At 35.6% G+C, this 72,089-nt stretch overlaps 1 protein-coding gene across 2 annotated transcripts; it reads left to right on the plus strand.

Moving 5' to 3' along the window:
- Nucleotides 1-3,076: 3,076 nt before the first annotated feature.
- Nucleotides 3,077-57,304, plus strand: LOC149791657 (uncharacterized). Of its 2 annotated transcripts, none has more exons than XM_089970211.1 (11): nt 3,077-3,195; nt 5,554-5,808; nt 11,053-12,578; nt 14,296-14,398; nt 20,145-20,360; nt 23,526-23,629; nt 26,469-26,602; nt 29,361-29,529; nt 33,668-33,880; nt 41,300-41,413; nt 44,370-57,304. In XM_089970211.1, the coding sequence occupies exons 2-11, from the start codon at nt 5,591-5,593 to the stop codon at nt 45,641-45,643; spliced, it is 4,071 nt and encodes a 1,356-aa protein (XP_089826337.1). In that variant the 5' UTR covers nt 3,077-3,195; nt 5,554-5,590; the 3' UTR covers nt 45,644-57,304. The 2 variants fall into 2 exon arrangements, with proteins under 2 accessions (XP_089826337.1, XP_089826338.1); XM_089970212.1 differs by having other exon boundaries at nt 3,187-3,314.
- The last annotated feature ends 14,785 nt before the right edge of the window (nt 57,305-72,089 follow it).

The raw sequence follows: 72,089 nt of genomic DNA on the forward strand, positions 1-72,089 counted from the left end.
CACATTGAACACTTATGTGAACACCCATCAAAAGTAAACCGCGGTTGTCTTTTCTTGAAAAATTTTACATTATGTGCTACACAAGCGAAGCAGGCGAAATATAACCAAACAACACACTTTCCTCTTAGGGGTCGTCCATTAATTATGTCAACAAAATGGGGGGTGGGGGGTGGGAGGCGGTTTGAAGAAGTTTGACAATTGTTGACATGGGGGAGGAGGGAGTTCAAGATAAATTGACGTCAACAATGTTATTTTTTACAATAAATTTAATAAATCAAAAACTAGGAAATTAGTCGGTGCATTGGTATGGCACACACTCGCTCGCCCGTCAACATCCCACCAGTTTAATCCTAAACCGGTTGAGCTCTTGCCAAGGAAGTCATAGTCTTGCATCATCATATTTTGTTTTTATTCAATGTAGATTGTAGACTGTAGACAGATTTTTAAGGGAAGCTGTTACTAAATTCAAAGACTGCACTGAGCCATAGACATCTAAATAGTATAGCTATCCATGGACTTCTATTAAATAGTATCTATGTTATTTGTATAGATGATATATATATTGAAGTCCATGAGCTATCCCTCCAAGGATGGATAACTGAGCCTAGGAAACTTGAGAGCTTGACTATTATACAGTCATCTTTAACATAATACATAAAATAAATTATGTAGCCTACACAAGCATACAACTTCTTCAACCAGATGCAGTAACCTTAATGCCTTACAAATATTGTACACTTTGATAACAGACGCTTGTTCGTTTCAGGCAAATGGGAAGATGATAGAAGCTAGAACATAAACTCTCGATTTTTTCATGAATTCAAAGTGTTATAGTCAATTTGAAATCTGTTAAACAAGTTTTAAAAAAAATGTATTAAAATTTATTTGTAGACCTTTTAATTTCCATAATTCTATTTTTAGCATAAAAGCCAGCCGTATAAAATATTGTTAGTTTGTAGGGGGTGTGTGTAAAATTTTATTAGGGGGGTCATTGAAAGTTTGACAGTTGTTGACAAGGGGGGAGGGGGGGTAAAACATTGCCTAAAAATTGTTGACATAATTAATGGACGTCCCCTTAGCTCATATCCAAATTATTAAGACGAGAAAGTCTTTCATTTGAATTTATTTCATGAATGGTAACTACATTAAAAGCTGTTTCGTACAATATTAAATTCGCGTCCCCTTGGGTATTTGTCTAAATTACCAATTTTTTATTCTTGTTTTTATTTTTTTATTTTTATATACAGAGTATTCAGCTGAGCATCATGGCGGATGAAATCTCAAAAGATCTGCTGCTTGTCGGAAGCTTTTAGTATCTTAAAGTCAATGAGAGTTACATTGGTATTAACATATACGTGCAGCTGCTAGCAAAGTTCGCATTGTTTCTAAACAGCAGGATAATGTGGTCAGCTGTAATTAGTAATCTAATCGGAAATTGGTGTTGAGCTTTTCCCACCATTTAGTCATAGAGAGGTCATGTTATAATATCAAGTCACGTGAAACATCAGATAGCCAATGTTTATTATGGTGGTTTTGTTGTTAGGTATGTTGGCATCCCTCGGCAATATAGACCCAATGTCAGCTACCAAGTAGCATAAATATATCAAAGAAGCCGCGACTTGTTTATTAGTTGAGCAGTACAACGCACCTTGTACAGGTTGTTACTATTAACAGGCAAGCAAATTAACGCATTTATATTGCTCGATGTATGCAACCCATATAGCACGGAAGGTGATGATTTGGGCAACATTGTCTAGTGAACACGTCTGATCAATAACATGTACTAATATAATATAAAACAAAATACTGCCGTTCGGTCATCTGTAAATTAAAAAACTTAAAATTCTAACATAGGAAAGACAAGTTAACTATAGGTTGTAAAAGAGTCACACACACACACACACACACACATAACTCGTAAGTCGTTGGCTCTCTACTTCATGTAAATCTTACTGGCCTCAGAATCCACTGACCCGGAAACTGATCTATACATGTATATACTTTTTATATATATATATGTGGTCTTGTCACTAAGTTTTAATCTGCAACCTAATTCATTCATAGGCGGCAAATTTGTCACTAAACATATCGTGTATTTTCTATTTGGCAGTCCTGTGATAGGATTTTATCGCTGACAGTCTAGTGACTTTTCCAATGCATTTTGCTCTTCGAATCTGCTAACATTATTGAATACATGTTTAGTTTTGTACATGTGGGCTTGTATATACATCTGTATCATTCCCTAACGGTACAATTCGTTATGAGCAATCTTTGTTTGGTCGGACCAGGCCGTAAGCAGGTGCTGAGGGGCTAGCCAATCAAAACACAGGATACCAAGACTCTCTAACTCTATAGCCAATCAGAAATCCGAAACAGCGGTTGTAGTTGGAGAACCACTTGGGCCGTGAATTGACTATTCGAATTCAGCAATTATAATTTATTTTTTTCTCAAATTGGCAGTATATATAATAAAGAAACCTACATGGTACTAATATAAAATGTCTTTTCTACTTACTGTAAAATTTATAACAAATTTAATTGATGATTTTCAAGTGAAATTCAGCGTTAAAATAGTGAGGTATCAACATGGCAATGTTACTATTTTTAGCCAGCCGATCAAAAGGTTTCATGTGTAGGGTTTGCAGGTACTCGCTCAAGGGCCTCGCAGTCTGGCTCTCCGGTACTACTTCCACTTCCAAACAGTGTATGAAAACTGTTCTTTATTAATTTGCGTGAGAGAATTAATATGGTTGCATTCTTAAACGTGTGAAAAAAGTGAGCCAAAATGGCTGATTCGGTGATAAATCGGGTGTTGTTGTTGTTTTACAAGAGGGAGTATGTGGGTTTTAGTTAGGCGGAGTAATGTTGAAGATGACTCCGCGTTACTTTGCAGCATGACTTAATAAATAAAATAATATGTTTGATTAAAATCAACCTTGCATCTTTTATTAATTTATGATATTTTATTACCTACGTAAGGATCATACATAACAATTATTTTCAATATGGTCGTACGGCTATACACAAGTATAGTAGTGACCGCATTTCACCTATTGACAATTGTGTGTCCTTCCTAATTAAAATAGGCTAAACAACACGCAGTGGTTTGGCAGCCATATTGATAGAGAGCATTTAGTAATTTCTATAAAAAAATTGTGACTTTACAAACAAATATGCCCACGTAATCTCATATAGGTAAGATTAAGAAAATACCGTCCCCGCTAAAACTAGGACAGAGCAGATTATTTTTGGAAGCAAAGTGGTCGAGGAGCGGTTCCGGAAATCCAAACTATCGTTATCAAACAGAGGGCTAAGTAAATAAGTGAATTCTGAATTTTCACAAAACATTGGATGTATATTGAACATCATATGAAAGACGGACAATCGGTTTGAACGATCAAAACATCAGAACAGAAATGAATCGAGCAGATTTCATTTTAAACCGATTTATTGACCCCAAACAGATCATGTAGTTTACCTACCTCCAGAGAAAAATCTTTAAATTTTTTAAAGTAATGTGTTTTATGTAACAAAATGTGACCCTGTATTTTTATGGATTTTAACATCTTTACGTTCTAGGAATATATGCTTACTTTTATTTGGAAGGGGTTATCTTCTTGTTTAAAGTTCATACAAGAAATTTCGACTCTTTAAGGAATTTGTATTTTCTTCCTTTATCCTCTGTCTTATAAACCTTTTAAAGAATTGTAACATCTTTTTCTATTATCTTAAGGAACTTAAATTTGTAGCTTTGCCTTCTACAGTTATTGCAGTGTTTACACTTTTGGAACAACTTTTCAAAGGCACTGTATGTAGCCAAGATTAGTAGATGTGTTGTTAAACCAGTATGCTTACATATATAAATTGGATTCTTTTGATTCAGAGTTAATTCTAGAAATGAAAAAACGGGGGGATAATGGCCCATGCCAGGTCAATGAGGGAGGTTATTTCGAGAAAAATCAAAGGTAGAAAATATCCTTATCTGTTTCTTGTTTTTCTAGAAATCGAAACGAGTAATGTCATCAAGGAATTTTCATGGTGAATATTTTTATGCATTGAATATTCATGTTTCGAGCTGAATATGTTTTGAATTAGCCATTTTAGTTGGACTACAGCATGATTGTGCACAATTTATGGGTCTTCATATTTTGGGTCTGTGAAAATAACTAAATCTGCTGTTCAGAATGTGGTCAGTTTAGTAGACCAAGTTAGGAACAAAACTCGAAAACTAAAAAATATGAACAAACTGTCGACCACTTTCAAAACCTACATATTTGAAAGGGAAAATCGTTGTGCTTGCTTGTTTTTGTGTATGAGGGGACATGCTTATAAGAAGAAGGCAAAGCATAAGAAATGGTTGCGACATATGAATCCTGACAATAAATAGATAGTGATTCAACATTCAGAAAGGCTTAACTAGTGTGCAGGTTTTTACAGCCATATCAAACCTATTGTATATATTGGTGGTGAGAGCGATTTTTATCAGTTTGTTTAGTTCTTTATGTATAATTTTAGTGGCAAGAGTGTGTATGGTTTTTAATACAGTGATGTATGCAAGCATATTGTTAAAAGAAGTTATAGCAATACAAGAAAGTAGCAACTTATTTCATGGGCATAAGAGTCATTTTGATTACATTTGTGTTAAATATTTAATACAGCAATATAAACAATCCTTTTGCAAATGGTCTCTTGTATGTTGTCAATATTCATATTGGTGAAAATATTCCATTTACTATGAGCTTGTACCCAGTCCAATGTCTGATCTCTTAATACTATTAATATACATTTTATTTGAAATGTAGGTGAAAAGAATATAGAGAATAAAGGTCCTTTTGTATTGTGACATGATGTGTATGGAAAACATTAACAGTGCAGTGTAATGCATGTGTATGCAAAAGAGTTGCAAATGTTAAGGAGTGGTAGGAACAAATGTCAAGTCAGTTGAGTAGTTGAATGAACCAGTCTTCTTATTGGTTTATACTCAGATGATCAATATGATTAAATTATGTTGTTGAAAGTGGCATATTAACATCTCACTGGAAACAAATGTTAAACTTTCATATAATAAAGCATTTAATTTTGCTTTATGTGGTGTGGGATGCTTCCTGCCATATTGATGCTTGCTGCAGTCCCACTTTGTGGAGAGATTGGCAATATGGCCATCCTTTATTGGACAGGAGACTGTACCATAATCACATCCAAGTCAAAAATTGTTATGTATACTTTAAACACATCTACTTGCATGTATATAGCTTATGTGAGCATTAATGCAGTAAAAGTTTGATTATTGATCCTTATCTCTATCCAATGATTAATTTATGCATGACATTCAGTGTTTGTTGCAGTCAACTCTCAAAGAGAGGTGAAGTGACCACCACTTTCCAGTCAAAGGGGTCATGTAACTAAAAATCCAGTTAAAGCCTTTCTCAGTGTAAATGTATTTGGGTGAATTAAAGTAAAATGGAAATGCTTGGATAAAACATACTGATGATTGTTTTCTTTGTTATAAATCTGCATCACTTGAAAGGTAATATGATTTTGTGTTCATCGCAGGTTTCGATGGAAACCTCAGAGAAGGTCCTTAGTGGCTATGTATGAGGGAAAGAACATCCATTTTTCCACTGTTGACAACAAGCCATTGTGTTCATTCAGCTCCAAGGTTTGTAACCAGCGTCGACTAAATGGTTACGCATTTTGTGTGCGACACATTTTGGAAGACCCCACAGCCCCATTCAGGAGATGCGCCTATGTGGCCAAGTCCAGCAAACAAACTTGTACTCAGCCTATCCCACAACATGAAGAGAGGGAGTAAGTATGTTTATTTCACTTCAGTATAATTATGTGCTTTTATTTCCTATTACAGAACATTGTGTTCCTCTGCAGGACACACTGACTTTAACACTGAAAAGCATTCCAGTAAAATATTTGCAGAGACATTACCAAAACTGAGCTTGGTGCTTTCGTGTGTGAATTAAGCGATTTAATTCATAAATTTGCATGTTCTTTCCTAATTTGTTATGATCATCATTACATGGAATGGGATTCACTTTGTCTCTAGAACTTTTGTCAGTCAATTAATCCTTCTTCACGTTGGATCTTCCAATATGGTATGTAACTCGTACGTTAACAAAACTATTGTTGCCAAACTCGGAGTGTGGATACATCTTCGATGAAGGTGTATAGTTCACAAAGCTGGGTCACTGAGATAACCGTGTTTAATCAAAACTGTTGTTTGGGTTTGAATTCTTTCTCAGGTTATGCACTTGTTGCCCCGGAAGTTGCAAAGTTGGTATATCCTGGGAATGTATATGTGTACGAAAACTGACCTGTGGTACATTTCATGTAATTTTTCATTTCTGCATGAATTGTGGCCAGGATGGACGAGTCTGTCGAGTGGAGTAAAGAGGTCCATCTTGACCTTTTGCAAACTCACGGAATCATTGCATTTAAAAGGGAGAACCACATAGACCACACATCGCCATGCCAACGAGTCATTAGAGGGGTTACTACAACGCAAGGACAACTGTCACAAAGAAGTACATTTTGTAAGAAAGGATAAATATTGCAAAATAAATACAAAGCATGACTAAATTGTTTCTCTTATATTTTGTATTGCCAAAACTTGAAAGTTTCTTCTGTAATAGAAGTCATTCTGCTTCAGTTTATACTTTACCTGACAGTTCCTCAGTACACAAGTTGTTTTCAGGTTAAGATGTTTCAGTAGCAAATTTTGATTTTTAAAAAAATTAGAAATTTAAGTGTAATTCGCAATCATTAATTTTTTATACATGTAAAGGAAATAAAAGCTAAAATCTTCATGGGCAGAAACTGTGGAGACATGTTTGTTGGTGATAGAAAAACATGAATGCAGAAAGACAGAAATTTGTTGAAAGTGAAATTGTATGATAAGTATTCTTAATGTGTGTGAGTGAGAGAGAGGAGGGAGAATATAAATGTAGCATTTGTAAGCGTAAAAGTTTTTCCCCCTGCAAAAAAGAAACTTTCACGGCACAGTAGACATGTTCCAGTAGTGTTTAAAAATGAAACAAATCCATCAAATTACATTGCTTTTATTTAAGTTTGGTACTGACTTCTTTGAATAAAGGTTCTTTGTTTTTATTGAAGATTGTAGTCGGCTTTCTTTGATGAAAGGTGCATGCATTATTGATGTCACAGCTAAAGGCCAGATTTGGAGAACCAAACAAATGCCCGTTTCTTTTTGTGGCGGCAACATCAAATAATTGTATTGCGTGATTGAGACTGATTTTTTTCCATTTGATTAGTGCATTTTCATAACAGTCAGTGCTTCAAAGGTAATGTTTTCTTTGAAATTTCAGCAAACTATTTTATCTGGGAACAGATAGGATAAAATTCTCAATGCTGTGTGAAATGAACTTTAACAGGAAACACTGATCCATGCATATAGACTATAGACCTATACACTTCATAGCCTCCCAACTCTCTTAACAACTATGGAAAACTTAGTAATAGCCAGAAAAGTTTTATATAAAACATGCTTTATTCTAATTTTGTTAAGCATATTGATTGTGCCGCAGTTGAATCAAAAATATACCAACAATATTTAATGACAAATAATGCACTTACCAGCCAGAAGGAATCATTTATCCGTCAACACATTAGTCCATAAGCAAATTTCACTGTAGCACTTGCCATATTTCCAGGACAGAAAAATAAATGTTCAGCGAATCTGTGAACTTGAAAGTTCAGCACATAGTTAACCGCTAGAGTCCGTTTTTGGAGGATCTATTTATACACGTGGGAGGGGTAATTTTACAATCAGTATTAAGGACAACACAAATATGTCACAGTTTCACCTCCTCCACAGAAAAGAATAGTTATATGTGATAGTGACACAGATCTCTAATTACCCATTAATAATCTAAAGCAAGATGGTACTCTTCGTTACAGCTTGTACTAAGTATAACTACAGTAGAGCTAAGTAGCCAATATCGTTTTATTATTTACAGTGTAACTTTTCAAAATTGGAACTGAAGAAAATAAAAGTTTCTTGTAATAAATATCAATTACTTATTGTCAATTTCATATAACATCCATATATTAAATGTGATAATACCTCATTACTATGCGACATTTTATGTTGTTAGTTTTCTTTGCTCATGTGTATAAACTGTCTACTTCAGACACAATGGTCACACCACAGCCCTCATTAACATATTTATATTCATGCACGACATGTAAACATTGGACGTGAACACTAGTGAAGAATTCTTTTTACTTTAAAGGAAAATATTGTGTGAGAAAAGTAATCTACATTGGGGTTTGGACTGAGACAAGGAAATCCCAGTCATGGGGAGACAAATAATATAACCCCTTGACTGGAATTTCCTTGTCTTGGTACAAACCCCAACATAGATTCTACATGACTTGTTACCTCTGGAAGACACATTTGCAATCTGATTTTGATTAAACGTAGAATATAGGCTTTATAATCAATCATTTTGGACAGCTTTAAAATAAGGCTGTATGTGTGATTTGGATTTTAAACAGCTTTAAAAAAAATTTCAGTCACATTGCTATGATGTCTGCACTGTGGTAGTTTATAGTGATGTCTAGCACTGGCATCATGCTGCAGACGCCCAGTCACATAATCCTGACACCAGGTCGACCAGTCCTAACACTAACCTCTTCATGCTGAGTGTCTAGCGAGGCAGCTGTTGAACCATTTTTATAAGTCTTTGGTATAACTCGGACCATATGAATTGTCAGTACCTTATAGTATAAGATTTATAATAGATGAATTAGCTACACGTATGTTAATTATTATATAATGTGTAATCTAAAAGCTATAACTAAAGTGGGATGATTAAGCTTACATTAGATCTTACACCCGACATGAGAGAACTTGTTGACAAAAATGGGAAGTGTTGACACTGAAGCCTACAATTTACTAGTTATGCTAATGACATAGTAAGCATGGAAAGTTTGAGTGGGGTGCAAGATATTTATTAGAGAGCACCAATAAACATTAAAGACACTGACTCAACAAATGCATAAATATATTTTGGACTTGAGAAATTATATAAAACTTCAAACAGAAACAACTGCTTTCTTGAAAATCTTCATATTATTTGCAGTCTTACAATGGAATGCACATACTTAACACATATATATGCTAGTAAATAACTAGATAAAAGCGACTTCTGTTTTTGTTAATTTAATTAGAAATTTTTTCAGTAATTTGGTTTTGGCCTGAACATCTTTTCTAACATTCCATTTATCTGCCATGTTGAGATGAGAGAATCTTACAAAGAATTATATCTGTGATATTCAAAAATAATTTGATACAAATACAATCGTTTTTGTTAAATTTAATAATAAGTTTTTTAGTTATTTTGTCATGTGAATAAGCTGTTACTATCATTAAATTCAAAACAAGATTACTCAGGAATTTCTGTACTGCTTTACCGATGGAAATACTGAAGTACCTGTACAGTGAAAATGTGCTGTGGTACATGCCATCAGAAAAGTGTACTGTGGTACACTGGTAGTTCCACACGCTGCTGTGTACTTTCATTGATGCATGTAGAATCGCAAGGATAGGGGACACTGTCTTTCTGTCTTCCAAATCTGGCGATATGCACAGTTATAAAAGACAGTGACAATTAGTTGAGCCAGTAGTAGTGTAGTAATCAAATTGCAAAATCTCATTTGTTTCTGGAAGTTCTGCCTTCCAACTTTACCATCTGCACAGCACAATCATTTCAGTGGATGTTAACATTATTGTAGTACAAATTTTGTGAAGCGCAGTTACCCATACAAATATTCAATGTTCAGCTACCTTCTTACCTTAAAGACCTTCAATATGGAATTTCCTCTTTGAATTTAACTTCAGTCTTCATCCCTTGCATACCATTTTTTGTATAATAAGATTCTGAATTGAATTATTTTGCACATTTAAAACGATTAAATTCTGAAGTACCATATGTATGTTAGCAAGTTTCTTCCTTTAGAATTTTTTTTGTTATTAATTCAACCAAAGCTTCCAGACAGTAATTTGTTTCTGAACAGTGGATTTCATACACTAACTAAACATGATATCTATATATATATATATATGATATATATATATATGATAAAGTATGTGGAATGAACACTTCACAAACATGTTTCTGAAAATCAAATCCATCAGTAGAGAGGGAGATTCCTTATAGAACAAACTGAACAATTGAGGTGGCATTGTGCTGATCATATACATACATAAATATGTACGTACATACATATATACATACATACACACATGCACCATACATACATGCATATACACACATGCATGCATACATACATACACCATACATACATACATCATACATACATACATGCATGCATACATACATATACATACATGCATGCATACATATATATACATACATACATACACTCACACACACACATACACCATACATGCATACATACACACACACACACACACACACACATACATACATACATACATACATACATAAATTGTTTATTTCAATTGCCAACCTTGTCTTTTTATTTGAAATGAATAACCAACAGAAAATTGGGATTGCCTTTGGCTGTTTAGATAGTAATTTGATGTGGAAGTTGATGTGAAGAAGTTCTTAATGACATTTACGTAATGTGTGCACCAAACGAAAATTGTTTTTTTTTTTTTTCCTTTTATAGGAATGCAAAGTGTACCTGTGGTGTGCTCAAGGGTAAAGGTTTAAGGCTAAATATTATGTTTAATTAGTGATCCTATGCTCTGTTTGCAACACTGCACCTTTATTTTTTTTTCATTTAAATGAAAGTTTGCATTATTTATACTTAATCAGTTTTAACAAGAAATTAGGTCATACTAGTGACATTGATAAATCTATGTGGTGGAAAATAATGTTGTGTTTTTAGTTTGTGTCCAACAAGCTAAAGATAGTTAATTTCTCATCATTTCAGATAATGTCACACCTTTCCATTTGTAATTAAGATGAAAATAAACTGTAATAGACCACTTGCAATAAAAGTGACATATTTTCCTTTCCATGTTTTCAGGTACTGCAATAATCACATGCAGGTACTTGGCATGTTGCCAAAGAAGGAGAGAAAGCCAAAGAAGGAGAGGGAGAAAGAAAAAGACATGGGCATTGGTTCCCCCAAGTCAACAGTGCCCACAGAAAACAGATTGTTTTTTCCAACAAAAAATAAGGCCAGACTGTCAGATTTCAAGCCACAGGTAGGGTTTGACAAGGAGTCATCTGTTGATGACCCCGAAGATCCCTATGCTTTCCCAGCTGATCCCCCTGTAAATGAACCCCCAGAAAAATTGAATCATTCAAATTCCTTACAAAATTCAATCTCATCTCCGTCAAGTTGTGTGAACACAAACAGCCATACATTTTCACCATATCACCAGGCTGGGGCCAGATCTCCAGCAGATAGTAGCGGACAGTCCACTCTGGCCAAAATGTATCCAGAACTAGCAGAGAAGCTGGAAAAAATCAGGCCAAAAGTGGAAACAAAAGTGAAAGGAAAAGTGAAAAGTTCAAGGACAATGACTAGTTTGCAGACTAAAATAGCTCAAAATAAGATCAAGGACAAATTGAAAAAGAACCAAGAATCTTCGTCTACCTCATCTCAGTCGCAGTCTCCTTCCCATGGTTTTAATAATGCTAATTCTCCTGGATTGGGAGGGAATTCACTAAGTGTAAACTGTACCACAGCATCAACTTCTGTATCTATATCTCATCCAATTACAGTTTCTGCTACAACAACAAACACAACAGTACACAGCAATGTGGGACCAAACTTAAACCTGCAGGGTTTGAATCTTGGAAACGTTTCACCATTAAATCTACAGCTGCCTCCATTGGCAGATCCATCAGTCCTGGAACATACCCTTCAGCAGCTGGCCAAATCTTCTCAGATTCCACTAGATGGTGCCTTTCTTCGCCCTGAGGGTCTCCCCAGGATCCATTCAGGGTTACCAGCAGGGACTTTGCTTCCTCCAGAATTTTTGGGCTTTCATCATTTTCTGCGACCTCCCTTTATACCCCACACAGCTCCCCCGCCATACCCAAGCCTGCCTTCAAGTCCACGTTCTCAGTTTTCGCAAGTTGGGCCTCCAAATGTGACGGTGACCACTCCTATTGTGCCATTTTTATCCCCATCTGTGCCCTCCATACTCCCTATAACCACAACTGTGGAATCTCCTGTGACACATGAAGTCCCCAAGACTCCATTGATTACAATTGTGCCAAGCACTGTGACAGCTACAGTTACATCTTCCTCACCCTCTGCATCAGAGACAACTGTCACAGACTCTGTAAAAACACTGACAAGTCGAACTGTAGTTCAAACAAAGGTACCGAAATCTACTGTAACAGTTAAATCAAAGACATGTTCAAAAGTCAGGACAGTATCTTCGTTTGATTCATCTGTCACTCTTATTCAACCAAGGAAAGTGCAAAATATTCTGTCTGAGGATGACATAAAGCAGAAATTAAAAAGACAGAGTGCTGTTGATTACTATGGACACTATGTGAAAAGGAAAATTCATAATCATGATTATTTGTGTACAGGTAAGAAATTACTCTGATTGTGAAAATTTTATAATTAATCTTTTTTTTTAATTTAAAGAAATAAAAGGAGACTGATTGCATGTTTTTGTCTACCCTGTTCAGGCAAATATTGATGTGTGGTTTACTTTTTTTCTGGCAGCAGTAGCAGCGGTATTGAGGTCAGTGGCAATGAATTCAACCTAAAGATTTTTTTTTTTTTTTTTGTATAGTGATCAAAGTTTTAGGAACCTGTAGTTTGCATCAGCTAGATATATTTGTATTGTTGAGGCATAAAATTGAATACTGTTATTGGCCGACCAGTCTGTCTTTATCATTCCAACACTATTTTAGTTGCTGTGTTTTTGGAAATATATTTTACCATACACCTTTGTGTCTCATTAGATGGCAAGACTTGATGTAAACCTGTCTTGTGGGGTATAACTCAGACCTGCCAACTCTTACAATTTTGCTACAAGTCTTACGAAAATTACCCTTAAAATATGGACTTAGGCATACTAGCAAAAACTACGAAAAAATGATCATTGCTGAAAAGTCTGGATAATTGGTTCATCCGTGTTTTATTTGGATCTGGGTTTCATCTTTGAATTAGTGAAATTAGTCAGGGAACCAGACTAACTTTGCAGCAGCACCCCAGATGCTTTCAACTGCACCTATTTGTTCATGCAAAGCGTCTGTATGATCAAACTGTTAATTTTAGAATTCTTAAAATTGGCATCCAGAAAGCGATATATGCTTTAAGACGAAAGGGAAAATAAGCTTCTAGATAAGTAATGACAATTAACACAGAAGAATAAAAAGGAAATTTAGATTCTTGTGAATAAAAGCTGGAAAGGACACAATTACATTTATTGAGTATGTATCATGGTGGGAGATATGATTTTTGTTGTCATGTGAAATGGAAAATAATTTCCAAGAATTACGTCAAGTATAGAGAAGGCAACAAGCCTTTGAGCTGCATAGGGTTTAGAACTAGAGACTGTGCAACTGTACTAGTGGTAAATAAAGTCTGTGTACTTCACAAACTTTTCAGTTGAACATAATGTTTATCATCCATGCATCAAACTTTTAATTATGTTTTCCAGCTTTACGGTGGCAGTTACTGATATTTTGTTACATCTTACTGAAAACTGGTCAATCTTGCGGAAAAAATTAAACTGCCTTACTGAGGCAGACTCGTCAGGGTTGGCAGGTCTGATTATTAATTTGTCTTGTGGGCAGAATCAGTGAATGCAATGCTTGTTCAGATTTTATATAAAATCTTTTACATATAAAGTCATATTTTGGAAAGTAGTCTTGTGCAAAATTTCATGGATGTATTAATGTTGAGGAATACCTTTAAATGAGAAAAAAAAATAATTGACAGTTACCTCAAATTTTTATACCTCTTCCAGTGGCTTCATTTGAAGATTTTTTATGTTGTTTTGAGAGATGTATACAAAAATATTTGAAGCATGTAAAATGTGATTGTTGGATTTAACCTGAAGAGTACTACTTGCTGCTAAAAAATAGGCCATATTTTACTTGATAATACATTACCTGATCACATTACATTAGGGTAACTTTCTTTGCTCCCTGGTGAATCCAGCTTTCATGGAAAGATGATGAAAAAAATCTTTCTGTCTGTCTCTCCATCTGGCTGTCTTTACACACACGCACTCATATATGGTCTGTCGGGTGGTTTGTGTGTCTATTTAAAGCATTTGTTTCATTACATTAGGTCTGAGTAGTTCAGATGAAGACAGTGATGACTGTGATATGCTACCATGGCAACCATATTGGTTTATTGCTTCATCTGATGAGGAGGCCAATGAGGAAGATGAGTAAGTATAATAATGATGCATAACCAAACACAAAGCTTTCGCTGTACATTACACCATACAACCCATTTAATGTCAACTTCTTTAATATTATATTCATCTCCACACTTCATTGCAGTGACATGGTGGTACCCTCTGTTCACAACTGTTCTCTGCCATATCTGCCAGGTAGACATTAAACAAATTGATGCATAAATTGTCCTATGTGGTAACCATCTTTGAGAGGTGGACAAGGTCAGTCATAGAAAATTTGCACTTTGGTTTTGTTTAAAGTTTTTTCATTTGCTCATATTCCTAAACCCCTTTTGGATTTTCTTCATTCTTGAGATTAATCATCTACAAGTTAAGGCTGTCAGTCAGTGGCATGCATACTTGCCATTTTTTATTTTGGGGTCAAGGTTGCAGTAATAGAACATTTTAATGAAGGTTTTGTTTTAAATGTTTTCATTTTTTTATATATGCATAAGCAGTTTCCTTGCTGGATTTCATCACAGTTTGCTGAATTATTATGAAGCTAAGACATTACATTCTGACTTGCTAGCTCTACCTTTTGACCTTGGGGTCAAGGTCACAATCATATAAAGGTTTTGGGTGATGTTTTTCTTTTGCTTTTATTTCCAAACCCTGACATCCCACCTCAGTCAGTGTGGGTTTGAGTCTTGACCTGGTATGTGACAAAGCTTTCCATTTAGGTTTTGGGTAATGTTATTCTTTTGCTTTTATTTCCAAACCCTTCATGGATCTTCATTGTATATGATATAAATCATTTTTGCATGACACCATGCTCTCCTCTTTGACCTTAGGGTCAAGGTCTTAAGTTGTACAGAAATGCTTTGATCATGAGATCAACATTAAGGCCGGCATGTATTAGTTGTATTGACACTCCAACAAGATGGGCATCATCTTGTTGGAGTGTCAATACAATTTATGTTGTATTAACGTTTTTACTTTAATTTTTGCTGTGTAAACCACACACTTAGTAAAGAATGATGTAAACCTGTTTCACTTAGAAACAAAGTGGGCCTATGTAGCCGAGTGGTCTAAGGCACTTGTCTTTGCATGCCACTGACATCCCACCTCAGTCATTGTGGGTTTGGGTCTTGACCTGGTAAGTGACTAAGCTTTCCAGTAGCTTACTGTGGGTTGGTTGCTCTTCCCGAGGATTTGGCCGGATCTTCCTCAAGTTTACTGACTGTCTTGCATAGCCTATCATTTGCTGAAAAACCCCACAAAACCATAAAGCAGACCTGCCAACCCTCATGATTTTGGCTTAAATTTCATGACTCAATAGCAATTCATGGATTCACGCAGCATGCAAAAAAATCATGAATTCCCGAATTCTTAATCAGCTTCGTCTGTTTTGTACTTAAGCTACACTCTAAGGGAAAAGATATGCATTCCAACAAACTTAAAATCTAGCGGCCCCGGTCGTATGTCGGGTGTACTCACTTCATTTGATCAATCAAACACTTATAAATGTTATTGTGTACGCTACATAAACTACCTTAAATTAACCGACTCTTTCATAACTGTGATCAAAGATAACAAGGCAGCCAAGCGAAATGAATACTTCATAAAATAAAGAGCTTGATTTCACAGATACGTTCCATTGGCGGCAAGCGAGTTTCAGAGAAATTTTGAACTGGCACTTAGAGATATCCTCAAGGATAATAAGAAGTTTCATTATTACTTCCAGTGAAATCACGACATCAGTATTGTACTAACTGAACAATACAAAAATTGAATTTCGATGCAGACGATTTTCACACGAACTAAATGTTGCGTTTTAAAAAAAAGAATCTTATTTGGTGGTGTATCAACAGTTAGTCTAGTTCCCTGCTCTTGGGACTCCCAATTTGGCAGGATAATATTAAACACCACTACAGGAACCAGACTCATCAAGAAAACAAAAAGCAGTGACGTAATACACATTTTTTTGCGTACACATGACGGTTGTTGAAACCAGTTGGAGCGATCTTTCATATGTTGGACATTTTGAAAATAAATGCTATTTAAACAGAATAACGAACAACTTCATTAGAAAAAGCACGTTATTAAAAATTATTATCGACGTGATTGTAAAATGAAGATTCAGTCAATAAATAGCCCAGTTCCTTAATGCTGCTTCCTCCCCCCACACACGAGGTTTTCTCGATGTCAAAGCGATTTTTTTCCAATTTATGGAGGTTCCTCAGTAACTTGCGCCTTACTTTTAGTGCGGCCTATGTTTGTTGACCCTGTTGTGCACGAGTTATCGAAGGAGAGGTGTAATATATAATAATATATATGTGGGCATGTGGCAGAACGATGTGAAAAAGCACACTTATAGCAAAAAGCATCTAGATATTGGGGAAAATCAAGAGCACCCACATCATATTTCAGCACTGGAGTACGTTAAACCACCTACTTGAGTCCTGCAAGCTACCAGTGCTGAAGCATTGTGAATTTTCTTGTTGGATATAATCTGCCTTTCTCAGTTGGAGATCAGCAACAATGACTGTGAAAGAGTATTTCCTATTGTTCAGAAAAATAAGACAAACTTAAGTGCCTCCTTCAGTGCTGAAAATTTGCAACAGATTTAGTTGCCAAGATTAATCAGCAGGCAAGAAGCCTGAACTGTTTTGAAAACAAATTTAACATCACCCAATTAAGGAAGTTAAAGTCTGCCACAGCATCATACTATGAAAAATAGCAGGAAGTCTGTGTATATCAGTAAATTTGGATGCAGATAAATTTGTACATGTAATAGTGTAAATAATATGTTTTATTTTTATTTTGGGATTTTCATATAATGCAGTACTGACCATCATCAAAGTTGATGAAGCTAGTGTCATGGTATAATGTTTCACTATCTGTGCTCAAAATTCACTAACTTGTATCCCTCTTTTCACTGATTGCGAGTCTGGGGTGTTGGCAACTCTGCTTACAGGCAGAAACAATCACTTAGAACAATGAAGTATGATTATCATATTTCTGACCACATGACACTAGTTATACTTTGATTCATGAAAGTTGGTGGCGTAATTCATCCTGGGGTTTAATAAAACCTCATCACGAAAGAATTTCACTGATCTATTTTTTATGTTTCTGTCTTTGTGTGTGTGTGTGTGTGTTTCAGGTTCATTTTTTAAGATTTGATCATATTAGAATAATGAAACTAGATGATAGAATGCATTTCTTTGAGGACAATACCCTTTATTTTTTGCTGACTTGTGTTAAGTCTTTTGTAATTAGCTAGTGACAACCAAATTTTTAGCATCCTGTGTATGAAAAAGTGAATAGCTTCATGTGTGTATGAGCTTGTGTGTGGGAGGTTCTAGTTGGAGATTGTAAATTCAACAGGATATCAGATATATTAAAGGCTGAACATGACTGATATACTTTTAAATTTAATTAAGATATATATAATTCATGGAAGTTGGTGGGGGATGCATTTTGATGAGTAATAACCCCTCACTCTGGAAGTAGGTCACTGTGCTTCACTGATGTTAAGTTTCAGGCACTGATTTGCCAGAATTATCAATTAGGTGATTGTATGCATTCTTATTTTTACTACACCCTTGCAACAATAGAAGGTCATTGTGACCTACATTCAACATCTTGCTGGCTTGGGTTCAGTTTTTGCATGAAGCTCATCGCCACATTGGTGTTTTATCAACTTGACTGCTATAACTGGAATCATGAGACATTTGCAAGAGGATACATCTTGATGAATACTGTACTCACAGCTTATATGTAGGTCACTGTGACCCATATTTCACATTTCTCTGCTTCAGTTTGATGTTTATACTGTTCATGTTGTAATAAGTAAACTAATTGATTATACAGCTCTTGTACCATACCCATACCAAAAAATGGTTACTGTGACCTATATTTCACATTTTACTGTCTTAGCTCATGGCCATATAGGTTTTCATGCATTGTATACACTGTAAACAAGATAGAATAATGAAGTTTGGAAATGCATCTTTTTGAGTACTACTCCATCATTTTAGTAGTAGGTCAGTAATAACCACATTTTCTGCTTTACTGATTCTGAGTGTGATGTTCATTAGTTATTTTTCATCTTTACTGGCTTTGGTTAACTTTTAGTATTTATCTCATGATGAATTTTTGGCATGTCATAGGCATACCAACCTACATACGTAACTTCATGCTCAGATGCTTATTATTAACTCATTCGGCCCCAGAGGTTTTTGTCGTTTTCACCAGAAATGCGAGTAGGAAAGACATTTTGGGGTCTATTTCTGAATATATTGTTATACATCGGCCTTCAACAGATTTTCCATGAGACTAATGCCTAGTTGTATTAGAAACATCATTTTCCATTGGTTATTTTGCTTGCGCATGAGCAGAAGGGTAAAAATTTGATTTAAAAATGGACCCATCATTTTCATATGGAGACCACTCTTTATTCCAAATGCCCACCTTATCCTAGTTTTTGCAAGGTTCACCTGTCTGTGTGCAGTTCAGATCAGTCTGCCTTAGATCTGAGGCCAAAAGGTCTAAAATCTGGACACAAAATCGCATCCCGACCACGAGCAAATTTTGGGTGGAAAAAATTGGGTCCAAAAAATGAGGTTTTTCCCTCTGTATTTTGTAGTGCAACTAGAACTTAGATTTTTTTGGTATCATTGTAGAGCTATGTGTGTCTGCTTTTTTGTAATACCACCCACTTTAGTGTATCTTAAATGACCTTGATGCTACAGCCTCATCACGCGTACAGGCAGGATTGGGGCCGAATGAGTTAATAATATATACATCCTTTTATGCCAAAGGAGGACTCAGTGATGTTCTTAACATTTTGTGTTCATTTCTTGTGTATTCCTTATGTTCCAATTATGAAACTTGATAACTAGATGCATCTGCTTTGATTTCACCCCTAAAACAAAAGATGGTCACTTTGACCAACATTTTACATTGATTCATTCATGATAGACTTGTATACATCCTAGCTTCTCAGAAGATCCTTTCTGACCAACACAGATGGAGGTAGGAATAAATTTGTTTATTCACTGGTAAATTTTCCATTAGAGTTTCTATGCATTGTATATTGTGATACAGTGTCACAGTAGATAGGTGGGTGGGTGTGTAGGTAGGTGGTTACACACTATGTCAGCACAATATTGGCTATATTGTGTAAATTGATTAAAAGTTCAGATATTAAAAAGAATGATTGCTTAAAACATTTATATAGAAAAGGGGCAAGATAACTTAAATCTGAAATTATTTTCTGCATAATAAGGTTTACTGTGGCTGCTAGAGACCAGTAAAAGTAGAGATGAGCTATGCAATTATTGATTTCCTCTGGTTTCTTATCAAAAATACCCCAAAATAGGTCCCTGTTTATAAAGCATGAATAAATTCATGATCAAATTTTGTGAATGAAACTTTTATATATTAATTTTATCATTGATAATGGTGTTTATTGTCTTAATTTTTAATGAGGGTCATGAAATTCACAACATTTAATAACATCTTGCATCCACTGCATCTAATTTTGAAAATCTTATTGCTGAAGAATATCATACATGATTTCAATATTCTGCTGTTAAAAAGAAATGGTGTTATCTTGAATAATCTGGAAATTCATTTTGGACAGTACCTTTGAGGGACTCTTTTTTACACTAAATTTGAAGGGGAATGTATTTCATTTACCTTTCGCGATGGCATCTTCAGAAAGTGCAATTACATTATTCTTTTTTCACTTTGTACATTGATTATTAATAACGTTGATATATACTTTTAGACAAGATGATCTCCGAACAGCAAAATTGGCACTAACTCGTGCTAGAGTAAGACGAAAGTTTTTCCAGTCCAGAAAGTCCTACCGTTCCAATTTATCAGGAAGAAAACAGTGGGAACTGGCTACCCAGGCACTGGTTGATTCAGCTTGTGATAGCCAACAAACCACAATGAAGGCTTTATTCAGCATTCTGCAAAAAACTCTAAAACCTCCAGATAAGTAAGTAACACTGCCAAATTCTGTTTGCTTAAAGTTGGATTAATACGAGTTTTTGATTACCACTGATATTCTAAATAAATCATCAGCATACAATAATATTTTTTTTTAAAAACAATTCCTTGCTTGATCAGGGTAATATATGTAAGCAAACTTTTTATATCATTGCATCCAGAATGATTTGTAACTGCAGTATTTTTCTCAACTTGTTTATGCAGAGTGTAGAATTTGAAAGAGTTGCTATATATCATCACTTACATGTCGAGTCCAATTGATAACAACATACACCCTGATCTGCCATTACATAATGCACTGGCGGATCAGGCTCTGTGTTGGTTGATCTACTGATTACTCCAGAGACACTTCATAGACCCAGATCTGCGAGTGCTCTATGCAATAGCTGATCTGAGTCGGTGCAGTCTGCATTGGACATGAGTTACAAGAAGGTTTAAATGGTACTCTGTCAGTGTTTAGACATGAAATTAAATTATATTTCTTGTACTGTTTTCACATTCACACTCATTTTAAATGGAAAATGTTTCACAAAGAAGCTAGAAAATCATGGATATTACTAGCTATGTCTTCTTACAGCATTACATATGTTGGCTTTTTCCCCCAAACACCTGGTTTTTGTAACATTTTTAGCAATATGGCTGCAAGAACAAAGAACATAATGGTGGCAGGGATATGTTAGGGGTGACATAACTAAATGTAAAGTTGTATACTGTGAGATTCTGGACATTTTACATAAAATTAGTCCTTATTTACAGAGCTGCACTAGACATTCCATAAGTGGCCTAAATATTCAGTCCAACCAATTTTCCAAATACCTTATATTCCAATTTTGTAATAATTTTCAATAGTTCAAATAAATTCTGGACAAAGTAATTGCTGTATCTAAGGAAAACAGAAGAATCAGAATTTTCTCCAGCAAAGAAAAGAAAATGGAACTGGAATGACAATTATGCCGTCATGTTTAAACCATCTAGTAAAGGAAAAACTTTGCATTTTACAAATATTGTAATTGTGATTGTTGGGCATGAAGGGACCTATGACATAGCTGCCTACCCTCACGATTTTGGCTTGAATTTCCAGACTTTTTCAGCGATTCGTGGATTCACACCGCATATAAAAAAAATCACAAATTCCTCAACTCTCAATTATTTTAAATCATTAATAAAATAACAGATTTGCCATTAACCGCTAGTCGTGATATCGGCAGTTGCCAAAACGGCCCGGTACTGCTGGTCACAATATTAGCGGAACTTTAGCTGATTGGTACAGTTGGCCCAGTAGCAAGCATTTTAGCATATTTTAATCTATACGTAAAAGAAAGGTTTTATAAATGCTTTTGAGAGATACTGGGCCCTAACCGGAATTTTGCTTCGCGTATGCGCCACAAACACTCATTTGAATTACCATTCGGCATCGCATCTTGAAAATGTCTTGACCAACAAGGAAAAAGAAATGTATTGCACAAAAAGTGAAGTTTAGTTTGGAATATACCAAAAATTACCCGTGCATTCAGCCATCAAACACCATTATACATCATGCCTTTTGCATGCAGTGTGCCACAAATTTTAGCATTGGGCATGGTGGCAGAGATGATATGAAGAAGAACATTGGTATCAAAAAGCACATAGGTTGGGAAAATTAAGAACTTGCAGCAGATTTCAGCTCTGGAATATTTTAAGCCATTGACGGAAGACCTGCAAGCTACCAATGCTGAAGCATTGTTTGTGAGTTTTTTTGTTGAACACAATCTACCTTTATCAGCTGGAAACCATGCTGAACATTTATTCTGACAAATTTTCCCGGACTTGAAGATCGCTTCAAAAATTCATGTTAAAATTCTAAAAAATGTATCCCTATTTTCACTAAATGTGAGCCTGGAGGGTTGGCAGCTATGCTATAACATTAAATGGCATTAAAAAGCTGATAAACATCAGCTTGCTGCTTCATCATCAACAACACAGGCTGAACTGACAATGTTTATAAATACCAGAAAGATTCTGGATGTAGTTTATTTAGAAATGAACTTTGCTGTACAGTTGATTGTGATGCTGGCAATTTATTTCTCACACTTTTTCCAGACATAAAAATCGCAAAGAATTACTCATGCTAGAACGAAAACAGTTCAGTAAAAGAAATCGCACATAATTCGCACAGAATTCAGATCATCAGTGTAAAATGGTACATTGGAATCAGTAATGATTGAAAAAACAAGGCGAGGAAAAGGCTGTAATAAACAGCATGTGTCAAAGAGAGTATATTGGAACAGGGTGCCTATTCAGAAGGTGCAAGAGTACAACAAATACATTTTGGACATTAAAGAGTTAATGATGGTTGTAGATTTTGTGAATAGATACAAATGCAGTTTTAAAGATCAGTATTTGTTGCTGAAAATCAGTATTCTTGTCATAAGCAGTCATTATTTTTGTACTCTGGGGTTGGGAGCTATGCAGCCAACAGTTGCATGCATGCTAGTTGCACAGACTAAATACAAAATCTTTATAACCAAGAGCCACAGCTATCAATCATGCCATTGCCAGTTTCATCATTCGTGATTTACATCCGTACAGTGTTGTTTAGCTTGTGTATTTTGCACACTATACCTGTCGTCAATATTGATATTGTACACTTGGACAGTTGCTGCACTTATTTTTCCATTATTGACATTTAACCTCCACCCTTTCATTCAATATGTTTTATACACTCATTCACATGTCAGGAGAAAACTAAAAGGTCTCTCAGACTTTCCAAGCAGCATCAACTTCATTAACATTAGCTACAATGACTACGTTGGGATGTGAAGCAAGTAAAGATCTGCCCCCCACCCCCACCCCGAAAACTGCTGACTTTCTCAAAGTCTCATTGGCATTATTTGTTTCTAAGTTTCTCCTTAAAATATCAGCTTATTAAATACGGAGCTGAAAAACCTTTCTGCTCTCCCATTCAAGGCATTTAACAATAAATTGACTATACATTTCCTCAGCAAAATACACATGGCAGCACACAAAAAATTATATATTACACATGGCTGTAAACCAGAACTCCACTTCTTGACAATGAAGTTATGTACATCATCTTATCTATCTTTACCGTTTAAAGAAAGCAGAGCAGAAATACATAAATCACTATTTGCAACTGATCTTTTTCTCCTTACAGGTTCAAGAGACGTGGCCTTGAAAGACGTCAATGTTGTTATAAGAATGATGAGGAAGTGCAATGTAAAAATCCAGTATTACCCTACACAAACCATTGTTTGAGGCGTATCCTTGCTATCATATTTATGTTAATTAAAGCTAAATTTATTGGTTTTAATTGGGGGGGGGGGGTGGAAGGGGTTTATGATTGAAACTAAAATCCAAAGTAGTTGTCAAGTTTTTTTGGCAAGATTGGAAAAGCACACTTGCATCTTGTGAATGAGCTACCAGTGAGGAAATGTCTAGAAAATAAAGTACTGCTTTCCTTGTTTTTATCAAAAATTCCTTTTTAGGTGCCCAGTGTAAAAAAATCCAGCCCAATGAGATTTCAGTGTTTTTCATTCCAGTCATACCTTTGTGGCAACAGTGATAAAATAAACATGGTTTCGTTTCAAGCCAACTAATACATACAATGATCCTTTACTCAGGATTCTCTGGAAAGTTTCATTTTTTCCTTATTCATTTTCAGCCAGTGAACTACCTTCATTCTTTTAAATATGGTATTTAATATACCACCACACATGGACTTGTTCCGTAGCTCATAAAATAATTAGTTACCAATAACTAAAATATTATGGTGTACCAGAAATGATGTTATTTTGGATTTCTGTATTCTGAATATTGCACTCTTTCATGGGGCCCCGAGTGGTCTAAAGTGCTCTCCGTTACGGATCACTGCCATCTCACCTCTGTCTGCGTAGGTTTGAGTCTAGGATTCGGCCAATGTGGGTATGTGAGAAAGCTGCCAGTAGCTTCTCTTGGGTCGGTGGTTCTTCCCAGGGTTTTTCTGGGTTCTTCCTCCACCATTAATACTGGCCGCCATGCATAGCCTATCATGTGCTGAAAAATGGTGTTAAACCCCACAACAACAACAACAGCACTCTTTCATCTTTAGTCTTTTTCATTACACCATCATTAACTTACAATATTTTTTCAACATTTAAGAAAATTTACATGTGATTGCATTGCAAAGAAAATAACTTAATGCTACTGAAACAAGGCCATTGTGACCTCATTTTGTGCACAAGTGATATTTGAAGTTCCAGCAATATCTTAGACCCAGGTTTACTTGCACTCATGAAATTGGGTGCATCCTGATGAGGGTACCTGCAGGCTAAAGGATATTAGATAGGGTCGATCAGGGCCTGAAATAGCTGTAGTCCGAGGCCCGGGTACTGCAGTTTTCTCCACAAGACCTACTAGTTAAATGGGGGCCCCGAGTGGCCAAGTGGTCTAAAGCACTCTCCGTTACGGTCACTGCCATCTCACCTCTGGCTGCGTGGGTTCGGGCCTCGGATTCAGCCAGTGTGGGTATGTGAGAAAGCTTGTCAGCAGCTTCTCGTGGGTCGGTGGTTCTTTCCGGGGTTTTCCCGGGTTCTTCCTCCACCATTAATACTGGCTGCCGTGTATAGCCTATCATGTGCTGAAAAATGGCATTAAACCCCAAAACAACAACAACTAGTTAAATGAGTCAGAAGACTATCAGATCTCCCAGTTTTCCAAGAAACGTAAATTAAAAGTGTTTGCAATCTCAAAGTTGTTGTTTCAATGAGTGTACAAAGTTGACAGGTATCTTGAAAAGTTGATTCCAATCAATGTTGCTCAAAGAGTACTTTCTTTTTGCATTATTACGGTGTTACTTGAACATCCAATATGGCCACTACATCCACCATCTTGAAATTCTTCTTATCACTGTTCCTCCTGAATGGAGGGTTGTATCAGCATGGGTTTTTAACTAAATGACTTCTTGTTTAGTTGGTCCTCAGTTAAGATAGTACTGGTTGTCATTGTAGCCAGCTTGAAAAACTAGCTATTCCTCCTCATTGGAAAGTGGTATCTTCTTGGAATATTTGCTGAAAGACTTCTTCTGATATCTAGTTCATCATCCATGAAAATGGTGCCAATCTAATGTCCAATATGGCCAAAACAGTGGCCATCTTGAAAATCTTGTTATTGCTACTTCTGAATGGATTTGTGATATCTAGTTGGTCCTAAATCGAAATTGCAGCTTGCAGATCCAATATGACCATCGGCCGAGCAGTCTAAAGCGCTCACTATAACGGATCACTGCCATCTCACCTGCATGGTTTTGTGTCTCAGGCTCGGCCAGTGTGGGTACATGAGAAAGCTTACCAGTAGCTTCTCGTTGGTGGTTGGTTCTTTCAGGGGTTTTCCCTGGTTCTTCCTCGACTATTTATACTGGTTGCCATGTATAGCCTATCTTGTGCAGAAAAATGGCGTTAAACCCTGTAACAACAACCAGTATGAGCATCTTAGTGGCCATCTTGAAAATGTTGTCATCACTACATCTGATTAGATCATCTCAGTCTTGGCTTTTTACTAAATGACTTATAATGATGCATGTTGGTCATAAATGAAAATTGTACTGTTCAATCTTGTTATCACTGCTTCTGAATGAATAACTATATGAGTATCAGGTTTTCACTGAAAGACTTCTTATGATTTGGGGTTGGTGTTAAATGAAAATGGTGTGACTTCCATTATAGTTGCTGCTGTAGCAGCCATCTTGAAAATTTTGTTATAGCTACTTCTTCAAGATGGCTGGTCATACCAGTATTGTGTTTTCATGCAAATACTTACGTCTGGTTATTACTAAATGGAAATGGTGCTAGTCTGATACTCATTATGGCCACTGTGGAAGCCATCTTGTAAATGTTGTTATAATTACTTCTCCAATACAGAGTCATATACAGTTTCCAGCAGAAGATGTTTTTTGATATCTTGTTGATTCCAAATGAAAATAGTGCAGATCTGACAACCATAATGTCTGTCATAGAGATCGGAGCATAATTTGTACAAAATTTACAAGATTTGTATTTCACAATAGCTTCATATGCATGCAGATGAATCTAGAATAAAAGCTTGTTTCCTTAACGTCTGTTAGATGTAATGTACAATGTAGACCAGCAGCTGTTTGACTACTGTACAGCCAAGTTTTCTGACAACACTCAGTGCTGTGTACCAGTGTTTGATATCAAACATGAATTGCCACTCTGCATGGAACATGGCATAAAGGCTGTAAGCTCTTGCTATTTTGTCATGTCTGAATATAACCAGAAAAAAAATATAATAGTGTCTGTATATGAACTAAACAAATACAGTTCAAACATGATAATTTTTTAATTTCTTTTATATGACGGCAGAAGTTGGATCTTTTGCAGTGATGGTATATGTGACAAGTCTGTAAGTCTGTCCCGAATCCATATTAGTATGATAACACAAAAGCAACCCGACTTAAAGTCATGAAATTTGTATGTACTTTATCAGGACATGAGCAGATATCCTAATTAGATTTTGAAGCCATTACAGCAATATCTCAGTGTTTTACACATTTTGAAACTTTATGGACTTGGACTGTTTTTTATATACAAAAACATATAGTCTGACTATAAGTCCTCCTTTGTTTGTACCTGCCTGCCAATTTCATTAACAAAAATTATAATTTAGAAATGCACAGAACTTACTCATTTGATTCAGTGATTTATAATTTCTAACCTGACTGTGACAAGGAGGGCCCCAACACTGTCATCGTCTGTAAGTTTCATGCTTGACAGAAGTTTTAAATATAAATAACGGCCATGCTCGAGATACATTTCCAGTTCCTGGACAAGTCCTTTTTCGGTGAGTTGTGTATGCACAACTACACATGTATGTATGTAGAAGGAAAATAATGTGTTGTCTGCTTCCGATATTTACAATGTCAAATCAAGCAAAGGAAAAGAATGACAGTTACTAAACTCTCAGCATTACCATAATTTACGGAATTATCTGGCAGTTACTGAATAGGATGAACTAAGTCACGATGTTGTCTGAGATCAACTTGCCCATAGTGTATGCAACATGGTGCTTTGTTAGTATGGAAAGTCCACCAAGCATGAAAGATACAGAGAATGCCAGTGTTAGGGTCATGATGGTCACATCCAGGTTAGAAATTATAAATCAGTGAATAAATTGACGAAGTTCTGTGCACTTTGTATCACAATAAAGAATACCGTTGTTGAAATTGGTAGGAGGGTACAACAAACGGGGACATATAGTCAGACGATTCACAATTAAGCAAAAACCCACTTAAGGTAATTTGACAGGTTTATTTTTATCAAATGTAGATTGCCTGTGGTAATTTGGTAGGCTTATTTGTATTAATATGTAGGTTATCAGAGATAATTGGTTGGCTTATTTTCATTTATATGTAGATTACCCGAGATAATTTTGTAGGCTTGTTTGTATTTATATGTAGATTAACTGAGATAATTGGTAGGCTTATTTGTATTTGTATGTAGATTAAATGAGATAATTGGTAGGCTTATTTGTATTTATATGTAGATTAACTGAGATAATTGGTAGGTTTATTTGTCTTTTATATGTAGATTACCTGAGATAATTGGTAGGCTTATTTGTATTTGATATGTAGATTACCTGAGATAATTGGTAGGCTTATTTGTATTTATATGTAGGTTAAATGAGATAATTGGTAGGTTTATTTGTATTTATATGTAGATTAAATGAGATAATTGGTAGGTTTATTTGTATTTATATGTAGGTTAAATGAGATAATTGGTAGGTTTATTTGTATTTATATGTAGATTAAATGAGATAATTGGTAGGTTTATTTGTATTTATATGTAGATTAGCTGAGATAATTTGGTAGACTTGTTTTTATTTATGTGTAGATTAACTGAGATAATTGGTAGGTTTATTTGTATTTTATGTGTAGGTTACCTGAGATAATTGGTAGGTTTATTTGTACTTATATGTAGATTACCTGATTAGATTTTGATTTCATCAGTTTTTCAATTTATTACAAATATGTTCGTGGGTTTGATCCAAAGCTATAAAAAATGGTACTAACAGCTTTCTCGCTTGGTGCTCAGCATTAAGAGGTTACTGTTAGGACTGGTCCACCTGTTGTCAGGATAATGTGACTGGGTAGGACATCATGCTACATGTCTGCAGCATGATGTCCCAGTGCTAGACATCACTATAAAACTGCCACACTGCAGACGTTATAGACCTATAACAGAAAAATTGTTAAAGCCACATTAAAAATCCAAATTACACTAAATTTGTTCCATTTTGAGAAGAAAAAAAATCATTTTAGCACAATCAAACAAAGACATCGAGAGATAAAATGCAATTAGAGAGGCTTATATACATGATGACATTAGATTTAAAAGGGTATTACAGACATTTTTTTATTTTGTTTAAACACATTTTTTGAACTTCTTTAACGTTTTAAAGTAAACTTTGTGAGCACAATTTAGGAAAAATCACACAAGGAAGATATATGAAATTTGGTATACATAAATTTGTATGCACAAATAGATGAACTGGTTAGATTTTCGTGGAGTTATAGTCATTTGTCACATTTGTCTTTAATTCTGAATTTATTTGGATTTTTTGGTGTACATTGGTAGTACATTATTTGTAGTAGTTCACGTTTTGACATGAAAAATCTTTACAATTTTAATAAGTGAATTTGATAGCCTGGTCTTCCAAATGACATGGGGCAGGTGGGATGCAGATATTGCATGTTAGAATTCCAAATTTCATTTATACCAGTCATTTTAATGTCAAATTAAGATCTACACAATAGAAAAGTTTTTAATATGTTGTAAAACTGGCTAGTTTAGCTATAACATTTTGAATTCTTTAATATAGGAGAGATTATATTATAAGATTGCATTTCAAGATCCCAATAGATGTTTTTTGACATGAAGGCTATTATTTCTAAAGTGAAGTTAACTTTGCGGGGGGATTTTATATTTTGAAAATGCAGGATAACTATCAGAAAGTCTTGGATGCTGAGCCAAAACCAAAACGTCCACGGAAGAAGACAAAACCTTCGGCCCTAACAAGACCACCCAAGAAGGGCAAGAAGAAAAAGAACCAAAGGAAACTCCGTCCACAGAAACCTCTACCTCCTGAAGAGCCAACAGGGGATACAGGTACAGATAAGAGTTTAAAAATTTATCAATTTGTACAGGAATTACAAAAGGGTTGTTTACACAACAAGTTTGAAACAGATTGGTATTTTAGGAATCACTTTTTTCACTCTGGCATCCATCTGAGGTCGAGGTGCCTTCTTATCCATTCTTGGAACTAGATGATTTAAGCTTACTGTAGTAATTTGAAAAGCAGGTTTTACTGTTTGTACACATGAGTGGAATCCAATTGTAAATAGGACAGACCCATCTCTGCCTTTACATAATGCACTGACAGATCTGGGTCTATGCAGTTTGATAAGAGTAATCAGAAGAGCAAACAAGATAGACCCTGATCTGCAGGTGTAATATGCTATTTCAGCTCAGGATCTTTGTTGTTTGCACTTTGGTTCAACTTTGCAAGTTTAATACATAGACTATATAGGATTCACTATGTCCGTCCATTTAGCTATCTGTTGTCCATGTTGAAGTTGTGCACATCTTGGGATGTAGGTGTGCCTTTTTTAGAAGTACTCTGAATTAATTTTTGTGGTTTTGTGAAAAATTACATTTCATTGGTACTTACTGTCATGGATTGTAGATGGCTTCTGTTGCTTCCACAAAAGTCACTCATAGTTATGTCTTTAAATTTGTGGTGTGTAGCATCCACAAAATTAACAACAAAACTTGGTACCTCGGTAAAAATATTGAATTCATAATATTAAAAATTTCTTTAAAGTATGTTCTCAGTACTTTTTCTAGTCTTGTGCAATGTGACTGCATCCTTGGATAACTGGCAAGTAGCAAAATGTGTTAATTTGAATTTACACAGATAAGTACATTTTTTTTGCATCTAGCTGCCATTGATTTGACCTATTATGTGGGTGCATGGGTGGGATAGTCATCAAGTCACTTCTGAGCTGTAGCTCCTGTCCATATTTGCACATATGCGTGATATTTATTTTTAAATGTTGAGTTTTGTTTCCAATTGTGTACATGATTTTCTAGCTCTGTAATCACAGTTCTTCAAGTTTAAAAAAAAAATGTCACATGAAATTGAATGCACTGTTTACGATGCACTTTTTAATTACAAGGCTTTGCATTTTAGCAGGTTATATTCATTATCAAAGTATCAAAATAGATAAATACCATGGTGTGTTATTTTGGGGAAAACATACATTTATAATTGAATCTAAATCACTGCAATCTGCTTTAAATGGTTTATCTGAAATATCTCATGTCCAGGTGGCAATTCTGTTGCCTTTACCTATTTCCATCAAAATTGTTATTTGTTTACATATTTTCATGAAGGTGCGATATGTGCCAAAAATGGGTCGTTGTGACCAATATTGCAAGTTTCTCTAACTCATAAACCAGAATCTTTGTTACGGCTGTCTAGGGTGAAGGTGTGTTGTGCTTCAAAGTTGAGTTCCTGTTACCTATTTACCCTGCTGGAACTTTTTTATGCTCCACATTGATATAGTATTACCTTGTCTTTGTGTCAATCAGTGACACTGTTGTTAGGGTTTATATTAAGGTTATTGCAGACATTATGATGTGGTCTTTGAACATATCTTGAGCATTATAGAAAGCATTGCTAACTTATCCAACATTAGCTAGGTATTTTGTGAACTCATGCTTACTAGCTCTTCTGTTTTGTTTCATACTCCTCAGAGTGAAAATTTGAGTGGTCATCCTGTAGTCAGTTTATCTTTCATCAGTCAAATTTGTTTGCTTAATAACTTGGGAACCTTTTGAGATCTCTTTACTAAACTTTGTATGCTTTTGTATCATGGATATACATTTTTTCCTGTAAAAAATATTGTCTAATTAACATTTTAAGATATAGCCCTACTTCTTCTACAAATTCTGTCTCTCCATCTTTCACAGTTTTGTTTACTTAATTACTCTTTTCCCATGGAGGTATCTTGATGAAACTTGGTATGGTTTGTGTCATTACTAGACACTTTATCCTTTATTAGTTTGAGACTGTCTGATTGGTAGATCTGCCCCCATTTTCATTAGCTCACCTCTATGAAGAAAAGGTAAGCTATTGTATTAACCCCTTTGTCAGCATCAGCATGGATAAAATCATATACATGTACACTCTCACTGAATGTCAATGCCTTCTTCCTTTGTCCTAGGCAGCAGATTGGAAAAGGCTTCTTAGTACTTATCCCTCACCTCCGCCAGAGAAGGGGCTACTTTTTTTGTTTTTTTTTGTGAATTTAACACCTCTTTTAGCAATGATTGGCTGAACATTGTGGCCTGTATGACTGGTGGAGAAAGAACTTGGGAAAACCTTGGTAAGAACCACCCATCCACAGGAAGCTAATGTCAACTTTTTTCACATCTCACAATGGCCAAGCCCAAGACTTGAACCTGCATGGAGAAAGATGAGGTGCCAGTGATTGGTAAAGGCTAATGCTTTAGACCACTCATTCCATATACATTAGTTATGCATTAATGCATTTAGCTTGGATTTCTTGGCACTATATGAATATTTTGATACCTGGAATCATGAACCTTGCTGAGGTGATGAATACTACACAGCCCAGATAAAGTAGTCAGCTGTGACCTATATTTCATGCTTCACACATTTTGGTAAAATTGTTTTATTTCTCAAGTTCTGTTTTTATTAGAAACAAAACTTGATAATTGAATGTATCTCTCTGTTCCTGCTCTCCAATACAACAAATGATAGTCAAAATGACCATTATTTTATACATCTTATTTATCTTCATTTTTCTAACATGGGTTATGTAACCATGTTTATGGTCACATTGATTCATGCATGCTAGACCTATACATACCAGCCTACAAAGAAGGTCCCTTCTGACCATTGTAGTTGGAAGTAGGAATATATACTTTGTAAACATTCGTTATTAATCATTATACATTGTATCATGTGATATATTACTTTCAGTAAACATTCATTATTAATCATTATACATTGTATCATGTGATATATTACCCTCAGTAAACATTCATTATTAATCATTATACATTGTATCATGTGATATATTACCCTCAGTAAACATTCATTATTAATCATTATACATTGTATCATGTGATATATTACCCTCAGTAAACATTCATTATTAATCATTATTCATTGTATCATGTGATATATTACCCTCAGTAAACATTCATTATTAATCATTATTCATTGTATCATGTGATATATTACCCTCAGTAAACATTCATTATTAATCATTATTCATTGTATCATGTGATATATTACCCTCAGTAAACATTCATTATTAATCATTATACATTGTATCATGTGATATATTACTTTCAGTAAACATTCATTATTAATCATTATACATTGTATCATGTGATATATTACCCTCAGTAAACATTCATTATTAATCATTATTCATTGTATCATGTGATATATTACCCTCAGTAAACATTCATTATTAATCATTATTCATTGTATCATGTGATATATTACCCTCAGCAGGTTAACATATTTTACATGTGAATCAGTATATTAATTAGGTGAGTGGACTGCATGGTGGAATAGTTTCATTTGAGGCCTGACCTGTAGTGTTAGGCAAGATTATTAATGTTCCATGAACTATGTACTGCTCTCTCTGTCAATCCAAGGCTACTCAAAAACCTGTGACTTTTACCCAGTAACAGATGGCTTGTTAGGGTGGACAGTTATAATAGGTTCTCGAACAGATTTTAATACCTCTACTATGATTACATTGTAAAGAACATTCTCTTTTTTTGTTCTGTCTTTATGCCATGCCACAGAAGGCAGGTAGATAGAGTAGGTAGGTAGGTAGTTTCATTTTATAATAATGTCAGCACAATTCTGGGTATATGGGACCAATTAAAAGGTCAGCATTTAAATTTAAAATTAATATAGTTCCAATTTAAAGATACAAATTTGCAATAACATATTTAGTTAGGAAAGGGACCATGATTACTGTGGTCTGAGTTTATTTTCTGCATCATAGTGTTTCATAGTGGCTACCCGAGTCTAGTAAAAGTTAAGGTGAGCTGTGTAGTTTTTGATTACACTATGGTTCTTTCATTGGTTCTGCAGGAAATTGGAGAAAAGCTGAATCATTATCACATAAAGTACCATAGCTCTTGTCATTTGTTGTCCTTTGGGATTGATGACTACACTTTTCGTTCCATACAGAAATGCCAGAAACTGTGCCAGATGATCCAATGTCGAACAAAGATGAATCGTTGTTTGAGAATGGAGACAAGCTTGAGGAGGGCCAAAAGGATTTGAACTCTACTCACCAGCAGTCTGTAGGTATATTGGAAGGAGGACCATCGCAAAAAGTGAGCACAACCAGAGGACCAGACCAAGGGGAAGATTTGGAGAATCTAGATAACTTTTCATCAGGTACTAATCTTTTACTGAGGATCTTTTGTTTTGTGTTTACACAGTTTTAAGGATAGTGAAGCTGATTGAGTGACCTGTTACCAATACAGGGACTTCTGTGTTTACGCAGTTTTAAGGATAGTGAAGCTGATTGAGTGGCCTGTTACCAATACAGGGACTTTTGTTTTGTGTTTACACAGTTTTAAGAATGAAGCCGATTGAGTGGCCTGTTACCAATACAGAGACCTCTGTTTTGTGTTTACACAGTTTTAAGGATAGTGAAGCTGATTGAGTGGCCTGTTACCAATACAGGAACTTTTGTTTTGTGTTTACACAGTTTTAAGGATAGTGAAGCTGATTGAGTGGCCTGTTGCCAATACAAGGACTTTTGTTTTGTGTTTACACAGTTTTAAGGATAGTGAAGCTGATTGAGTGGCCTGTTACCAATACAGGGACTTTTGTTTTGGATGAACAATTGGTTTATGATTTTGTAATTCAAGATGCCATTTGATTATGCATGTTGAAAGACCATACAAGTTTTGGATACCCTAACTGGCAGTTTAAAAGTTTTGTGATTTATGTCCAATTTTTTTTCCAGTCGTCGGAGGTAACACTTTTTCTGTGACCTTCCATGGCTTAATGTAATCCTAGTTCTTGTACAAATGACTCCAAAAAATTATGGAGTTTCCACTCAATTATTGGTGCAATTTTCTCACATCTTCATGCCTGTCGTGTTTCTGTGAATTCAGGCCTTGCCTTTGATGTGCATTTTGTAGATGGGCATTTGACTAACAGTGATATATAGTTTTGCATGACTGATTACACTGCTGTATGCAGCTAACTTCAAATTTAACACAGTGGTAATGATAACCACACATACTGCATGTAAAAAACCTTGTAAGAGTTGATTTGCAAACATGTTGACAACTTTTGGGAGGAAGTCCCTAAATGAAACAGATTTAAGAATCAGTATTTGTTGCTGAAAATCAGTATTCTTGTCATAAGCAATCAGTATTTTTGTACTCTGGGGTTGGGAGCTATGCAGCAAACAGTTGCGTGCATGCTAGTTGCACAGACTAAATACAAAATCTTTATCACCAAGAGCCACAGCTATAAATCATGCCATTGCCTGTTTCATCATTCATGATTTACATCTGTACAGTGTTGTGTCAAACAAGAGATTCCTAAATGTGGCATCTGTGCTTGATCCATAATATGCTGTACCATCTAGGCAAGCCTTCTTGGAGAAAGTTTTACCAGATATGTATTTAAAAGTCAAAGAGAATGTCATAAAATCACACTTGTCATTTGCATCTCAAGTTGCATTAACAACTGACAGTTGGACTGAGGCATATGTTGCTGCAACTGCATGTTTTATTTCTTTTGATTGGAAACTTTTGAGAGTTATGCTTTACAAACACAGTCTCTACCAGAGAGTCACACAGGTATAATATCACTGCCGTTCTCTTGTCAGCTTCTGACGAGTAGTTAACTCTGTCCTGTTTCTGTGAATTCAGACCATGCCTTTGATGTGCATTTTATAGATTGGCATTTGACTAACAGTGACAGATGGTTTTGCATGACTGATTACACTGCTTTTGGGGAGGAGGTCCCTAAATGAAACAATCACAAATTACTATCCAACCAGAATTGCTTATAAAAGCTTCCCTTTCATTATACTTTCTGACTTTTGGAACTTAGTAAAATGAATTTTTGGAAAGAAATTGCAGTGGTAGTAACATCGCCAGTGAAATATATGTACTGACTAATATGATGAGTGAAACTACAAATAAAACATTTGATTATAATACACCTGCAGATCAGGGTCGATGTTGTCTACTCTCCTGGTTACTCCTAACAAACTTTACAGACCCAGATCTGCATGCGCATTATGCAATGGCAGATCTATGTCTGAGCAGTTTGCAGTTGGACTCGTCTTATAAGTGAGTATATACAGCAGACATTATGACCATGTTGTTGTTGTTGTTGTTGTTCTAGGGTTTAACGCCATTTTTCAGCACAAGATAGGCTATACATGGCGGCCAGTATAACTGATGGAGGAAGAACCCTGGAAAACCCAGGGAAGAACCACCGACCCACGAGAAGCTACTGGCAGGCTTTCCCACGTACCCATGCTAGCCGAGCCTTGGACTCGAACCCGTGCAGACAGAGGTGAGATGGCAGTAATCCGGAACGGTCAGCATTTTAGACCACTCGGCCACTTGGGGCCCCTCATTATGACCATGAGAATGATATGTATCTTATGCAGGAGAAAGACATTACAACATGGAGTAATTTTTAAATTATTACATAGATACACGTGAAGAAATTTTCATGTTATTTAATGTTTGCTTGATAAAACAGATTGAGCTTGCTCCGCAAAACACTGAGTACCAAAGCATACTGGCTGGCACAGGAATACATTTAATCCACTATCAGGTTCCTTGAAAAATGAATTTGTCCTTCAGGGCCTTGAAAACTCCTTGAAAATTCAAAATTTTGTCTGGGTACCTTAAAATGCCTTGATTTTATTGAAACCTAAAGGAATTAATAAATGGTTTCATTTTGCAGATTTAAATATAAAAAATTAGAAGAAAGAAATGCTCTCACTATGTTTGTCCCAGAACAGAAATTTCCACAACTGGCCACTGCGCAGTCGTACGCTTTGAACATCCGGATGTGGCCGTGGTTTAAATTTGAATCATTTGTAAGCTTCAAAATGGCTGGCTGACAATTTCAATTTCAGTGGCTAAACAGGGAAAAATAAAAGTTTGGATTATGAGGTCTTTCACAGACAGCTTTTCAAAATGCAACTTATGCCAGATGGCTATTTATTTGCGTGCTGTGGGATAGAGTGCTATATGGTCACATGCAGCTGGAAAAAAACACCCTAGCTCTCGTAAATTATGTAATTGTGGCTAATACAGCAAAAACAAGAACAAGCCTTAAGCATGAAATTCTGTTTGACGAAAGAGGTATGTCTGCAAACATGGAGCTTCAAGTTTTAAAATGGCACCAATTCCAGTTGAGCTGGCTTCATCCTTCAACCCAGAATACACTATCATGTTGGGATCAGCCTAGCACCAAAGTGGGAATCAGCCTTTCACAATGAGCTGCGATCAGCCTAGCACCAATTCCAGTTGAGCTGGCATCAGCCCTCAACCCAGAATACACTGTCATGCTGGGATCAGCCTAGCACCGATTGGGAATTAGTCTTTCACACTGAGCTGGGATCAGCCTAGCACCAATTCTAGTTGAGCTGGCTTCAGCCCTCAACCAAGAATACACTGTAATGCTGGGATCAGCCTATCACTGATTTGGAATCAGTCTTTCACAATGAGCTGTTATCAGCCTGGCACTGTATGTAGTCTTATTTATGAAATTTGTTTGATCTAGATTTATTTTTGGATTGAGTGGAAATAGGACAGTCAATAATTGCAGTGAGCAAGATAAATCTAAAAATATAGAATACAGCTAAGCTGATAGAAATATTAATATATCTAATAAGAAATAGTTTGAAATATCGATATGCTGTTTTTAAATAAGTGATAATATAAAGAACATATATTTTTGTTACTTTTTTGTTTTATGGGGTGGGTTGGGGCATAAATAACGAGGCCTCAGCACAGGAACCCAAATTAATTTAGATTTTTCCCCATGTTTTTAATATTCATAGGCGGGTTTCAGATGGGTTTACAGCAGGGTTTTACTTTTAAAAGTATATTGTTATTCGGATCTCATTTTCATAGTAGGAATTATTGAATGGGGGTCCTGTAAAGTCTTCCCATGACAGGCTACTGTTGAAAGGAGTGTTTCTATCAATAAAGAGTGTGAAGATGTAAATATGAAGGAAAGGACTGGTTGCAAGGAGAGTGAGTATTGACAATGTAAGAAATGCTGGTGGAATTCGCCAAATTGATATAACACCAAAAATGCTTATAAATGCAAGCAGTGCTTGCAGTAGGTACAGCATGTACCTGGATGAACAGAGGAAAAACCTTGAGCAAGAGAGAAGAGGACAACAAAAGAAAGCACTGGATGTGGAACTAGCAGAGTTAGAGAAGAAAGGCAGGCACTGAAAAAGACATTGAGACAATGGCAGCTGATGCTGCTAACTATTCATTGAAAGCAGAGACCCATAGGAAAATTTAAATTATCACGACATCAAATAGTTTGAAGAAAAGTGTTAAGGGCAAAATTGTTGAACTTGGAGCTCTTGAAGAACAGTTTGATGACAAGCTAAAAGAACTGAAAAATTCACTCTAAAATATTTTGGACTTTGTAAATAGTGTAGTGTTATTTTGTAAATAGTGTAGTGTTATTTGAGTCAAATGAACATTGTTCAGTAACTGTACATTATCTTAATGCCGAGATGTAGGATGTTTAGTATTAATGGGAATGACATCAATGATAATACTCTTGACTTTATGATATTTTTTATAATTTTTTTTTTAAATTGCAAGAAATGTTCCTTGTGTGAAGTAATAGTAAGTATTAACTTGTGTTTACATACAGTTCAATTTATGAATCCTTTAAAATTAATGTAATAATGCACCTTAATAAACATGATTTTGAACCTTGAAAAACCTTGAAAAAAACTGGAAATTTTTAAAGAAATATGTTACTAACCCTGCAGTATGCAAGGTTGGAGAACATTTTGATCCACTTTAGGCCTGATTTTTTTTCCAGTCCAACCAGTTTTCTGAAAAATTCTTTTTTTTGATAATTTTCAATAGTGCAAAGAAATTCTGGACGCTAGTATGAAAAATAAAACATTCATGTTGAACTTAATGGATGTTTTACCCAACCAATGCAATACATTCATTTTGGCTTGCAAGGTATGGAATGTACAGTTCCTTCAATTAATGGACTCCTGTAAAAATAAAGTTAAGTAGTGTTTTTATATATATATATATATATATATATATATATATATATATATATATATATATATATATATGCCAGATTATATCGTCACAATCTCAGATGCGTTCAGTATTGAGTAAGATCCACACATAAGGTGTACTGGTCCACTTTTGATGAGAATTGGATTCATCTTTGCTAGCCAAGGTTCTGATAAGATAACCCTATCTACACCTTGGCAGATCAAACATATATTGGTTCTTTGCCTTGGCGGCATCTATTGGATTTCATGAGTTGCCTCCCATTGTATGTAATGCCAACTAAACAGTAGCATGGTCCATTGTACATTGTCCAAAAATGGTGGGGTAATTGACCTAAAAAGGATACATTGGAAGTTTAATATCAAAAGTATGACTATATACCAGAAGGAAGCCATTACAGGTGTTGTTGAGTGAAAGGTATTTGTGCTATTTCTCAACTTGACGTAATTCTTGGAAATTCTTCTTCCATTTCACTAGTCCTACAATGTAAGACATATCACAGTTTATTTATGTTTTAGTGCTACATCCCAGATGCCCAAAACTTAAATATTAGTGTCAGAGTCTTACATGTAGGACTACCATTTCATATGACGATGACAATCATATCTCCCGCCATGAGTCATTCTCAAATTGGCACATGATGTCCAATAAACATAATTGTATCCCTTCCAGCTTTTATTCACAAGAATCTGAATATTCCTTTTTATTCTTCTGTATTGATTATTAACACTTTTCAAGAGGCTTATTTTCCCTTTTGTCTTAAACATGCATTGCTTGCTTGACGCCAAGTAAAAAAAAATTCTGCAATCAACAGTTTGATCATGGAGACACTTTGCATGAACAAATACTGCAGTTTAAAGCCTCTGAGGTGCTGCTGTAAAGTCAGTATGGTTCCCTGTCTAATTTAACTAATTCTAATATGAAACCTGGATCTAAATCAGACACAGGGGGAAAAAAATTCAGGATTTTTCAGCTGTGGTCATTATTCCTTAGTTTTTGCTTTTATACCCTAAGTCTGTATTTTACAGGTAATTTTTGTAAGACTAATGGCAAAATCGTAAGGGTTAGCAGGCCTGGTACAGTACATTATTGAGCATAGACTGTAAGTGTGCTATGCAGCCTGTGATTCTAATCTCTTTCATTGTATTGTTTTGTTTCATGTTGGAAAAATCAGAAAATACAAGTATGTACAAATGAATACAAAATGATATAACAATTATAATATAAAAGCAGTCATATTTATAGCCATTTATTAACATGGTAATTAAATAAGAATTTATAATGCCATGTGACCTGTTTTCGACTTTGGTGATTACATCCCATCATCATGGTATTGCTGGTACTTAAAGCAAAGCCTTATATAAATCAGTTTGGAATAGAAGATGAAAGTCCAGATTTCCAGGTCAGAAAGTATTAACTTGGACACTGGACTGTATGATGCTTATTGATAGACAGAATTTTCAAACTGGGGGGGCTAATACCATGAAAAAGAAATAACAGTGTGCTAATAGCTGGTAAGCATTCCAGAATTAAAATTTGTTTTACCCACCATATCATTGAATACTATGATAATTTACTCTAAAATTATATAATGTAGTTGTGAATGAGAAGTTATCACTGGCATATGAACCGCACATGTCATAGTGATTTCTTTCCAAGGTTATTTGATGTCTATGACTTACAGAGTAAAAGTCATTTCTGCACATTTTATGATCATTAATTTAAAGAAGCAAAACAACATGCTTTGGTTTTTATTAACTTATTAAAAGTTTTTTCTTGTTTATGTCTTATATGCATTGTCACAAAGACTGGCATTTTGTAGGTCATGATCACTCACTTGGGTTTGAATTTATTTTCTGCATGTTAATAGATGTTTAGATTCTGGTTACAACCTTTAACTTGGTGTTTTTTAGTCAGAATATTCAACAGTATATATAAGCCAAGAAATTTTTTATTTTTTTGCATTATAACAGCAAATTAAGAACAATGGCAACTAGTCTGCCTAAACAGCCTCTAGCATGACCCCAGCATTATGATTATTTAAATGTTTCATTTTGAAAGCTATATTTATATTATAATGGCTTTTGCAGCATGGTGCATTAATCAGGGAAGCAGAATTGTCTCATGTGGGCATGAGATCACGCTTAAACCTACACATGTATTAAGATCTACTGATGTCACATACCTGCTCTCAATGACACAGTTTTTCTGGTCAGCTTACTGTGGTACTGTTATAGTTAATACATTTGCATTAGAGATGTGTGTGCTTGTGTCTTTTTCTACCACAATTCATTCAGTTAGTGGAATTGAAGAAAACTTCTTAAAATCTCAAAATCACATCTGCCAAAATGACTCAGTCTGATAAATAAGAAATTTTGCCATGTGGGTTATCCAGCAGCAAATGACTTGATACTGGCTGACTTAATGGTTAGGCATGATTGGCTGGAGAATGTACTTGATTTCCATTCTTTCTTTTGAAATAAGATGATGTACAGCCACACTCTAAACTAAAAACATCTATTTAATTTTTTTGCAGAGTTTGACAAATTAGGGGAGTTACCTTTGGAAACAGCCTCAAAGATTCTGGAGGAGCATGATTTTCAGGAAGTCTTTAACAGACTTCCAGACGAAGCCTTTGATCTATTTGCAGGTAAGTATGTCGGCAAGCATCTTGTAAGGAATGCTCATAAAAATAGAAATAGCATGGGTATTCACATGATGCTTCAGCAAAGGTACAAATTTTTTAAGTATTCTTTTTGGAGGGTATTATAATCTTTGCAGATAGTCAATTGGCCGTATTGGTAATTTGCTTGTGGCTTATTGGACACTACTGTAGGTTGTCATCTAGGTTTTGAAAATGGTAAGAGCTATTGAATATTTGCATGAAATAGTCAATATTTATATTAATAACAACCTTATTTGCCTCATTGAAAAAAGGCAACTAAATCAGAAGTATGCAAATGAAAATATTTTTATTATAATCTTTTTCATTAACTTTTGCTATTTTATCCATCCTATCATGGACTTGTACATATTATGAATACGTACTATTGAAGACCACATAATCCAATCCTGAATTTACTGTGTGACTGACAGATGAGCTGAAAATGGCCATTGGCTGACTCGACATATTAGATGTTGGACATCACTTGACAAGCATGATCTTGTGTTTCTCATTTGAATAAATACCATACAGGCACAAAGCACAAAAAAGTCTTGAAATTTTCAGTTGGACACACACTTGTACCAATGAACAATGCAGCAATGTGTCAGCACATTAGACATTTAGGACAAAATATGTGTAACCTGGATCCTAATTAAAAGAAATAAAAGATACTAGAAACAGTAGCAGGTGTTTATCTTCACCCTTTATCACACATTTGAAGAACTGATGAATAAAACTTTTACTTCAGATTTTTGACTGGAAATGCTAATCATAGGTGTTGCATATTTTTGCTGTAATTAGTTTTCTTTTGAAAAAATAAATAATTTTAAAAATAGCTCATTGACAACAAATACTGTCCTTGAGTGATGTTCTATAATTTTTAAATGAAAACTAATGCAGTATGAAAGGACGGTACTTAAGCTGAAATACCATCTGGACCAAAAATGACTTCTTTTCTGGTTCATTAAATAGTTATGTATTTAGATGTTTTCTTATCATTATCAAATATTTTATACCTTTTTTGAATGTTTTTAAATTAAATTTTAAAAATATCTGTCCACAACAATAATATTTCTGGAAATATACTTTATGTACATACTCACTTATAAGTTGAGTCAAACTGCAACCAATAAAAAAATCTGATCTTCCATAGAATAATGTAGATCAGGATCTATGTTGCTTTTTTCCTGCTGATTGCTCCTTCCTAACATTGGCAGATCTGTGTCTGTGCAGTTTGCAGTTGGACTCGACTTATAGGCGAGTACAGACAGTAATATTTCTGATAGTATATCCAACAAATGCAATGAGAGTTTCAGGATCCCTGTTGTCTATAGATAAGAATGGCAAAGTATCAGTCTCTGGTATCAGTTATAAAGCAATAAAGTACCCAAAATCAGGGCTGAAGGAGAGTGGTCAGGTGATGCAGGGAATTAATATTAGTTATTAAATAACAGCTATGGTAACTAGTGTTTTTATCATTTGTTATTTAGTGCGAAATTTTCAGCATTCCACAAACCATCATGCAGATCTCTCTCATGCCATACGAACAAGTGAGCTTATGGTATGACCCTGCATCCATCGTGAATCATCTGTCAACAGTTTGGTTGTTACCACTTTGAAGGATATATTTCTGATACATCAAACTTGGAATATAAATTTATCCCATCAAGAAGAGTTAGACGGGGGCAAGTTCCACACATCTCACATCAAATTGACTAAGTTTATTTTCAATATGGAGACCATATTTGTGACGCATTTTTTTAATCAAACTTGAAATATTGTCTCATTAAGATCTCACATGAGTTCTATAATAAGTGAGATTCATGCATATTAATGAAGTGATCTTACATCATATTGTCTGAGCTTGTTACCAGATGCAGAAATCCCCAAACCTTTGGTCTGATTTTGTTGAAACTTGGTATACAAGATTATCAGATGAGTTGTGTTTAGCAAAACCCACACATATATTGAGATGAGTTTTCATTTGATTGGCTGAGTATTTATTGGGTTCTTACCAGAGTTTTTGAAGGTTGTGAACTTTACAGTCATTTGAGGTGCAATTGATGTATGTATCATTTAGGTGCTTGTCCTAAACATATTTATATCACCAATCCATGTGCTGGTGTGATCTGATGGGTCACGTAGATTGTTTGGCCAAAATCTGTTTTCTTATTTGTGTAGAATTTATGAAGACCATTGTCACATCAGATTGTGATGAGATGTTGTCTCTGATGTTAGAGCATGATAGGTTTAAGAGAAAAATAATAAAGCTTATCTTCTCCAGTTACCAAACTTTGTTAATAGCTGATACTTAGGGTAACCATCTACGGTTAATAAACTTTATGGATGACTTGTACATTTGGTAAGAAATAGGTGTGTTGGTTTGTCGTTGAAATGGTCATGGGTCAAATTAACGTTGACTCAAAGAACAAATGAGTGGTTTGCTGTGTACCTTTACTAAAGTTTGTGGAGGAATTGCACTTAAGATGTGGAAGAGAGCTGTTGATTTTGAAGTGAAAAGGTCAGCGGTCCGGTCACTGTGTCTCAGAAAAATTGATTTGGCGGAATAACTATTGTTCTAGAGTAAGTTTGGGTCCAAACTTTGTGGATGTTGTACACTTAAGGTAATAAAGAAACCAGTATATTCTGGGGTCTGAAGGTCAGGGATTACAGTCAAGGCAAATCTACTTAGGAAATGCTGATTTCTGCACATTAAGTTTAGTTCAAGACTTTATACCGTGACCATAGGTTGAATTCATTGAGACACATTGGTAGGTAATCTCCAAAATCTATCATGCCATATGAGGTTGTACATAGAGGACTAATAAATATGGGGGTGAACATATAATTTGCTGTTCACGGTACTGTTCTTAATTGCTTATTTTCAGACTTCATTGTTTGATATAATCTGTGGTTAATATGCTGGTCTGTAAACTTGCAGGTAAAAATGGAGACTTTGAACCAACAAAGGAAGAAGTTGAGGAGTTGGAGAAGTCATTGCTTATGGCTTCTAATGAGATAAAACGTGTCAAGGACTCATTGGAAAATTTCCCGATGAACTCAAATTCTAACCTTCCTCCCATTCTGGAAGAAGCTGATGAACTAACCAAACAGATTGCGGAGGAGATATTGAGTCAGGGTATCCATCCAGATTCAAACCTTAACGAACAACAGTCCAATAGTATTGATGCCCAGGAGAGCATTCGAGCAATAGCCAGAAGTTTATCAACATCAGAGATTGGGTTGGTATCACAAGCAACATCAGCCCTCTCATATATTCAAAGTGGTTACATTAACCAGTCTCCAAATATGAACTTTTCTCAGTCCCATCTCATCTCTTCTCCATCAGTACTTCAGGGTCGTATACCTCAAGCTCACTTGGGTCAGGGTGAAGTTCAAGGACAGTCCCAACAGCGAGTGCTTTCTCAAGGTCAGCAGTCAGTCATTCAAGGTCAGACTTTGACATCTTTGAGCACAAATCACAATCAGGCATCTGTCAATAGAAATATTGGATTGCCATCACAAGTAGGGAATATTCATTTGGACCATTCACATTTAGTGCAGCCCTTTGGGGGTCCGAGGAATTTGTATAATAAATCTTCCCTGAATTCTTCAGTTTCAAGCTTAGCTACAAACAATCAGAGTCTCAATACATCTGGTTACCATGACACTCTTCAATTGACACAGCAACAGATTATTCAGCAATTATCTCAGCACTTGCAGTTAAGCCAACAGCAGTTGTCTCAGTTGACCAACCAACATCATAGGCCACCATTACCCCAGTCACAAATTCCCCTCCAGTTGACACAGCAACAGTTATCACAACAACAGCAGCAGCAACAAATTCGTCTGACTCAAAACAATAAGGGACAATCATCTGTTGTGTCCATGGGGACTTCTGGTTTACTACCAACTAATGTAGGGTGGTCACCTCGACCAGAAGTCCCACTGAATTTCCCCAATGGATTCCCAGTGTCTTTTCTTCAGACTCAATCAACCCCAGCTGGTGTTAGGTTCACCATGACGGCTCAGAACATCAATCCAACAGATCTGAAGCAACTGGATTCGCCTCAGATTAGTCAGTTCCCGGTTACTGGTCCAATGGGAAATGTACAAGTATCACAGTCTACACTTACAGGATTTGACAATTTGCAAGGCCTGCCAGTGTACACAACTGCACCTTTATTCACGTCCAGTCAGGGAAATAAAAATTGATACATTGATCTTGTGGATAACTGTCATACTGTGATCTGTTCAGACCATGTCTTTTGCCATTGGATTGTACTGCTTTCTCACATGTGTCTTATTTCTTCACACTATAATTGGTATCAGCCTTGGACATGCACTTAACTAGCTTAGTAGCATTTTTTGTTTCACATTGGTTCATAGAACCTTTTTTCCTTTTTTGTTTGTAAAATGCCTTAGGCAGATGGGAGTTATTACTAGACTTTATATTCCTGCTTTAAGTGAGACAATGGAATCTTTTTCTTTGCCTTTCACTCATTTACATTTTTTAAAAATGGCAATTTGTGATGATGACTTTTTCTCGCTGCACTGATAACATTATACTTCTGCTACATTCTGTGGCCGGAGCATACATTGTTATCTGTGTCATGCATTATAAATTTAGTTTTTGGTTAAAATATTTTGAAGATGACTTTAAAAAAACTTGTTGGATTGAAACCAAATTTATTCTGCAACTTATTTATCAAGATTAGTTTTTACATTTTTTTTTAAAATCAAAATTTGATGGAGCTGTTGCGCTTGTATGGGCTGAAAGTTGCCTTGTATCATTAATGTTATTTCTGGTTATTACTTTTTAAATTATATCGTAGCTAAAAATAAAGTTTAACTTTTATGCTATAGTTAGCTCATCTTTTATAAATAGGATGTTGAAAATCAGTGTTTACAAACTTGTGTATACATTTTTTCACTTGTCATGTCTTACGTGAGGAAACTTGTGTAAACATTTTTTCACTTGTCATGTCATATGTGATGGATTTTTTTTCTTGGCAGAGGACTTTAAAGAAGCAATCACTGTTGCAATTAAGTTTTGAAGATAGTACAGTAATATAGTACAGTACACTTATTTTTAAACTGGTATGAAATCTTGGCTATATTGTTTGTTTGCATTCTAAAACTATAGCAAAACTGACTCAGTATTATTTTTCTGACAGGTAAACAGCAACACATAAATAGGAGTTTCCAAAACAGATAAAATTCTTAAGGTCACATGGGAAAGATTAGGTCCTTCTCACTAATGTTGCATATTAATTGGGGCCCCGAGTGGCCAAGTGGTCTAAAGCGCTCACCGTTCTGGATCACTGCCATCTCACCTCTGCATGGGTTCGAGTCCAAGGCTCGGCTAGCGTGGGTATGTGGGATAGCCTGCCAGTAGCTTCTCGTGGGTCGGTGGTTCATCCCTGGGTTTTCCAGGGTTCTTCCTCCACCAGTTATACTGGCCGCCATGTATAGCCTATCTTGTGCTGAAAAATGGTGTTAAACTCTAGAACAACAACAACAACAAAAGCATATTAGAATGCATATTTTCAAAAGGGCTGCCTACATGGCATTGGGATGCACATTGAGAAGGCAGCAGGTTGGACACAGCAGTAATAAAAGGCACTTTATTGCATCTAAACTGATTGGTAACATTCACACTCATGAATAATAAGTACTCATTTTCTAAAGCTTTAACAAAATATTGCGCATGTCATAAATACCAGAAGGTCTATATTAGCACCAGTGAACTTGAAACTTGAAATCATTTTCATAGGTGTCAATTGTGCAGTACCTCGAGGGGTGTATAGTGAATGATGAATACTAAATAATTGGTCTCAGAAGGACTTGGCACAAATGTAATATTGCACCAACTTGAAAAAGCAAGGAAAACTTTACTATTAGTATAAACTTCAAATTTATAAAAATTCAGATACATTTTTCTTCTTACAGAAATAGGTCTGTTTACTGGCTTAATACAAAATTTCAATGTAATTGTTATTTACCACAAACTATAAGATCAGCATGAGCAACACATTTTCTGGTGTTCTAATACTGTTTGTATTATGTTGGTGTTCTAATACTGTTTGTATTATGTTGGTGTTCTAATACTGTTTGTGGGGCCGCGAGTGGCCAAGTGGTCTAAAGCGCTCTCCGTTATGGATCACTGCCATGTATGTGAGAAAGCTTGCCAGTAGCTTTTCGAGGGTCAGTGGTTCTTTCTGGGGATTTCCCGGGTTCTTCCTCCACTGTTAATACTGGCTGCCATGTATAGCCTATCATGTGCTGAAAAATGGCGTTTAAGCCTACAACAACAACTAATACTGTTTGTATTATGCTGGATGCTGGTAAGAGTACATGTTAATATATTCTATCATGGGTCATACGCTAAGAAAGATGACTTTTCCTTATAAGATATAATTGAACTAGATTGAATTCACCAGAAACACTTAAATCTAATATATAGTTGAATTAATTTGGTTTTTCTACACATATTGGTGAAACCAACTTTCATGCCCTTGCAAGGGTTCTTCTAAATGAGCAGAAGTGTTGTTGACTGTACAGGATTATTATTACTGTTTATACTGTCTTTTAAGTTGAGCCAAACTGCAAACTGCACAGACCCATATCTGCCATTACATAAAGCACCCACAGATCCGGGTCTATGCAATTTGTTAGGAGTAATCAGTAGAATGACCAACAGAGACCCTGATCTGCTAGGGCATTATGCAGTGGCAGATCAAAGTCTTGTGTTGTTTGCAGATGGACTCTGCTTGTAGACAAGTATATACTGCAATTCATTAGTGTTTTAGAATTGTAAGATAGAAGAACAATTATGTTTCTTATTTTAATCAGTGTTTATATGTGCACATAATGTTATAATATTAGGCTTTCCAAAACTATATATGACACAAAGGCAGCAAGTTTTGGACATATTTTTTTTTCAAATTTTTTTGTTTATTTTTTGTCTTGTGTTATGGTTGTTAAGACAGATTTTTGTACTTTTATCATTGTTCCCAAAGAGATGGATTCTCTTGTCAAAGTTCTTTAGGGTTTTGCATTGAGATGTACAAAACCTATTAAACACATTTTCCATCTGTCTGTCTGTCTGTCTGTTCACACTTTGTGTATCCTGCAAAGTTCTGCAACTGCTTGGTATAATTCGGTACCATGTAGATAGAAGGTGTCTCATGCATGTGTTTTTAAAGGTTTTGTCTTAAAGCTGTTTCTGGTAAGCAGTCTAGGTCTGGAAGTATTCAACATACTGTGATGGCATTTGGTGTGAATACTGGCTTCTGGTCATATCCTTTATTGGATTTTGTCTCTTTTACAGTGGTCTCCCTTTCGGCAGCAGGAAAGTGGCCATGTTAGAGGGGTGGCCTTTCTATGTGGGGATCACAAAAATTAGAGTAATAATTACATATAAAGTATGATAGACATAACTCATTTTATTATATTAATTTAATTTAATGAAAAATCAGTGTGGTAAAACTTGTAAGTATGTTATTTAAAATGATTATGAATAATCATCAGTTTTGGTTCAAAACCATCTCTTCAGTAAAATCAGTTCATACATCTGGCTGCAGTTGTCATTGTCCATCCATTCCATTTACCTACTGATGTAAGATGTATAGCTGATGATGTTTTTATGAATCTTTCAAAAGGTCTTCTTTTTGCTTTCATTTGGTCAGATTGCTGTCTCTCTTCACTTCTAAACTGAGAATATATGAACATGTTCAGCTCTTTTTGAAACAGCCTATTCCTTGGCAGTTTTATAGTTTCATGAAATGATCTGTTTACTTCGGAAGTGACTTTTACAAGTAACCAACGTGTTTTAATCTGTTACCTTTCAGATTTTGTAATCTAGAAGAGACAACACCAGCTAACATACCATTTTTACTTTATGGTGACTGGAGGTCACACTAATTTTAACTGACCAATACTGTACTTCTCAGAGGTCATCTTGCTAATTTTTGCTAGTAATGGACAGTGGCTAAAAAATTATCAGAACCTAAGATCTAAAGAACATACTGATAATTGGATTTCTTATGTTTTTATTTGGATTAAAGTTGCATGCTTTATCAGCATGATGGTACAAATGGCAATGTCTTGAATTTAGAAATCCAAAAATATTAGTGAGATTTCTATCTATTAATTCCAATATTTGGCCACATGTTAGAAGTACATTTTACAGTTAATTTCACTAATAACTAATATGCTGGTTGCATGATGCGTTAAAGGGGTGGCTGCTGGTCAGGGTGTGCCATTAACTAGGAGACCACAGTACTTCATTTCTAATAGAGTTATAGACCTTGCATTTATATCAGCGCAGTGCCCTTTGCGATTCTCTTACTTTTACTCTTGTCACCCATATTTATTTCATGGGATTTAAAAATACAAAAGTATGGCATTACCTAACATTTATAAAAGACTATTTGTCCATAATCTAGCCCCGTTTTGACAGGAATATTCTTTGACGTACATGTTGACTGAGTTATTATTTATCCAGATGATAAACTAGCAAATGCCAGGATTGTATCTGAGTCCTTTTGGATTTTTTTATGTTTAATTTTACATATTAAAAGATGAATGAAATGTCACACTCTTTTTGGGAAGGGGGGGGGGAGGGGCAGATACAGCAGTTCTGTTATTAACCGTTTCATCTTTATGTAGACAATTTGGTTCCTGCAGTATAACTTTAGTTCTCTCTTGTATTTTGTCTTCCAAAGTCTCATGTTCATGCCTTGCTAATGATAGAGGCCAATCATATTATATTTGACACTGCTGGGGCCCAAGTCCAGGTAATTAGAGTTGGTCAGGAGCAGCTTCATTTGATTCTGGGGCCAGGAGGTGAAAGATAAAAAATAACAGAGCTGAAATTTTTTAAAAAATTGGGTTTTCACTTGATATGTTAAGTTTCCTGGATCCATTTTTAATCAAACTTAATATCTAATCTGGCAGAGATTACCTCCCTAACGATTATGAAGACCATTGATGAAAGATTTGGAACATTGGTTTTGAATCCTTTTCCTCAAGTTTTCCTGGCTGATATTCATCAACTTGGTAGCGCATAGTTTTTGATGAAGGGCAGCTCAATACTGTGTCATTGATTGGTAGATTAAATGTTCTGGTCACAAAACAATAAATGCATTCATGGTTTCTGCATAGTAATTCAATTTCATGAGTCAGTATTCGTCTTACTTCATAGTTATACCACACTTAAAACAGCATCAGCTCCTAATCAGTTTTGGGGGCTGATAAATCTAATGTCAAGATTTCTGGCGCTAAAATTACAATTCGGTCTTGCCTGCTAAATATTGGTGAGACATGGTGAGCATTGTCATAGTTATCATTGTGGAAATTTTTTGCATTTAGTTTTTCTGGTATGTATATATCCAGTCATGAAATTTGATGGGTATATAGTCATGAAATTTGATGGCTGCTTTTGTCTTGGAGGATACTACTCTCAGTGGTCAAAAATAGGTATAGTGATCTTATAATATGCTAGCTATTATAAGGATTTTTTGCTTCATTTCTTTGACACTCTTGTATGTAGTATCAGACTTGATGGATGTGTCTTGGTGGGTACTCTACTCAACAGGGACAAAAGTAGGTCAAAGTAGCCTACTTTCAAGCTGCAGCAATTATGGGAAGTGTTATCTTTTATGTAATTTTCTCAGACACTGTTGCATAGATACAAGTAGGAAACTTGAAGGCTATATTTGCCTTGAAGGGTGCTTATTCATCGCAGGCAAATGTAGATCACTGACATTTTCATACTTGACCAATTACAGTAATTTTTCATATGTACATTTATGAAATTTGATGGGTGTATTTATATTAAGCACCACAGTGACCAACATTTCTTGCTTTGACTTTGAATGCCACAGTCGAACAGGTGAGACATCATATTCCATGGGATTCATTCTCTCTCTCTCACACACACACACACACACACAGCTGCATAGCCTGGAGAGATCTTCTTTTCATGGGGGTGAGAAATTCTGACCTCAAGGTAATGAGTTAAGATCTTGACTTCCATTATGTACATTGATGTCAGGTCAAATCAATACAGGTCAAAGTCATTTGAGGTAAAATTATATTCATTTTACATTTGTAACAGCTACAGTCTATTTTGTGGGTGGGGATCAGCCACTCTGTTGGCTTTAATAGTTTTTAATTTTTTGGAGGAGGGATACACAATAGCTTCCATCTCTTAAAATAGACAGTTTAAAGATAAGATATATTTATTCTAGTCCTAATTCGTGTTTTCTTCAGAATATATTGTACAGTCTGCATACTGAATGTACTTTGTGCAAATATCGTGTTTGATATATTTATAGATCTTATGTTTTATATGTACACAACTTTAAAAATAAAGTGCAAATTAATTGTATTACAGAATAGGTGTGGACATGCATGTGTATATAATAGCTGCATTTGAAAAATATGTGATTGTTTATTTTTGCTCATCTGATCTGACTATATGTTGGTAACTGCAGGTATGTTATAGACAGGTATGTGTATGAAAGTAATGCTTGTAATTTTTAATTAAAATTAATTACTTTTTATATGTACTATGTACATTGTAAACTTAATTATGCTTTATGGTGTATAAAATGGTGCTTCAACTAATAAGTACACACTTGATGTAAAAAAAAACAGCATAATGTTAAAGATTAATAATGTGTGAACAATTAGCTATTATGGAATCATTTTCCTAATTGTTGTATTATTGTAGAAACCAATGTCATAAATGAACTGGTTAGTCTATATCACTTATCCAAATATGTTATTTTGTAATGAAGCAACCTTACATTCAGACATTTTATTGGTACTTAATGTACATGTTTAACTTGTTTCCCATCACTGGAGTCCATATTGCTGAGTACTTTGTGAAAAGAAATCGGTAAAAACAAATTTATGTACTATTGAATCCATTATGTATGTAATCATAACTGTTTTAAAAGAATAAATATTGTAACTTCATGTTATACATTATAAAAGTTTTATCACGTCCTCTCAGGTCCCATTTTCCTATTTTAAAGAAGAAATTGTAAATTGTCCATCTGTTAGCACATGCTTGTTATTGCTGTTCCTCCTAAACTACTTGGAGGATTACCATGAAACTTTACACACAAATTTATCCAAAGGTAAATGAAAATGGGGTTACTCCGACATTCAGTACTATTACTACTCCTCCTCAACAGTTGGTCATATTATTCTGGTGTTTTCACACAAAAATCTGACATCCAGTTGGTCTCAATGAAAATGGTGCAGATCTGACATCCAGTGTGGCCACACTAGCAACTCTAATTTTTTTCATTAATTCTCTTGTACAGAAAGTCATATCACTTGCATTTTTCACCTGAAGACCACTTCTGTTGTTTTGTTTGTCCAAAATAAAAAAGTGCTGATCTGACATCATTATGGCCACCATAACCACCAAAAATATTGTTGCTGCTTCTGAATCTGTGATCGTATTCACATTGGATTTTGTTTGTAAAGGAAATCATGCTGATCTCTCGTCCATTATGGCTGCCAGAGCAGCTGCTTTGAAACTCTTGGTACTGTTGATAAATATCAAAGATGGTTTGAGCACTAGGCAGTTAAAAAGAAGAAAAGGTCATGTATTGCATTAATGGAAATTATCTATGCCACAAGAGCATCAGTCCCATAATGGTACCCTTGCTCTTCTCTGCTGGTCATAGCAGTCATTTTTGCTTGGGGGGGCTGGACCCCTACCAGCGTACTATACTTCATAAGGGGATTTCATGGGCCCCTGACCATTTCAGAATTTTTTCTCTCCCATCATTTAAATGCCTGATATTTTGTGAAATTGTTTAATTGAACCATTACACAACCATGAGACAAACTAATTGAGACCAAACAAGTTATTTGCAACAACCTTCATGGACAGCAAATAATTTTTCATATGAAAGGTCCGAATACCTGTTAATTTACAGTGAGTAGGCAGTTGACACATTCAGAGGTTATAGGAGGAAGAAACATCTCTTTGGTTAAAAACAGTTGTAAAGGTTTCTCACAAATTCTCTTCCAAATCAGTGATAAACATTACACTTGGATGCCACATTTCAGAGGGGTGATCTTGTATCTTGCTTTTTTTCACATAAAAATGGTGCATGTTTTAAAAGAAAAGCACAAAAACTCCTGAAAAAAAGGCTTACACATGTACTTCAAACAAGGTATCACATATATTCAGTATTAATATATACAAAAATACATGGATTTTTTAACCTGTGAACTTGCTCTCTGAGGTCTGTGTTAGTTCTAATTAGAGATGTTTTATTATCATAGATTTATAGAATTTCAGGATGTATTGATTGATCTTCAAACAATCCCAAATTACATTCCTATTTCATAGTGCTAAGTGAACTAAAATATGTTCTTCAGTCATAGAGTCCTTTTACAAGAAGGTTTTGACTTAATTTGCAATCAATATCAATTAATGCCAGTTGAGCAAGGTCAGAAACAGTTATTTGTTTTTATTGAGCCTGCATCAGTTCACTGATTAACGTTGTAGACATTTATCCACTTCCAGCTGTGTCATAACAGTTGATTAAGATTTTGGTTCAAGTTTTTCATTTGCTTATATATCCTAGACACTTTGATTCTTATCATGGTATGAATAATTATGAAGTGAAGATAATTCACACTAGGACATGCAGGCTCGTTCCTTTTGCCTCAGAGTCAGGTTCCCAGACATAGAAGGTTTGCATCCAGATTTTGGTTCAAGTTTTTTTCATTTGCAAATATTTCCTAAACTTATTGAGAGACTCATCATAATCAATATTATGACACTAAGACTGTGACATGTTATTTTCATCATTTCATTTTATTTTCTGAACCCCTTAGGATTTTCTTAAAACTCCAGATAATCATTAGTTTCTTTTGATGACAGGCTCACTGTGTATTTTGATTCAGTATCACAGTCAAGAAATCTGTGTTGAGGTGGTTTTGGTTCCAGTTTATTTTCATTTACAGATGTATCCTAAAGCCCCAGATAGATTGTCATTGAAATTGGCATTATGAAGCTAGAAGACTTCAATTACACATTTAAGGATTTGGTTTTTTCTTTTGATTTGTTCCAAACCCCTTGAAGAATTTTCTTCATAATCCAAATGAATCATTATGAAGCCATGATACATCATTCAGCAGTATGTTTGCATTCCTCTTTGATTTTGGATTCAAGGTCACATTCATAGAAACTTTGTGTAAAGATATTGGTTGAAGCTTTTCATTTGTTATATTTCCAAACCTCATGACATATTTTCTTCATATTTGGATGAATCATTACAAAGCTAACACATTTCAGTTGTTTAAATACACACTGACCCCATTGAGGTTGGAGTTAAGGTAACAGTGATACTTTGTATTATTGTTTTGATTAAAAGTGTTTCGTTTGGTTAAATATTTCCTCAGCCAAATGTGACTTGAGTGGACAAATGGATGAAGGCACTCATCTTCACAGACCACTGACATCTTTCCTCTGTCCATATGGGTTCGAGTCTCAGACTCGGCCGACGTTGGTATGTGAAAAAGCTGGACAGTAGCTTTCTGTGTGTTAGTGCTTCTTCCAGGGGTTTTCCTGGGTTCTTCCTCCACCAGATGTACAGGCTACCATGTATAGCCTGTCATGTGCTGATAAATGGCATCCAAACCAAACCAAACCTAAACCAAAGGATGGATTTTCTTCATACCTTAGACCAGTCATGTTGATGCTAAAACAATAAATTATACAACATGCATGCTGAGCCATTCAACCTTATGGTCAGTGTCACACATTGAACAGGGGCCCCGAGTGGCTGAGTGGTCTAAAGCGCTGTCCGTTATGGATTACTGCCATCTCATCTCTGTCTGCGCTGGTTCGATTCTTGGATTCAGCCAGTGTGGGTATGTGAGAAAGCTTGCCAGTAGCTTCTCGTGGGTCGGTGGTTCTTTCCGGGGTTTTCCCGGGTTCTTCCTCCACCGTTAATACTGGCCGCCATGTATAGCCTATCGTGTGCTGAAAAATGACGTTAAACCCCACAACAACAACAACAACAATCACACATTGAACAGTAATTCTTTGATCATGGGATTGACATGCAGACCTCTCAGCTTTTCACTTTGAAAGGAAATATAAGTATAATAATAATACGGTGCATTATAAACATAGCAGGACATAAGAAGTGAAAGTGATGCAGTGAAAGCCTACAATGCATAAACATTACATGTTTATGTGGTCAAAAGCGTGTATGTGTGTGTAAATTTTTATCTCCTTTGTATTGACAGCCTTTTTTATGTGACAAAGATGTAGATGTCTTTATTATTTGTACATAAATATATGAAAAATATTGTTCTAATTATTGTTTAGTACCACAAAATTTGTAGTTTTAATATACTGTCAGTGTCATACTCTTGGATCATACATTACACATAATATCAAAGCATGATTATCATTTCTAACAGTCTTAAGATTTTGTGATAACTTTTAATTGTGTTATAAAATCCTCATATAATCTACAAGTTTTTTCAAAAGTAACTTTTTTATTGTTGTCGAGCTCACCTTGGTGGAAGCTAAATCTGGCTGTCAGTCTGGCATCGATGTGCCTGTCCATACTTCCATCCATCCATCCACACCCAAGAATAAGGTCACTGTTAAAATGTTTTAGAATAAGATCAGTGTTAAACTTTTTTAATTCTCACAAAACAAAAGGAGGGCTCGACAAACACAGTCTAGCTGCAACGTATCCTTTGTGCTTTTATAAATATTAAAACTGTTTTATTGCCATATATAGTCACAAGTCCAGTCTAATTGCAAACAATTTAGACCTGATCTACTGTTGCATAATGTACCAGCAGGTCAGGATCTATTCTGTTTGTTCTACTGATTACTCCTAACAAACTGCATAGACCCAGATCTGTTAGAGCATGATGCAATAGCAGATCTGGGTTTGTGCAGTTTGCAGTTGGACTTTGTTTTTGATAAATTAGAGTATATGGTAGCTATATTGGAAATTTGTAAAGAAAGACTTTATAACGTCATCAGTCTATTCAATTCTTTTCTTTACCAGTTATGTTGCGTATGAGCATAAATCAAATTTTAAAAAAGTTGATCTTTTCTTGTGCATGGATGTTTCATAACAAGCTTAAAAGAAATGAAGCACATTTGCAGTTGTTCAGACAATTATTTGAAGAAACAGAAAAATATTGCTTGTCTTATTGGCAGCGTTTGTTTCGAAATAAGATGCATCTTATTTCATCATTAGTCATAAGGCAAAGTCAGCTTATGTTATGGCTCTACTGTTGTGTGTTTTCCACATGGAACTTGTACCATTATGGAGTCCATATTTCTCGTCTGTTTGTGATCAGACTTGGATTTTGGATAAGTATGAACACGAGTGAAACTAATGCATATTAATGATATGACAACAATTAACTACATTTCTAGTGAATCTAATAAAACGTTTTAAATGACTTTATACAGAAAAGATGTTGGATGAATTTGATAATATTTGATTTTGCTCCTCTTTGGTAAATAAGCATATAAGATCATCAATAACAAATTTCTATACAATAATGATCTATATTTGTTAATCAGATTATCCGAGCTTGTTAGATCTAGGGACACTATTTCTCATCCAATTTCTGTAAACGTTTGTAATGCAGTTTTATTAATGATCAATATCTTGGATGACTTCACAAGTATCTTGGATGACTTCACAAGATGTTGGATGACTTCACAATATGTTGGATGACTTCACAAGATTTTGGATTACTTTAGTTAAGAGGATTCACATTAATTATGCCTTGATCATGGGGAAGAATTGTTATCATGATACAATAAAATAAACATGATGTACAAGTTTGAAAGATAGTTTTCCTAAGTTGTTTTAATGATAATGCATAAGTCTGGTTAATGATTTGCTCAACTGTTAACTGTAATCCAGGTGAGTGATATTGGGTTTCTTGTACTTGTTTGATTCATATTTGATGTACTCCCTTAAAAAAAGGTAATTGTTAAATAGAAGACAACTATTAAAGAACAATGCACTCTAAGATGAGATTGGCATATTCTAGAACAGAGGTGGCAAAAATATGGCAGCGAGCCAGATATGGCTGATTTCTTAGTTTTATAGATCAATTTGCATCATAGGGTGTGGCCTTTATATCACCTGTCTGGCCCTTACACTGGAGGAAGTTGGCCTGGGCTGTTCTAGAGGGACTGCACAAGTTGCCATTCAGAATAATGGATTTCTTGCCAATAGATCATCCCAAGCATGTAATATGGTGGTTGTGTTTGGGGGTATAGCATTTGCTTTGTATATCTAAACATTTCTGTTTGTATAGCAAAACTCTGAAACTGTTGATATTACTGTGGAACTTGGTACACATATTGAACCTGTTTCCATGTGTGCTTGTTGCTATTTGCCATTTTTCACTTCAGTGTTTTCATGTTTTTGGCCATTCTTCTTTTCATTCATCCATGCATCTATCCAATATCCACACTTCCATTCTGTCATGCATCTATCCAATATCCACACTTCCATTCTGCCATGCATCTATCCAATATCCACACTTCCATTCTGTCATGCATCTATCCAATATCCACACTTCCATTCTGTCATGCATCTATCCAGTATCCACACTTCCATTCTGTCATGCATCTATCCAATATCCACACTTCCATTCTGTCATGCATCTATCCAATATCCACACTTCATTCTGTCATGCATCTATCCAATATCCACACTTCCATTCTGTCATTCATCTATCCAATATCCACACTTCCATTCTGTCTTTCTGGAAACATTTTCGTTTTTGGAGCAAACTGTTCAAAAAACAAAAACATGGTACTCATTTGATTAATTGTCCTAATGTGACTTGGCTATTCACAATTCTAGAGTTTCAGTATTTGTTGCCTTTGTCCGTTTTGCTATCTATTCATCCATAAATTATCCACTTTCTGTCCAGGGCAGAAATAAAAACCACATAAGGTACTTCTACTTGGTATGTATGTTAAACAAGTAATCCATATGTGCCTTTTGCTATTAACAATTGTCAAAGTCAATGCTATGAAAATTTTCGTTCATTTGTTTATCCATCAATCCCTAGTGTACACTTTTGTTTCTTGTGTGCACTAGTCATCCTAATAGACCTTTGGCATCTGCAGTTCATCAATTTCAATATTTAGAATATTTATATATATCTAGCCATCCATCATTCATCCAGACTTTCATTTTGAGAGCAAAGATGTGAAACCTTTTCAGATATAGTTTTGAAATTTGACAGTCTTTCATCTACCATAAGGTCAACTGGGTTGATGGAATGGTCTTTCATCTGTCGTATGCCATCTGTGGTTTGTTGCCCTCTCACAGTTTGCTCAGTTTGTACATGAGCTCACAGTCGTTGCTCTGATATCAGGACCATTCAGATTGTTTCAGTGGATAGAGATCTGTAGATTGTTTCAGTGGATAGAGATCTGTAGATTGTTTCAGTGGATAGAGATCTGTTATCCAATATGGTCATTGTTACTAAAAATAAAACTATTTGAAAGCAGGTGTTTCATGTTTGTTTAAATGATAGAAATCTCTGCAAGTTTTCTAATTTGACAAAAAAACATCCTGGCATGAAGGTCTTTAAAATTTCTTCAGACGATCCACTGATAAATATTGTTACAAAAAAATGGGGTTTCATGTGTAAAACTCCAATTCAAGACATCTCGATGCAATTTTTTTTGCACCTATTATTGTAGTTGTCCCAGTATTTTGTTTGGTAGCTGCATTTAATCAGTTTAATTATTTAGAATATTTGTACATCTAGCCATCCATCCTTCAACCATACTTTCCAGTTAAGAACAAACCTCAAATCCTTTCCAGATATAATTGTGAAATATGGTAGGCAAATGTATTTATATTGCTATTCACAGTTCTTCAGTTTCAGAAAGTTCAGCCAATCAGACCTTAAGAATAAGTGGTCTTATGGAATGGTGTTACATATGACCATAAGGCCAAATGGTGTTATGGAATGTTCTTTCGACTGACCATAAGACCTAGTGGGATTGTGGAATGGCCTTTCGTTTGACTGTAAGGTCAAGTGGGTTTATGGAATTGTATTTCATCTGAATATGAGGCCAAGTGGGCTTATGTATTCGTCTTTTTTCTGACCATAAGCTGATGTGGGCTTGTGGAATGGTCTTTGATCTGTTCGCCATCTGTGGTGTATCGTCCTCGCTCAAACAGCTGTACCAGTTTGCACACGTGATTTTAACGGGGGAATTCTGACATCAGGACCTCTCAGATTTGTCCAGTGAATCAGATAAGTTACTTAGTATCGCCATTGTTACTAAAACTAGAAAACCAATTGACAGTAAGTATCCTGGAATTAATGTCTTTAAAATTTCTTGAGATGATAGTAATTCACTGATAAATGTTACCAATGTTACTTAAAGTTAAGAACCTTTAAATTGACTTCTCAAAAACTCCTCGACAGAATTTAACCAAATTAGCATGTTGGCAAGACGGCTTTAATTTAGTTCATAGGACTTCTGATCCACTTACAAATACGGCCAATGTTTTTTAAAAAAATTTACGACGACTCAAAATACCCCAACAAAATTTAACCACATTTGTAAGAAAGTATATGGAGTGGATATCTTAAGATCTGTAAAGATTATGACAGTTCGCCATCAAGTATGGTCTCCGTTACGATTAAAAAAACCCCACCTTTTCAAATGACAACTCGAACAAAGATATAACAAAAATTTTTTTATACCAAATTTGAAAGAATGCATCCTGGCATGAATGTTTTCAGATTCCTTAATGTGATGCGAATTCGCCATCAAATATGGCTACCGTTCCACAGAAAAAATAGATCTTTAAATAACTTAATCTCAAATGTTTGGTAAGACAAAATTTGATAGTATCTTTTCATATATGACTTTAACGTTTGTACATATATTGCCGATCCTTATTATAACCCAGCGATTATCCAGAGACGAAGCTCTTTCGTGAAAGCATATAACTGGTGGCTTGAGACGCTTTATGGAAAAGGACATATTCATTATATCTGATAACTCATCCGTGGTAAATTATCCCTGAAGGCGGTGGGAGAGGCAAATACCCAGACTTTTGCCTCAGTTTGGGATTTCTCCGGTGGATTCATCAGCGACGTATCCACGGTAATAGCCAACATATCCACAGTACAATTCGTTTAATTCGTTAAAGCCAGATGTATGACGGACTCTTCCAGACAGAAACAACCCAGTCCAAACGGTATGGTTGACTGACCCTCTCTATATCCTGTCAAATCTGTACCCTCCGGGGTAAGCTACAGTTGCTACGTGGAATGAATTACCCACTGAACTTAGACACAAAGACACAGTGATCCCATTCAAGAGTGCTCTCAAAACTCACTTATTTCGACTGCAAGAACAAACTTAAAGACCTAATAATGTTTCCTACATTAAATATTCTCAGCATGTTCTTTTGTTTTCTAATTTCATGGTGTTTGTTTTTGTGATCATATCATTATGTTTTTTTTGCGGGGGGGGTTGTCTTATAGGTGTTGTCTAATGTTGTAAAGCGCTTAGAGCTTCTAAAGATTAGGCGCTATACAAAGTCCTCATTATTATTATTAGTAGTAGTAGTATCTATTGCTGACGAAATGGAATGCAAAGCTTCCAACCTTTGTCTCTCCAGCCCCAAGGCTTAGGCGTTGCCACATATGGTAACGTTATAGATGTATGCGCCCATCCCCCAACAGCTTTAATAGCAAAACGCGTGGCGACCAGAATGTCATATTAGCCTGTTTGCCTCACTCGAGAATGGAAAGAAAAAACTGAAAAACTGTAGCCAACATAAAACCAAAGAAATAGTGGATAAAATCTGGCATCGGAATTTCCAAGGAAAATTTTCGTATTTACTGATCTATAAAAACTACATCCATTGCTGGTCCGATCACATATCTGTTGAATCTGTACGATTAGTTCATATCAAACTGGCCCTCGGTGGCAAACATTTCCAAGAAAATTGCTCGACAGAATTGCTAGGGTCACAGAAGGTTTACCTCTTGGAAAGCATTCGTGGGAAATGGGAGTTTCCACAGTGGTGTGAGCAGGAACACATCATTTCGCTTAAAGAATCTTTACCCCAATACCTAGATATCATGCCTTTGCGAGATGTAGAAGTTATCACCAATCACTATAAAGTGTGCTTTTCCACAGACATATATGGGCATCACGGAAGAGAGAATATAGTACAAACCGAAGATCTATTCATCCTTCTGGCAATCATGGATTTACACGACCGAAGGTCTTGGACCTATATCCGCAAGGAAATTAACAATAGGGTCCGAACTGGTCGAATTAGGCACTGTTTGAACCGCCACCGAGATCATCGTTCGTTCACATCGCATACAATCTACTGCCTTGTCGCTCTAGCTAATGGCAACAAGCACATTCACTGAGATGCATGTATTGTATGTATGTAGATCACAACTATCTTCAGATTCAGCGTGATGGATTGAATTCACTTTTGACGGCTTAAAACATCGTCTAGATAATCGACAGGATACGGTGAGAGCTTCGAAGCTGCCGGAAACGAACCGAGCAGGTGTGAAGAGGGCAATATCATTTATTTACATCTTAAAAATATAGAAATGTCGATATCTCAAGTCTGGATATGTCGTCCTGCACAAGAGATGTTATTCATCTTACGCAGACAACTAACCGAAGATTAACATAAATTATTGCACATTTCGGCTTATGAAGTTAGAGCAGTCGTCATGAATATAGCATTCTAGTGCATCTTTTCCAAAAACGGACAAAACATAAAGCTTGGGAAGTAGGGCAGAGCTGATTTTCTCTAGCTTACATCCAAGTTTTTGTATCTCAATGGGCTCAGTTTGATCTATAGCAGCACGCAACAAGCTTACTTTGACCACTTCTCAATAACCTTTCTCTGCGATTTCGCTGAAATGGCTGTGGTGGTGATGGGGGCATCCCATCTCAATAGCCGCGTGTCGGCATAAAGTCACTACTCCAGCCAAGTTATATGTATGCAGTTAAAGCTGCCTGGCATACATTTGGGGACTAGAAATAAGCCTTCACCGGGGTAAGGGGATTTAGCTCCCTCCGCTTGTATTCTCCGAAGGTATTGTGATCCGGTAACGTATTTAAAAAAAGATACTAATTTTTGGAGTAAAATTGTTCCTTTGGTAATCCTTACTCGATCATAATACGGATACACCTACTGGACCTCTCTCCAATATGGGCCCCAAGTGGTCTAAGGCGCTCGTCTTTACAGTCTGACATCTCACCTCTGTCCGCATGGGTTCGAATCTCGGGCTCAGCCAGCGTGGTGAGTGTGTGAAGTTTGCCAATAGTTTCCCGTTTGTTGGCGATTTTTCCGGTTTCTTCCTCCACCAGATATACTGGCGCCTATGAAAAGCCTCTCTTGTCCTGAAAAATGGCGTTAAACTCACAAATGCACACGCACTGTATCAAATGGGAGATCACTGTTGTCTGACTACCACTTATTTAGGCAGTCAGCTATTAGCTTTTATGACTGAAAGTAAACGGGGTGTGTGTGCTAAATTTTAGAGATAGCGGTCGTCCTCTTAAAGTTTTTATATTCGGCTAAATATTATCGAAGAAATGTTTTTATTCATCGTTACTCCTTGAAAATGGAAAAGTCTTATCAACGTGAAGTTCTTACCCGAAGACCTCTTGTGATGTCCGGTTGGTCTTTATTGTGTTCTTGATGGGGCGAAAAATAAATGGTGACAATCTGGCTTCCAATTGTTCACCTCAGCAACTAATTTGAAAATCGTATTGCCAAAGAATATCATTATCATATATGGTTTCAACGCTGAGAAACGGTCTTATCTTGAATTCCTGGAACATCTTTTCAGCCAGTAGAATTGTTAGGTTCTTTTAAGAATTAATGTTGTTTTTGCTCAATCCAATTTAAATAGAACTAAAGGTTGTAAGGAACAATGTCTTGATAAAATAAATGATCCGTTTGGTTTGGTTTGGTTTGTATTTGTGGTGTTTAAAGACATTTTTCAGCACATGAAAATTAATGCATGGCGGCCATTATATTGTGGTGAAGAAAGAATCGAAAAAGACCACAGGAAGAACGAACGACCCATGATAGGCTATTTGCGAACTATCTCGCATACTCGTGTTAGTCCACCCGAGACTCCTACCCTCACACATGCGAGCGATCTGTTAAAGCTAGCACCTTGGACCACTCTGGAACCCGGTACAAAAATACATGAAACCCATTGTATGTAATGTAAAGACGATATTGAAATTAGTAGTTTTATCTTGTTCTTTCTTAAGTTTGTCCGTCTGTGCATCTGTTGAATTTCTACATTAACCTCTCTTTAAAGGCACTATAGTGAGGCATTTGTGTTCCATGAACACATTTCAAGTTTGGTTTTTGATGGTGTTTTTGTTTCTTGTTAGGAAGTGAACATACCTCCCACTAAGCATGAGTTACATTGCTTTGATAGACCAGCTTTGTACCTACTAGTAATGCATTCGAATTCCACTTGCCGCAATATTATCCGCGTGATATCTTTATAGGCAAACATTATAATCAGCTGTAGGTGAGGGTTAAACAAAACTATGTACATTTAACTAGTTCAATGATTGTTTGTTAATATCAACTAACCATCACTCACTTTTGGTATGTTTCTCTTACTCACTCTCTATTCAGACTAAAAAAATCAATATAAATTCTCTTGATAAATAGACGTTTATCAGATACGTTATGAATCATAGTAGGGACCGAATATTTCAGGGACGGGGTGGGGGTTCGTTTGAAATAAAAGTTGGGCTCTTAAATTGCTTGAACAAAAATATTTTGGCATTGATTTACTGCTAAATTCAAGCAAACAAATAAAATATTACATCCTTTATGCTAGGTAAATGATAATTGTCTTCAGGTAAAATAAAAATAGAATTTTCTGGCTCGAAAGAAAATCCCAGCCCCAATGTCACCCCACCAGAAAATTCAGTGCACGGTCCCACATGAAAATAATTTCCAGGAATTTTAATATAAGACCATTTCTGAGTTTTGAAACCTTCTATGGTAATGACATTCTACTATCAAATGCTTATTTTGTGGATTTTAATCTCAAAAACTCTACCAAAGTGTTACATGAATATATGGGCTTCTGCTGCAACAAACATGATAAATGATATGTTCAGTAAGAATGACACTACAATTCATGTAATGACAATATAATTCATGTAATGACAATATAATTCATGTAATGACACTATAATTCATGTAATGGGCGGAAGATGGGTCCACTGCAAATCCAACATTGCTTCAACACTAGAGTAATTCTTTTCTTCCGATTTTTAAACTGAGTTATTTATCGATTGATAAATAAGCATTACCTGTCTGTGTAAATAGTGCATTTAATCAATTTCATTACAAAAGTCATGAAAGTAGTCGGTAGACAGCAAATAATAATTCCGGACCTCCTGGTAATGGTAACTAGTAAGGAAAATGACCAATGATACATTAAAAGTTCAAGAATACCCATTTACTATATACTCTCTATAATCATCTCATGCAGGGGTATATGATCATTGCTGAACAACATCTATTACTACTGCGGAAAAAAATACTCCCAAGTCCCTTGGCCATAGTTACATTTTAATGCTGGACCACTTGTAGCACCGTAATGGGCAAAGCACGATGACAGTCCATGCAAAACATGATCACGGCAATCTACGTAAAGCATGACGACACAGTCCATGCAGAGCTTGATGACAAACTATATAGAGCATCATGATACAGCCTATGCAGAACTTAATACTGCCCGTGTAGCCCATGATGAGAATCTATGTAAAGAATGATGACAGTCTATGCAAGGCATGATGGCAATCTATGTAAAGCACGAAGACAGAGACTATGCAGAGCTTGACGACAGACTATATAAAGCATGATGACACAGTCTGTGCAGAACTTGATACTGCCCATGTAAAACATGATGACACAGTCTATGCAAGGCATGACGACAATCTATGTAAGCCATGAGAATTTACGTTAAATATGATGACACAGTCCATGCAGCGCTTGATGACAGACCATATAAAGCATCATGACACAGTCCATACAGAACTTGATACTGTCCATGTTAAACGTGATGATAATATATGTAAAACATAATGACACAGTCTATGCAAGGCATGACGACAATCTATGTAAACCATGAGAATCTACGTTAAACATGATGACACAGTCCATGCAGCGCTTGATGACACCGTATAAAGCATCATGACACAGTCCATACAGAACTTGATACTGTCCATGTTAAACGTGATGATAATATATGTAAAACATGATGACATAGTCTATGCAAGGCATGACGATAATCTATGTAAACCATGAGAATCTACGTTAAACATGATGACACAGTCCATGCAGCGCTTGATGACAGACCATATAAAGCATTATGACACAGTCCATACAGAACTTGATACTGTCCATGTTAAACGTGATGATAATCTATGTAAAGCAAGATGACAGTCTATGTAAAGCCTGATGACAAAGTCTATGAAGAGCTTGACACTGGCCATGCAAAACCTGATGACAATCTATGTAAAGCATGGTCACTCAGTCAATGTAGAACTAGATACAGACATTGTAAAGAATGGTAACAAGATAAAGTGATTATACATGTAAGATGATGAAACAAAAATTGGCTCAGGGCTGCATTGTGATAATCTTATGCTTTCATGGAGATTATCGGCATCAGTGCTGATGGCGAGATGATCACACCTGTGCAGTGTGAGGGAGGTTATACGTATCTGATGAGGCTAAAAAACAATTTTATATTCAGCTAAATTTACAGTACAACTCTACCAGCTCAACAATATTTAGAAGGTTAATCTAATATGATTCAACAAATATATAATTTATAAAGAAACAAACGACTTCAGTGGCACTGGATGACTCAGTAGCTGTTTTTCCAAGTCGGTAAGCAATAGCAAGCAGTGATATACGTGTCTTCAAAGAAGAGTAAAAATAGAAAAGATCGTGACATTCACGACGCTTTCAAATACATCTTCAAAGAAAGAAGGCCTGATTAGATGTAGTTTAATGAGAAATAGTTTTATAACATCTAAGTCTAGGACCTGTTGAAAACGAAAAACATTAAGTACCTTAGGTTTAACAATTCTATTAAAATGGTGGTTCCCGATTTCGGTTGTCTCGAGCATTTCATGTGATGTGGAAAATTCCACCTTCATATTTAGTGTTAATTGATGCTTTTGAGGTAGCTTGCGTTACATCCTTCATTTTGTCTGTCTATCTGCAGATTCTTCTTTATTAGTCAGGATTTCTCGTGGATTGTTTGACTTTGATATTCAAACACGGTTTTTATCTTTGTCGTAAACGTTTAGTCTGTTGTCTTTAATTCTAAAATTATATACCGAATTGTTATTCTTCATCGCAGTGTAAATGCCTTTTAATCACTATTGATACATTCTATCTGATAATTTTATTGAGGAATTAGGAAACTTCTGTTGATAGGTTAGATTCGTCCCAAATGTATCTCAATATTTTCGAATAATTTGGTTTATTTAAGCCAAGTCAATTGCAATCTTTGGGACTTTTATACTTTCACCACCATGAGTCATATATTAGTTATTTAAGTAGACAAAATGGATAAGTTACAGTAGAAAACGTTTAGATGTTTTAGGAAACAGAAATTGACCCATTTCTCGGGAATTGAAGAGTTAAAAAATAAATAGGTTACAGCATCTACAAATGGGATATACAACGAGAAAATCGAAAAGATAGTAAATAGTTGGAAAATATTGATGAGAAACAAAGCCAAAAGATTTATGAAATACTGTAACCCATGAGCTGCAAAAAATCAGAATGTCATTGTCAGATTTTATAATTTACATCGGGACAGCCTTTATCAATAGCTTTCTGTCTGGGTCGGTTTACACAATGTCATTGTCAGATTTTATAATTTACATCGGGACAGCCTTTATCAATAGCTTTCTGACTGGGTCGGTTTATAGAATGTCATTGTGAGATATTATAATTTACATCGGGACAGCCTTTATCAATAGCTTTCCGACTGGGTCGGTTTATAGAATGTCATTGTCAGATATCATAATTTACATCGGGACAGCCTTTATCAATAGCTTTCCGACTGGGTCGGTTTATAGAATGTCATTGTCAGATATTATAATTTACATCGGGACAGCCTTTATCAATAGCTTTCTGACTGGGTCGGCTTATAGAATGTCATTGTTAGATATTATAATTTACATCGGGACAGCCTTTATCAATAGCTTTCTGACTGGGTCGGGTTATGGAATGTCATTGTCAGATATTATAATTTACATCGAGACACCCTTTTTCAATAGCTTTCCGACTGGGTCGATTTATAGAATGTCATTGTCAGATATTATAATTTACATCGGGACAGCCTTTATCAATAGCTTTCCGACTGGGTCGGTTTATAGAATGTCATTGTCAGATATTATAATTTACATCGGGACAGCCTTTATCAATAGCTTTCCGACTGGGTCGGTTTACAGAATGTCATTGTCAGATATTATAATTTACATCGGGACAGCCTTTATCAATAACTTTCTGACTGGGTCGGTTTACAAAATGTCATTGTCAGATATAATTTACATCGGGACAGCCTTTATCAATAGCTTTCTGACTGGGTCGGTTTATTCATTGTCAGATATTATAATTTACATCGGGACAGCCTTTATCAATAGCTTTCCGACTGGGTCGGTTTACAGAATGTCATTGTCAGATATTATAATTTACATCGGGACAGCCTTTATCGATAGCTTTCCGACTGGGTCGGTTTACAGAATGTCATTGTCAGATATTATAATTTACATCGGGACAGCCTTTATCGATAGCTTTCCGACTGGGTCGGTTTATAGAATGTCATTGTCAGATATTATAATTTACATCGGGACAGCCTTTATCAATAGCTTTCCGACTGGGTCGGTTTACAGAATGTCATTGTCAGATATTATAATTTACATCGGGACAGCCTTTATCGATAGCTTTCCGACTGGGTCGGTTTACAGAATGTCATTGTCAGATATTATAATTTACATCGGGACAGCCTTTATCGATAGCTTTCCGACTGGGTCGGTTTATAGAATGTCATTGTCAGATATTATAATTTACATCGGGACAGCCTTTATCGATAGCTTTCCGACTGGGTCGGTTTATAGAATGTCATTGTCAGATATTATAATTTACATCGGGACAGCCCTTATCAATAGCTTTCCGACTGGGTCGGTTTACAGAATGTCATTGTCAGATATTATAATTTACATCGGGACAGCCTTTATCAATAGCTTTCCGACTGGGTCGGTTTACAGAATGTCATTGTCAGATATTATAATTTACATCGGGACAGCCTTTATTAATAGCTTTCTGACTGGGTCGTTTTACAGAATGTCATTGTCAGATATTATAATTTACATCGGGACAGCCTTTATCAGTAGCTTTCCGACTGGGTCGGTTTATAGAATGTCATTTTCAGATATTATAATTTACATCAGGACAGCCTTTATCAATAGCTTTCTGAGTGGGTCGGTTTATAGAATGTCATTGTCAGATATAATTTACATCGGGACAGCCTTTATCAATAGCTTTCTGACTGGGTCGGTTTACACAATGTCATTGTCAGATATTATAATTTACATCGGAACAGCCTTTATAAATAGCTTTCTGACTGGGTCGGTTTACAGGATGTCATTGTCAGATATTATAATTTACATCGGGACAGCATTTATCAATAGCTTTCTGACTGGGTCGGTTTACAGGATGTCATTGTCAGATATTACAATTTACATCGGGACAGCCTTTATCAATAGCTTTCGGACTGGGTCAGTTTACAGAATGAATTGAAAGATGACTATTTCAGCGGATATTTTACATTTAATTATCTAGCTTTCAAAACAAATCATGGCATTTGAGAACGATTCATCAAGAACTGTGTAAGACACGATGTTGCAACTTGCGAAATCAAATAGCGCAAAATCTGCAGAGCAGAGAAGAATATGTACTTGTTTTTTTGTTTTTGGTGCCACTGTACCTTTACCACACTCGTGAGATTAAAGGAGTGTCTGCCTCAGTGTACCAAAATTGTACAGAGAACATAGATTCGATAATCAAGATCATGCCAGAGGAAATGTGTACCCTCAGAATCGTTTAATAATGTATCTGACATTCTTGAATGATTCAACTTTGTTTCTGGTGATCTAATGTTGTTTTAACCATTTCCGCGGGCTATAATTTATTTTTTGTCTAGTTAAAACATCTCCATTGTTGCTCAGGAACACATGCATCACATCCATGTAGTTTTATATGATCAGCTATTTCAGCTGAAATCTCCATGTTTTAGTACATGCAGAGATCAACGGTATAACTCAATAGATGGGACATATAGTATCTTCAACATTGTGTCTGACTTAATGTATTGATTCGGTACTTGTAAAATTTTACATCAAGCCTATTGAAAAATTCTGACATTTTATTTTGTATTATCTTTGTTTCATGTTTTTTGCGTCTACTCTTTGCTTACCCTCAGCTTTCCCTATCCATTTTGTTAATTATTCTAAGCTGTTTTGACCATTACCCACATCATTCCATTGAAATGTCAAATTTGCCTAGCATCAACAATGGAAGCTGTAGACGTTTTCAAGCTGATCATTTTAATTTCGTTTAGCTACTTCACGTTCTTTGATTTTCGCCTGACAAAATTGTTTCTCCGAAAATTAACACGAGAGCGATAGAACAATAGTGTCGCTCCCAGTTAAAGGAATCTATTTTTCCAGTCCACTTAAACACATAAGTGGATAACTATCCACTTCGTTGCAATGATATTAATGATGGGCACTACAGAATTTCAGATGAATTAAAAATAACTCTTCTGCTGCATTAGTGACAAACTGAAACAAGGAATTTTTCAATTTTGATGGCTATTTCAATCTCAAAATGTACACGAGAAAAGTAAAAAGAGGGAATGACTGTAGATATTGATAACAATGCATGTCTCGATGCTCACTATCACACAGTATGCATGATCACCTCAGTGCTAAACTGTTATGAGTCAATAGCCAACGAACTATGCAATCATATACTGAATCAGATGCCGTTTGCAAAGTTTTTAATGTTTTCATTTTCCTTCTTCAGATCAATAACGCATTATTTGTTTTCAAACGAAGTTATTTGACTTTGCCAGCTTAAAATATTTTTAACGTGACTTTATTTCATAAGGGGAATACTCGAAAAGTTTGGTTATTTTGTTATAACTTTTTTTGTTTCTTTGAACCTATCAGTAAACGGAGTGTATAAAAAGAGACAGTAGAAGATATGAAAGGAGAGCAATCGATGATAATGCCCGATACATAGCGGAACATTTGATTAATTCGTGAGCTGTTTTCAACATAATGAAAAATAATTTAAACTTCAGAAAGGTTTGTTGAAGATGAATCCCTCATTTATGAATGGCTAATGAAAGACAGACTCGGATTGAAATTGGAAAGCAGTCACTTGGCAGATTCAAATACATTTTGGATGAGACTAACAAAAGGTGATGAAACATGGATTTACTTTGTTGAACCAGTCGCAAGAAAAATAATTTTCTATCGGAGTACACGAACATAGATCACATATTGTTCGACGTAAGCGGTCTGTCAAGACAGTTTTATGCGCAATATAATTTGGTGCAAAAAGGCTTCACCATCCAAGTACATGTGACTTTTTCTGCTAGTATCACAAGACATTTGTATACCTTCAGTTTGTTGCCTAAAGGTATGGAACGTTACCGAACCACCCACACAGTCCGTCGTATCCATCTACTCCATGAAAACATATAAATCGGCCTCCATGACAGATTTCCTGAAGAAGCACAATGTTCACACTTTGCTACATCCTCTATACAGTGCTAATTAACTCCAAGTGACGTAATGTTCACTAATAAATAATTTTTGTTGTACAGCGCTCTAATATTCAGAACTTGTTAGATACAGACTCTGCAATGTTAATGGTCATTACAAACAATTTCAATGGGATGCAAATGCTAGACTGAATTTCAGCACACGAGATGACGACGGGAATGCAAAAGGTTTTCGTATAAAGCAAATGCGTTGAATGGTTGGTTTTCATATCGTTTAGAGATCCAAGTGAGTTCTTGCCGTTAATACTGAGACATAAACAAAAATTAAAAGTGATGCAGATCTCATCATTCACCTTAAAACCAATATTGCACAATAAGTAGAAGAAATCGATACGGATAATATAAATTCCGTACGTACACGAATTTATGCTCAAATACGCAATTGTGATAAAAAACAAGACAAACGCCGAAATGTTTTAATAACCTGTAAAAAATGTAGCATGCAATATGTTGGACAAACGCTACAACAAGTTTCTAAGAGAATGAATAATCATCGCTTTCATATAAAATATTATAGAGATCCCGAGCTTTCCTCTAATATTTCAACACACTTTAACACCAGTAATCACTCTCTACTTGATTTTTCTTTCATGCCAATATATATTGTGCATGGTGACATGAATAGACACATAAAAGAAACTTATTGGATTCATAAGTTAGATACTCTGTATCCTAA

The sequence above is a fragment of the Sinohyriopsis cumingii genome, chromosome 9, assembly GCF_028554795.1.
Source record: "Sinohyriopsis cumingii isolate HCF-2022 chromosome 9, ASM2855479v2, whole genome shotgun sequence".
NCBI lineage: Eukaryota > Metazoa > Mollusca > Bivalvia > Unionida > Unionidae > Sinohyriopsis > Sinohyriopsis cumingii.

What these genes read in the sequence shown, in the direction of transcription:
- LOC149791657 (XM_089970211.1), top strand. Translation starts at nt 5,591, where the DNA reads ATGTATGAGGGAAAGAACATCCATTTTTCCACTGTTGACAACAAGCCA. An exon ending in CACAAACCATTGTTTGAGGC is followed by an intron (nt 23,630 to 26,468) that starts GTATCCTTGCTA and finishes AACGTCTGTTAG; the next exon opens with ATGTAATGTACAATGTAGAC. An exon ending in AGAGCCAACAGGGGATACAG is followed by an intron (nt 29,530 to 33,667) that starts GTACAGATAAGA and finishes CGTTCCATACAG; the next exon opens with AAATGCCAGAAACTGTGCCA.